A 72,089-nucleotide genomic window follows, 5' to 3' on the forward strand; every position below is an offset into this window, starting at 1 on the left:
ATTTTTACCCACATTAACTATCGTTAAGGATCGTGGTGTGACAAATAGCATGAACCTTTGTTTTTTTCTGACTGGAAGGTTTTTATTGAGGTGAGAAAATTCCATGGCAGACACCAAAAACATGCATTAACATACCAGTGCAAAGCCAAGGTTAGCGAACCCAGAGCTTACTCACTTATTAGGCCTAACTACCCCTTTGGAAATATACATCTATAACGTTTGGCACACAGACCTCTAATAACAAACGGCTAACAACCAGTCATTATGGGGGCTTGAGCAGGAGATTTACAAATCTTAGGTTCAGCAGCGTTGGACAGGTTCCCTTTGCTTGAAAATGGTTATTCCATGGAGGGCACGGCGAGCTGCGTGATAAAATCTGTTGATTTATTCCCGGCGGCTGATAATTACTGGTGTCTTGTCACCTGTCAGAAATGAATGGACGGGGAGAGTCCGAGGCTGTAGTCTTCATGCTCTTTACACCGCAGCAATAAATCTGACATGTTTGTGAAGCCATAAATCACAGCATGTGATAAAGCCTGCACACTCGCAGCAGCCCAGCCCCAACATTTCAAACAGTTTGACTTATAAAGGTATGCAGGAGATCAGCAGAGTTATAAGGAGGTGTGCTAAACACTGACGCTAACGTGGACAATCAGAGGAACAAGACACAAAAATAACCATGATGCTCAAACACCGTAATTACTGGTCACTGAGCTTTTCACTAGCAGGCAATGCATCATGGGATGTGATAGTCTAGGAACTGATGGAGTTTGGGAAGTTTGTTTGTGCAGCATAACTTTTTTAAACGTTTTCTTTACACAGGAGGGGCTTTATATTGAAAGAGAAAGCTAATAATGTAATAATAATAATAATAATAAGCATGTATTTGAACACATAAGGCTGAATTATTTAAATGTGGAAGCTGTTTCAACAAAGAGTTCAACACAGATTAATAATTATTATGTTTTTCTTTTATTTAAAGGGCTAAAAACAAAGTTTGGATGACTTAAACACACCTGCTTAAAGCAGCAGCTTAACCAGGCGATCGGATCAGTAATTCTGACAAATATTGGCCAGTCATGATGTCTCCTGGTTTATAAATGTGTCCCAACTTTTAGTGCCACTGAGCAAACACGGATGATTTATAGAATTTGATTCTTCTGTTTAAATTAATTTGGTTAATGAATATTCAGATATTAAAAAAAGGAAAGATCTATTGATAACTCTTTAACCCTCTGAGGACAACGTTGTCGTATACGACAAGAAGAAATGTTGCATTTAAAGTTAAATAACTTTTGAACTGTAAAGTGTAAACTGTATGCACTAACTTGTTTTTTTCTGAATAAAAGTTCTCTATTGTGATGTTTTAATTTGTAGGTCCAACTGAACGTTTTCTAGCAAGCCTGGAATGTCTTTTTTATCCATTTGTAATGTATCGTTCCTGCTGTTAGCAGGTTAGCCTGCTGCCATATTGCCTGTTTATATCCCAGAATTCATTGCAACTGGCCTGTAGCAATTAATGGCAGGCTGTCTGTCGTCATGTCATGCTTTGCTGAACAGTGCATGTACACAGGCTGAGTAACTGGAGAAGAGAGCCTGAGTGACTTATAAAAAAAGAGAGAGAGACACAGAGAGGCCATGATGTGTCCCTCAGTCACAGCACTTTAAATGATGACTCAATGACCAAAAGTGCAAGGACCTTTTTGGTAAAAAAGTCAATATTTTGAAGACTGTTTTTCATAGAATAATTATTTTATAAATTTTTAAGTCCCAAAGAGGTGGAAGAACAAGTTTGTGCATAAATATCTTGGTCGTTAAGGTCTGTGAATAAGTTTTACTATCCAATTACTTGTTTTCTGTTGTCTTTATGGTCCCATAACTGCATTAAAATTCAAGTAACATTACTGTGGCATACGTAGAACTTCACTGTGCACCACAGGGTTGATATTTTGCAAGCTTTTTTGAGACTGAAAGTGCAGGAGAGACAAAATGGTTCAAAAATAGCTAAGGACTCAGAGCTTTTTTCAAACCAGTAGACTCCTTAGTGAATTTAGAGAAATTCTACTTAAGATTATAGTCATTTTTAACTGTTATACAACCACAGACATTTAGGTTTTAAGAAATCCTGAGTCAAATAATGCAAAATGCCTTCTACTCATTTTTACTTTTTCCATCTTTCATTTATGAGATTAGTTACCAAAGTCATCCTGACAAGATCTGACACATGACGTTATCATCATCATCATCACCATCATGTTGTCATCATTATTTGGCCTCCATGTTTTCCTGCCTCCTTCAGATCTTTGCCTTTACCTCCCCGATGACATCACCATCAAAACAACAACAACCAAGCTTTATAAAGGACATGGTGCAAGTAAATAAAAATGCATATACACCGTTGTAAATAGTTTTGAGGCAATAACTTATGTGCAGAGGCACCGACTTTTAATACAAATATAATAAAAAAAATCTAAGAATTTAAAAATATTTCATTCTAGAGTTACACATTCTGCATGAGAAATTTTACCTCTGCTAAGCAAATTATTTTGTTTATACCAAGTCACTATTTATCAATAATTTTCTAATTGCAGGGCTTTTTCCTGGAGTAAATTATCAGGGTCTTTTCTGGCATCAAAACAACATTTTTGTCAAGTAAAACTAAAGGAGTATATTAGGGACAATGTTTACTTATTTATGGGTTTGCTGGTAATCTCCTTCCTCCTGGATTTTCATACCTTTAAATCTGGCCCTTTTTGATGGTTTTTTATTTTTTTTATTTTTTTTCAGATGAAGATATTTCACTGATTCTGACCTGGAACTATCTCATAGCTACCTTCATCCTCTGATTCAGTGTTGATAAATTACCTGGTAGTCCTCTGACTGCCTCTAGGATTCATGCAGCACAGAACTCACTCTACCAGTGGTAAACAGGAAAGTGTTTTTTTTCACTGTTTAACAGTTTCACCTGGCGTGGAGGTGATCAATATCACAAATACTCAGTCCTACAGACCTCCTAGCGTCTTGTGTCATCTAGGGCTGACAGCTTCCCTTCAGCTGGCCGATTGTTTGGTTGCAAAGCTTTAGTCAGATCAAGATCAGCCTCGTCAGCCGGTTGGAGGAAAACAGATGGATTCAGAAACAGTCAGCTGACTGATGGAGAGACGCTGCAGGAGATAAGGAGGGGGAGAGCAATGCTGGGAAATACAAGCAAAGAGAGGCAGAGAATGTGTTATTTCTGATTATTTCACAGCAGTTACACTCAAAATAACTGAAGGTGTCCTTACACCTAACAACTTTTCGTGCGATTTCAAAGTGGCAGACAAAATAAAAAAGTTGGAGTAAAATCCTAAGCCTTGCTAAAGTTGCAGAGCACTCCCATGATGTCAGTTATTAGGTGTAAAGTGATCAAAAGACTTGATCGGAGCAGTTTTAAGATGGTAGATAGCTATACTTTATATAGTATATATATAAATGTAAATACATATATATTGTATCAATTGTGGAGTGCATTTGTCTTTCAATTAAGAAAATACAAGAAAGTGGAATCTGTTTTTGTGGTGCTTCTTAAATGAATATAGTTTACTGAATATGATACAGTTCATTAAAAGTAACCCTAACCTGACACGCCAGATGGATTTGTTTCACACATCCATCTGGGAAAGCTTCAATAGGAAACGTTTGAGAAAAGACAGAGGCTTTCAAAAAACTCGGAGTGTGATTGGATGAACGCTCTGTCCGTCACATCTCTACGGGCCAATAAGAGCAACAAAACACGTGACGTAGCAGCTATTGAACTGCACGTTCACAGCTACGGGAAATAAAGCGAAACATGGTGACTATAGACATGTAAGTACTTGACTTTTGTTGTTTTTGAAAAGAAAACAACTCACTGCTGTTCTTTCTTCTTCTTTTAACAAAGAATTGTTGTCAAGTTCTGATAAAACTGGCGCTTTAGCAGCATCCACGCTAAGCTCTTCTGCCATAATTGTACTCCCTCTTGCTGCTAGTTCATGTCACGACTCTGCCGTGCCTGTAAGTACTGCCCCTCATCGCCGATTGGTCCTGTCACTTTCTAACTAAGCCCAAACGGTTCAGATGGGAGCTTTGCAAGATGGATTCGCCAGTGAAAAAAAAGGGAAATGGGCGTATCCATCTGCTTTGCAAGGTTAAAGGAACCCTGCATGATCAGACAAATTCATCTTGTTGGAGAGATATCATCTGGTTCATCGAGAAACAGATTTCAAACATATTCTACCAACGTGGACGTGCACAAGATAAATATGGCTGTCTATCTTTTTCCTGTCAAGTTTGACCAAAGGAAGTGCAAAAGGAAAAATAGAAGAGACCTCAAATCTTAAAATTCTCCGTGCGTGAGACATACAACATCTCTGAGATGAAATCCTAACACTGGTTTCCAGTTTGAAACACTGCATAGAAACGTCAGGGAGCGCTGCTGGACTGTGACGTCACAGCACCAGTGACTAAAACATGGCGGCCTCCTGGCGAGTTTGTAAACTCTAATTACTCAAAATGCAGATATCGAATGAGTTTTTTAGTTCAATATACATTAGAGATACAAATATCTATCAAACAAGATGAACTTGTCTGATCATGCAGGGTTCCTTTAAGAAATTTTATGTGATGGTTCGCACTTTTTATTCCAAAAACTCACCTATTCCTTGTCTACATGTCTTGCCTTACCTAGCGGAGCTGCCTCTAGCTATATGGCATTGACAATGACGCACGGCCAGCTAACCTGGCAATATTATGTCTGTGCTCAGTGACGCGTGCATATGGATCAGAAATTGATCCATTTCATGCTTTTTAGTCTGAAAACTCACGAATTCTTTGTCTACTTGTATTTTCTGACGTGGCGGACATGACTCCATTAATATGGCTTCGATGCATGGCGAAACAATGAAGAAGACGTTCAGTTCGAGAGACTTTGGGCCTGAGAAGATGAGGTATGGAGGCCCTTGTTCCACTTCCGGTATGAAGTTGAGGTCCTCATCTGCATCCAGGTATTCTTATGGCTTTTTCATGGGAATTTTGGAAATTTATTTGGAATTTTTCAGACATGAAAATGGAAATTTGGGTAATTTTTTAAAGAATTTGATTAGGAATTTTCAAGAGATGTTCACTAAAGGATTATTAAGGAAATTTGCATGGAATTTTAAATAATTTTCATGACAATTCCAGGAAATTTTTCATCATTTTACTTGAATTTTGGGAAATGTATTTGGACATTTTGGGGAGTGAAATTGTAAATTTTGGGGAATGTATCTGGATATTTTCAGGAATTTGTGAATAAATTTAAGGGGGGATTTGCTTTGAAATGTGGGGATTTTTTTTCCAAAGGTTTTCAGGAATTTACATGGGTTTTTGGGTACATTTTTATTGGAATGTTAAGGCTTTATGGTAACGTCTTACTAAAACATGCTGGGAATAATGAAAGAACATTACTTTAGTCAGGGATCATTTAAAAACATGTTTAAGAATTGTTGCAGAAATTTGGGGAGATTTGTGTCTAAGTTGTAATTTTACACAGAGGGAAACTCAAAATTAATTCCAAACAAAAGCTCAGGAGGAGGTTCACATAAATGCACTCAAGCACATTGTGCTCATTTGTGCATGACTGAATCAAAATACTCCTCTGTTCTTCATCACATATGTGAGTCTATAAATGAATAAATCTTATAAATAAGGACACGACTGACGTCTTTCCCTGCTGATCTCACAGTAAACAGCTCGTCTAAACGTTCCCACCTCAGATCAATAGTTGAGCGTCTCGGAGCTGAACCTGTGGGCTGTAATTGTTTTAAAGGTTGGCGTCTCTGAGCCGCAGCACGGACAATAAAACCACGAGGGCAGGAAGGAAGCAATGCTTCTCAACGACCCCAGTTCACCGTCTGAGAGGACTACCCTTTACTTACATGACCCATTGCACTTGGCCAGGAGCCTAGCTAAAGGTCAGAGCAGTCACCTTTCACTGTCCAGCTCTATATCTCTCACAGTCATAATGTGATCTTTCCTTTACTCTGGTTTAGAGAAGAGGAAGTTAATCAAACACAAGAGAGGCCATTTTCACTCCCTTACTCCTCCTAAATGAACTGAAACTCATCAGTCTGCAGGATAATCCATAAAAACATTTCCTAAGAATTACAGCAGGATTTAGTAAAGAAACATCTCCACCAGCAGAGGATTTTAAAGATCAATATCCCTGTAAGCAGAGATTTGAGGCTCTAATAGTGAAATATTTGCCCTTGTTTTGCTCCTCTCTTTGAAGTCTCAGCCTCGCTCCACTCTTGTCCTCAGGTGCTGCCCAGACCTGATTTATGAGGACGGTTCCAGGGAAGCTACTCTAAATTACATGGCCCTTAAACCTGAGCAGAGAGCGAGCAAGGGAGAGGGAGAGAGAGAGAGGGAGATAATTGCAAGGACAAATGTGGCCTACAACAGATAAGACAGTTCCTCTCTTCCCACACCTCAGAAAAAGGGAAACGTGTAGAACAGATTAGAGCGCTTTATAACAATTTGTCTTAAACATCTCTGAAACTAATATGCATGAAAACCTATTTAACTTAATGTCCCTTTAAGGGGAAAAGTAAGAGTTTCACAGGAATTTGCAGGGAGTGAGATACTCTTAAATGTTGTCCTTTTAAGAAAAAAACATGTTATCTAGACCAGTGGTTCTCTGCTGGAGAGTCAGGACCTGAAAGTGGATCTCAGAGCTGTTTTCAGTTGGTATTGCACGTTTTATACAGACTATAGAGGACTTTTGTTCTGCTGTTTAAGCTTTGCAGAAATTCATGGATTCACCAAAACTCTATGGAAGAGGATTTAGGGCCGCTGAAAATAATTTTTTGAGATGCAAATTTTATTTGTCAGACTTTAAATTCTGATGTTTTCCCCTCAAAACTCTGCTTTTAATATCAGAATTCTCACTTTTTTTCACTGTATTCTGATGAAAATCTCACAATTCCAACTACAGTCAGAAATCTGAGTTGGAAGAAAAATTTGCATTTCTATTTCTTTTTTCCAGTAAATCTCAGTAGAATCACAAAAAAAACAAAAAAACAAAAACAAAAAAAACCTCCACATATGTAAGAGCCAAAGCAGAATTTCATGCATTTTGCACTGAGGAGGGGCTTCTGTCCAGCCACTCCACCATAAAACCCAGATCAGTGAAGGGCTGCAGTGATGGTTGTCCTTCTGGAGCTTTCCAAAGAAAAAAACCTGCACACTGTCAACTAACAAAAAAGAGGGGTATTTATTTGCAACATTTTTGTTCTTTTGACCAGTGTTACTCATCCCTGCTCAACCAAAGAGCCAAATTTTTGAAAAATACCTTTGCAAGAGCCACAATCTAAGAGGTGAAAAGTGGCAAAAACGGCTTGAAGTAGCAATAAAAATAAGTTGGCAAAAATTGTCAAAATGCAGCAAAAATGGGTGAAAAGGGGTGAAAATGGGTGAAATGAGCTACAGGTGGCAAAAAAGCAGTCAAGAGTGGCAAAGATCAGCAAAAAAAGGAAACAAGTGGTATTTAATGCATAGCTTATTTTGACAAAAAGTGGTAAAAAATTGAAGGGGGGGGGGGCAAAAATTGGATAAAAGTGAAAAAAAGGTGGCAAAAAGAAGTTGCAAAATGGCCAATAAATTAAAGATATCTTAAGTTGTTGGAAAGTGGCAAAAATGGTGAAAATGGCAAAACGTTTCCCCTTTTTAAGGTTTTCTGGGGAAATAATAATAAAAATTAAGACATATAAGAGCCACAGATAAACACAAAAGACCAACATGTGGCTCTAGAGCCACACGTTAAGTATCGCTGTACTACACCTTCATCAGGCAAACAGTCCCTTCTTCTTCCTTTTAGTTTTTTATTTTTAATGAATTTGCAACAACGAAATCAAATTAAATTCAGTTTCCACTTTGTCATGATGGGGTACTGAGTGTAGATTAATGAAAATGAAAATATATTTTTTGACTGTAGCATCAGGCTGCAACATCACTATTTGAAAAAGTGAAGGCTATCTGAATACTTTCTGTATGCACTGCATGCAGAGCGTGCTGAAGTTCTCTGGCATTGTTACCTGAACAGAGAAGCTTCCAAACATTTCGTTCACTCACTTTGATTGCTTTAGCTAATTGGGGAAGGGCCTCATAATGGTTTTTGTCTGGGGGTCCTCAAATCCCTAAACCTCCCCCTGCCCTGGCCGCCATGTTTTCATGTTCCATGTTTATGATGCTGAATGACGTCATTTTATGGCTGCAGCATGGATGAAGGGCCAGAGACAAATTACGTAATCACACTTTATTCACTTGATTTTGAAAGTGCCACACATGTAGTGGAGTCTGAATTCTGAGTGAGCAGAGTTATACCCTATTCAGGCACTCAGTGTATCCCTTGATGCTGTGAAAAGAAGTGAACAATGTATGGTTGCTAACCCAGCAATATGTACCATGATGCATTAGGTCAGAGCTCAAATAAGCAAAAAAGTGACGTTTGCAGGAGTACCTGGATGCAGCCGAGGACCTCAACTTGACACCGGAAGTTGGACGATACCCGATGTTACTTGAACTGAACGTCTTCTTTGTTGTTTTCTTCAGGCGTCGCTGCCATATTAATAGAAACAGGTTCGCCACATAAGGAAATACAAGTAAATGAAAAATGCGTCACACAAGCTCCAGGCTCGCTGAAAATGCTGCAGCAAGGGATTCAAAGGCTTCAACAGCATCAATGGGAGGGCACAACGGCCAGCTCTAAGAGGAAAATCAACTAAGTGGCAACAATTTCTGGTTCAAAAGTTATTTAACTTTTGATAAACTGTGTCACTTCTTGTCATGTATGTCACACAGCCTCCATTCTTTGCTGCTGCAGTGGGTCCTTTGGTTCTTCTTTGTTGCTCTAAATACGGTAGCTCATGCATGCAGTGTTTTCGGGCAGCGAAGAAGAATTGATTTCCCGGTTATAGCGCTAACATTTACCATGGCTAAACGAAGCCGATACCAATACCTGCATCTTGAAAATCTCATGGTTTATGGTTCTTTTCAGCATACTTTGGTTGAACCATTGCAGTGTCTCCGCAGCTACAGTGATGTTAAATAAGTCCATAACCCCTCCTAAATATTTCATTTCACTATAAAACACTCACAGACAGCTCAGTGGACAAGTCAGAAGTCATCTGAACCTTGTGTCATCAATTATTAACTGTTTTACCGTTACTTTATTTCCTTTTCAATCCATTAAAAGTTTTTTTGTTTTTGCATATAAGAGCTACCTATAAAAGCAGGCCTGTAGTTAAAAAGGATAACCAGTAACCCTTAGTGTATTACAGTAGAAAAATTCAAAATGAAGGAAAACAGTTTTGAATTTTAAAATCAGAAATTCTGAGATTCATCCTAACAAAAATGTTAACTTTTTGAGAGCACTGAAAAATAATGGTTAGCCTCAGTCACCTTTTCGTTTTTAAATGCAAGCTTTAGAAGACTATAAAGTTCAGGTTCTCATGTAGATGAAATCTGGTCAGAAAAATGTTTGAGAAGTAGTAAAGCAAAGCTACCTGAAACTCTACTGAGGTGCAATAACAAGTTACTACTCTGTGACTCTTACATTCATGCTAAATTTACTTTGGTTTGGTGGAAAGTCTCATTGAAAAACACACGTAATGTCAGGGATTAAAGGAGTTTAGAGAAGAAACAAACAACTGAACCCAACCAGTGTTAAAGGAAGTGTGAAGTTAATTACTATCTGAAATAACGAGTATGTTTTGTGTACGTTTTTCACACACATCAAGTGTTGAAACTCTCCTGTTAGATCCTCTGAGGGAGAGTCAGAGCAGGAGGAGGCGGTGACGCTCACATTTGCCTGCAGGGCGCTCGTAAACCCGGAGAGGCAGAGAGAGTGCATCATTCCTCACAGGTGACTGTACCATGTGACTTCAAGAGCTTTAAAAAGGCAGGCGGACCTGTCCTGTTCAGGTACGAGTAATCACAGGGCAGCGGAGGAGTCGGAGGAGGAGAAGACCTGGGCTGTCGGCACAGCTGCACTCACCGACAGCCCTGCAGAGACAACAGGAGGGGAGTGTGAATGATGGTGCAACAAGTCTGAAGAAGTTTTGTTTCTTTAGTACAAAAAAGGTCCAGGTTCTTCACTGCAGCTTTTAAACAAGTCAAGTTTTTCTTGTTCAGCATCCAGTCGATCCACGATGAGCTGCAGCAGCGTTGCAGGATCAGAGTTCTCCGAGGAGGAGCTGGATCTCGGAGTACTGGACCAAGGAGATGACGACGACGAATGTCCTAAAGCCTCTTTCCAAGACAGCGAGAGCTCCACCAGCAGCCCGAGCGATCCAGAGGAAGGCCAGACCAAGAAACGCAACCGCCCCGTCCGCTCAAAAGCACGAAGAATGGCTGCCAACATCCGAGAGCGAAAACGCATCCTGGACTACAACCAGGCCTTCAATGCCCTGCGAGTCGCCCTGAACCACGACCTCAGCGGGAAACGTCTCTCCAAGATCGCCACCCTGCAGAGAGCCATCAACAGGATCTCTGCTCTCTCCGTGTTCCTGAGCTCAAACCCTCCAAACAAGCCCTGCAGCCACCGGGAGTGCAACAGGTCCGGTCCGGGTGCGATCGCCGCGTCCAGACTGGAGCAGAGCCGGGTGACGGTTCCTCATCTGGAGCATCAGAGCTACATCCCCTGGCATGCATCCATCTCGCACCAGATGCAGCCGCAACAAGGAGGCCACATGCACCGACTCCCTGCAGACACGCACCTCTACATGGACAACAGCGTTTCCTCCTGTCCTCCGTCCCCTCACTACCCGTGCTACCCCACTGAAGGACAGATTTACACCTCACACGGACACTGCAGCAGCCCTAGCAATCACCCGCCCAGCCCGATCAGGTACCCACAGATGGGTGAAGGGTTGGGGTACCAGCCGGGGATGTGGGCGTCCTGCACTCAGAGGTACATGGACTCGTTCATGGAGCCATCTCCAGCTCTGGGGCTGCCGTGGCAGGTCAGCTATCTGCAGGAACCCGAGCACAACCTCCAACTGTGTGCAGACGTACTGTGATATCCAGCCCTGAGGACACAGAGGACTGATCTCAGGGAGAAATATGCTTCACACGATCCAGTATTATGCCTTTTTCTGCAGCAAAGTGATTGCAATGTCATTAAGAGACGTGTATATACATTCAAAGACAACCAAGACTGCAGTATGTATAAATGTTGCATTTCAGGAGAATTTGTTTATTTTCTAACATCTGCAAAAGCCAAATTATGCAGAATGTGTTTCAAAAATGTGATATTGAATGGAAAAACACCTAGAACTTCGTCTTATACAACGCTGTATTTCATCTGCATATCGAGGAAATGTGACTCTGATTTTATAGTGTATTTATTGTCTATATTACATAAAACCTCAGATCTGTTTTATAAAGTTGTACATTGTGTTTTTTAACCTCAAAATTAAATCTTAAAACTGCACTGTTCCTGTCGGGCTTCCTTTCATAACAAGCATATTTGGTTTAATTGGTTTTCAGGGATTGCACAACAACACAACACTAGCGTGAGTTAGAGCATGCACGTCTGCGAGTGAGCGTGTGCATGTGTTTGATTATAGCCTTAGGTCGGTAGCCTCCACTGTTCTGACTCTGAGATGACAGAGGTCCTTCGCTCCGTTGAAAAATGTCCTCACATGTCCATTCTTGTCATTTTTCTCTGTGAGAAGAGAAGTCAAGGTGCCATTTTACACACTTCATAATAAAAGCTGACAGCCGGGACAACACAAATTATAAGAGCCAAAAAAAAAAAAAAAACGGAGATGCAGAGTAGATAACAGAAAAGTACATGAGCTGAATCTTGCACAACTTTCTCTTTGCATCTTCTACTGTTGTGCAATAAATAAATAAACAGGAACGAGGTAACCATTTATTAGGTCTTTGAGCACTCACTCTTTATTGTGAGGCCATAAGGGTCCAAAATTGACTGATAAAATCTCTACATTGCATGGATGCCACACTATTTTGGACTTTAAGGCACACCATAGCTACGCTGCTGTATCAGCTGGAAGCTGTTTACCTGAATGTCTCCACACCAACGTCGTTATAGTTAACTAAAACTAACTAAATAACTAAAACTTAAAGGTAAAAATTCTTTTAGCTAACTGAAACTGAATAAAACCTGTGCTTTATGAGAGAAACTAAAACTAAAACTAAATTCTGTGCTGAAAAAACTAAAATGAAATAAAATTAGAGACAAAATCTCCTTAGTTTTAGTCTTTGGCAGCAGCACATCGTCTGACATGAACACCCAGACCTGAGGGGGTAAAGAGGCCTGATTTGATTGGAGAAGACTTCACACAATGGTACATTTTAGGTCTTGAGTTGTATACAAACATAAAAATAAATAAACTAAACGAAAAGTGAAGAGTCTTTCTGGGTCTGGTACTTTACAGGGGTCTCATATTGCTAAAAAACTAAAACTAACTCTAAAACTAATAGAAGTATTTTTTCAGAATCAAAACTAAACGAGACCAAGACACCAGCAGGAAAAAACTAATAAAAACTAAACTTAAATCTGAAACACAAGGTACAAACTAAACAAAAATAAAAACATCAGAATTTAAAATCACTACATTTAAATATTTAAACACATCTCTAGTCCAGTTTTAAAAATCCTAAAAATAAAGCATTAGGGCTGTCAGCATTAATGCATGAATTGTGATTATTAAGATACATAATTGGTGTGCATTAAAAAAAAAAACAGTGATTAATTGCATGCTTAGCCTACACTTTCATTAAACCACATCAGCTTCTGCAGACACAGTGTTGTAAAATAACTCTACCACTGCTCCTTAAAGACTCGTTTCACTTTAAAAACTCACTGACAGCTCTGTGGACCACTCAAAGTAATCTTGTGTGATCAAAAAAAGCACCTTTTTACTGTCCCCTTACTTCCTTTTTAATTTATAACAAGTTCCTTTTTCTGTGCCCATGTTAATGTTATAGGATAATTTATGATCTACCTGAAGTTCTTTGTTTTCTATGAAAATAAAAGCAGCTCTGTATCCAACTGAGAAGTGAATTTTTTTTCTTAGTTTAAGGACAAAAAAATCAGAAATGAAACAGAACTGTTTCGTATGCATAATAGTGGAATTTCAGAATGGGGAGATTCGTTGCAGTTAAAAGTTTGAATTGTTTGACAGCCCTAGTCAAAATTAAATGTTAGTTTTACCATTAGAAGTCCTGGGCACACACTATTGGGTGGGTTTAGGGGGGTTGAGGAGGATGAGGTGGTAGCTAGCGGTAGGGTTTAGTTGTGCTGTGAGCCGGTGGCTCCAGTGTAGAGGTCATCTTTTATGTAGCTGTAGATTAACAGCAAATTTATCAGAACTGGGCCACATTTCCTAATAAAAACAAGAGCAGAGAGCCACACTGAAGCTTTGCAGACCAAGAAGACGTTTTCACTCTTCTGCCAGTGAGTTTGCAATTGTTACTGGTTGGTTACGTTGTACTGTAGGCTGGTGTATACAATGTTTACTGCCACTGTAGCAATTAGCTTGGATGTAGCTTTAGAAACACAGTAGTTTAATCAGACCTCAGCCACAATTCTTTATTAAAACAAGAACAGACAGCCACAGAAAGCTCCTCTTAGCAGAGATGTTTTTGCACATCTCTGGCTTTGACGTGCTGTTCAAACACTACAGTAGTGCCAGCCTTTATAGCTGAGGTTAGCACTGGAGCTGTGCTTAAGGGTTGCCCTTTGGTTGTGTGCCATGTTCTATGTTTTCTTGCTTCTCTGCTGGTTGATTTAGTTGTCTTTGAGAGTAAATAAATGGGTTTATTCTGCTTTGGATATTAAATACACAAGACATCAAAAATGTGTCTGCTCAGCCTGTGGACAAAAAAATCTACCTACAGCAGTACGTAAAGTGTAGCCCAATTCCACGGGAAAACTGCAACCTGGCAACCCTGCTGTGTGCGCCTACTACCTCATTTTGTGTTGTTTCTCTGATTGGCCCATAGTGAATGTGACAGACAGAACAACCAACCAATCATCTTCCGAGAATTTTTTGAAAAGTCCTTCCCTCTTCAGACGCTTTAGAGGAGGTTTCCCAGATGCAAGCAATATGTGAAACAATCTTGTGTGTCAGGTTGAAAAATTGTTTCACATTGTCAGTACAGACTTAAACTAATTAATGCATAATAATCAAATTTTAATATGCAGTTTAAAATGCAATAAATCACGAGATCCTCTTTGACAGCCTAAAGCCAGCTTTACACCTAACAACTTTTCCTCTGATTTCAAGGTCTCAGACAAAATCCCAAAGTCAGAGTAAAATCATGGGAGTCTTTGGAAAGTCTCAGCTTGCTCCTGTGTCTCAGTCCTTAGGTGTAAGGTGGTCATTAGACTCAATTTTAGCTGTTTCAAGGCAGTCTTTCTTCAGTCTTGGTGTTATGATAATATCAAACGTGTTTGATATTTTCATCAGTCTTTAGTCTGTTCGTATGCAAATTGTGTTTCTTAGTGACGTGACCGTCGTCCATGACCAATGGGAGCCGGTGTGGTGCGAAAAGCACATTAATTCACTACATTCTTCAAAATATGAACATGAGCGTAGATCATTCTAGAGCCGCTGAATGTCCACTAAAAACTCAAGAGATTGAAAAACGTCTCTGCTCAGAGCTGCAGTCAGATCTCTGCACCTGTGGGTTTGTGTGCCTCGTCTGTCAGTTCATTCCAGGCTGACATGACAGAGACGGTAAACCGTCACAGGGATTTTCAAAATAAAAGCCTGATCAGTCTGCTTCTGTGGTGAGACGACTTGGGTTTTCATACGATACTCTTATTCTAAAGTGTTTGCGGGATAGTTCCTCCGTTGCTGCAGTCATGTGCAAAGCTGCTAAACTGTTTAACTTTCCTTCTGTTTCTACTTGATGTAAATGATTTAAAAACAACTGATTATAAGAGATATTAACTCAAACGCAATCTCCATCTCCTTCTACATCTTGTTCTCTGCTCAAAAATTGTTGTTGTGAATTTCCACCAGATGCATGATGGGAAACAATCTCAAAAGGAATCATATTCTAATCTTGTAGTCAGTGACCACCAGCCTTTGAAACTCAAGAACTCAACGGCTTGCAAGGTCCTCTGGTGTAAGCTGGCATCAGTCGCTCCTAACTTCTGTTAAAAATAGTTTTATTCTTTTTTATATAATTCACAAATCTTTTCTGTAACATGACATGTCAGATAGACTGAGAGATTTATTTCACATCCATCTGGGGAACACCCCATGCATGGTGTTGGGAAGAACCTTTGAAAAATGGCTGATTGGACAAACATCCTGTCTGTGAAATTTATCAAAGACCAATCAAAGCAACAGAAAATATGACATTGTAGGCGTGTGCAGCCCCACAGTAGCCACAGTGTGGTTGCTAACTATTACTGGAGCCAGCTGGTGAATTATAGTCTCAATAAAGCCAATTAGAAGAAGAGCAAAAGCATCTTTTCCTGCAAGAAAAGCTGACTGTGACTCAGCTGGCTGGTCTGGTCAGTCTCAGGCTGGGCATAAATGTTTCAGCATTAGGGTTTGTAAGATGGATCTGTCTGATGACAGACATGGAATCTGGACAATCCATCAGCTGTGCGAGGTTACATGTTTTTATTTGGATGATTTACACTGAAGTTTGGTCAGAGAATTACTATGTATACAGGTCTCCTGTAAAAGATGACTATTTCCACGCAGAATGTACTTGTGTGAAAAATGTCTCAGCTGACCCTGGTCTCCCCTATTCTTCCGTATTTTTTCACAATAGGTGCACAGTTCACTCAGAAAATCACAGTTTCAGCGATTGTGACGGGTGAAGTTTTGCTTTTTGAGAACAAACATGGTTCTTGCAAAATAAATAAATTGTTAACACAAGATTAATTGCAGTTTATTTTAAGCATGAACCAGTTCACCGCAATTACAAGACAGATTATTGCTGGACAGACCTATAAATAAGCCATATTGAAGGCATTTATCTGGATTACAGGACTTTCTCCCTTTGTTCCCTTTTCTGTATACAATTATACACAATTACAGCTAACACTCTGCAACAACAGTGAATGAGATCACCTCTTGTAACTATCAATAGGTCAGTTCTAGCAGAGGAAACTAACCACAGCTTTTCCTCCCAGGCTACACCATCACCTCAGTCAACAACAACTTTCATTCCCCTGCAGAGCAGCATGTCATGGAAAACAGGTTTAATATTAGACTATAGGACGGAGGACACGACAGATTTATGTGGGCTCAGGAAGGAAGACAGCGCCCCGTCATCATCAGCAGCGGTGAAATCCCCTGCCTGGCTGCATGGACCCGCAGGTGGAGGAGGAGTGTTTTTGAACATCCTGGAGGTCTTCCAGAGAAGGCCTGGAGACGCTGAGAAGAGCAGACTCAGAGGAGGAATAAAGACCAAGGAACAATGATTATCAGACAGGAAGGAGAGAGAACAGAAGAAGAGATGAATGGAGAGGAGGAGGAGTGGAAGAGAGGGTGAGAAAAAGGAGGAGAGCTCGCTCCTTCAGCTTCTGTTCAGACGTGAATCACAGAAAAGTTTGAGTCACCAGAGAGAGACGAGAGCGGCTTAGTGACGGCATGTCTCTCTCTCCTCCTTTTCTGGCACAAAAACACGTTCACTCCACTCAGAGCCAGTTTGTCTCCCCACCTGAGTCCTCCAGAGACGGGTAACTGAGGCCGAGGCGAGATACTGGGACTATTTCTGCTCTGGGATCAGTGCTGTGTATTTTACTCCACACGGGACAAAAGGCTGTCAAACAGAAAAAGTGTCAGTCAGAACAGGATGGTTTAGGGAATTAGGTTTTTATCTATACAGGAAGATAAAATAAATAAATAAAAAATGACAGATAGATGCAATGAGAACAAACGATCAAATCAGTTCATTTCTATTTCAGAAACTGATGCTGTAACACAGCAAAGGAAATATGCTGCACATTGTTTTTATATTGAGAATGAGTAGAAATTACTGCTGTCAGAAGACAAAATTTAAAATCACGATTAATCACTGGATTTGAAAGTAGGTCACCATTAATCAGTTGTTCCCAGTTCTATTTTCAAAGTGCTTAAATGTTTAACAATATCATACATAACTAACTATGCAGGAGTGCATGTACAAAATGACTCACTCACATCCAATGACGACATTTACACCTGAAGTCCATGTGATGGATGTGATTGTCCAGAAGTGTATTAAATGGGGACATGACCTGAGACACACACTGTGCAAGGAAGCCCCTCCATCACAGCAAGATGTAAGATGCTGGCAGGCAAGGCATACATGGAGTGGCATAACCAGGTAGCTAGCATAGTGTACAGGAACATCTGCGCCGAGTATGGACTGGAGGTCCCAGGACCAAGATGGAAGACGCCTCCTAAGGTGGTGGAGAACAAGCGAGCAAAGATCCTTCCTGATCTAAACTGACGAGATGGTGATGGCTAATCAGCCTGACAGTGCTGGTGGATAAACATCAGAAGTCAGCGGTAGTGACAGATGCAGTACCGAGCCATAGCAACATCAGGAAGAAGGAACACCAGCGGCTGGAGAAACACCACGGGCTGAAGGAAGAGCTAGAGCAGATGTGGGTGTGAAGGCAACACTGGTGCCAGAAGGGATTGGGACACTGGGGGCTGTAACCCCCAAGCTGGGTGGATGGCTCCAGCAGATATCTGAGATTTCTGTGCAGAAGTGTGCACTCCTAGGAACTCTGTTTGGAGTTTGTGAAAGAAAAAAAAATCCAGACAAACCCAAGATTCTTTGAGGACTTCATACTGGTTGAGAGGGGCCCCATAGAAGTGATATGAGAGTGTTAAGTCAAGTGTTTTGTCATGTTTGTTATTATTTACAGCACATTTGAAGACTTGTTTTTCTGAGTCAAATATCTACTAAATATTTTAACTTCTCTTGATTTATTTTCTTAATTTTTACCAACGCTATAAAACATGAATCCTCAAATAAAAACACAACTACACTAATGAACATTCTTCTTGTTTCTCATATTATTTTTCTTAAATCACCGCTGTGTTGAATGTGAATAAAAAGAAAATGCAATGTTTTGCAATACTCATAAACCCATATTTTATTCACAACAGAACATAATCAACATACCAGATATCGAAACTGAGACATTTTAACATTTCATGAAAAATATTAGCTCATTTAAAATTTGATGAAATGTTCAAAAAGTAGGAGAGTTGCAATAAAAAGCTGGAAAAGTAGGTGATGCTCATGAAAAACAGCTGAAGGAGATTTCTTTGCAGCTAATTAAGTTAATTAGCAACAGGTCAGGCACATGATTGGTTATGAAAGGAGCATTTTAGAGATGCAGAGTCATGGAGAAGTAAAGATGAGCAGAGGTTCATTAATCTGTGACAAACTGTGTCAAAAATGATTGAAGAACTTCTGAAAACTGTTAACCTTGTGGAGCAGATGGATACGCCTGTTTCCATGTTTCTCACTGGCGAATCCATCTTGCAAAGCTCCCATCTGAACAGTTTGGGCTTGGTTAGAAAGTGGCAGGACCAATCAGCAACGAGGGGCAGTACTTTCAAGCGTGGCGAAGTCGTGACGTATGCAAGCAGCAACAAGAGGCCAGTGCAATTATGGCGGAAGAGCTTAGCGTGGATGCTGCTAAAGCGCCAGTTTTATCAGAACTTGATGACATTTCTTTATAAGAAGAAGAACAAAGAACAGCAGTGACTTGTTTTCTTTTCAAAAACAAAAGTCGATGACTTGCATGGTCGGTCGCTGCACACGAGCAGCTGGATAGCGGCTACGTCACATTTTTTGTTGCTCTGATTGGCCCGTAGAGATGTGACAGACAGAATGTTCATCCAATCACACCCCTATCTTTTTCAAAGCCTTTTCTCAAACATTTCCTATTGAAGCTTTCCCAGATGGATGTGTGAAACAAATCCATGTGGCGTGTCAGGTTAGAAACCTGTTCCTCAATGTTACATTTTAAAGACTTTGAATGTCCCACAATCTTTAGTCTATAATATCATCAAAGGTTCAGAGAATCTGGATAAATTTCTGTGAACAAGGGACAAGACTGAAGGTCAGTATTGGATGCTTATGATCTTTGGGCCTCTCAGGTGGCACTGCATTAAAACCAGATTCTGATTCTGTACTGAAGTCACTGCATGGGCTCAGGAAAATGCCCAGAAAATCTATAAAAATTGGCTGTGTAAATGCTATTTAAAGCTCTGACATACAAAGAAGAATCCATATGTGAACTTGATCCTGAAAAATCACTATCATTTTTGGACCAAAGCTCATTTAAAATGGACTGGGGCAAAATGGAAAACTGTTCTGTGGTCAGATGACTTTGTCCACTAAGTACCAAACAGTTTAACTCTTGTTGTGCATTTGTGCTTTTGTAAATGCCGTCTTTTCTTAATTTACTTTCTAATGACTCTTCTAGTATAAATCTAGTCCTGTAGAATGATAGATTCAATGACACAAAGATTAAAACGCTGTCTTTGTGAAGTCTCTGTGCAGGAAAATGCTTTCACAGGTCAACTTTCCTCTGACGGTGACTCACCTGTGTTTACCTCACCTCTCCGACATGTGAGCGCGTCCTGTCAGTGATGCATCTTTTTTCAGACTGCTCCGCCTCCTGGACACCCTCCACTGCCAGGCTGATGGAAAGGAAAACAAGCAAACAGGAGAGAAACGGTGCCAAGACACCAGGGTGTGTTAGCGTGATATACGAGGATGAGTCAGACGCAGGAGGGGAGATGTTGATGTGCTGCATGCTGGGCTCACATAAACACAAACTCTTAAAGGCGCTCTGACATCACAGGTGAAGGTGAATGAAGTGAAGGTGCCAGAGGACATGATGGGGCACACTCATTTTGTTCTCATGGCATGCAAAAACAAACACCTGAATTAATACCCCGGTCTGACTTCATAACGTGGGATTTCTGTTAGAAAAGAACTCTTACTGATGAACTTTTTAACTCAAATTACAGCCTTAATGCAGAAAATCTTTGCTAAATGGGTCAATACACGAAAAATAGTGAGATTGATATTGAAGATATTGATTTTATGAGGCCAGTCTCCATTTAATGTGGCAACCTGTTTTGACTGTGCTGTCATCAGAGTTCCCGACCTTTACATGCATGACGAATTTAAGCCACAGTCATGGCTCCATGAAGCTGTTTAACTGGGACTATCTTGTCCCAGTGCAGATAAACGGGTTCAGTCAGAAGTGCAAGGTGCACAAGGTGGTAACACGCCATCTGTCAGCTTTCATTGACCTTGTAAACAAGTTAGCAAGCAAAACCTCTATCTACTTTCAGCATTGATAGTGTCTTTCCAGATGTGTAAGCTGCCCACATCATAGGCACTAATGTAACCTCATACCATCAGAGATGCAGGCTTTTTGACTGTGTGCCCACAAGAAGCTGGATGGTGCCTCTCCTCTGACCACAGAACAGTTTTCCATTTTGCCTCGATCCATTTTAAGTTAGCTTTTCACGTCTCAAATAAGTAGGGACAGAGCAACAAAAGGCTGGAAAAGTAAGTGACACAAATAAGAAACAACATAAGGAGAATTTGGCAGCTAATTAGGCTAATTAGTAACAGGTCAGTACCATGACTGGGTTTAAAGGGGCATTTTAGAGAAACAGAGACTCTCAGAAGTAAAGATGGGCAGAGGTGCTCCAATCTGTAATCAAATGATGCTGGTTTAGCACATCAGAGCTTTACAAGATGGCTTTGCCTGATGACAGACATGGAGGTTTGCAAATCCATCTGCTTTAGCACTATTTTAACAGTTTATATTGATTTTCTTCCTATCTCACCAGATTCTCAGCCACTTTTTAATTCCCTTTCACCACTATCTATGCCAATTTTGGCCTTTTTGTGGTTATTTTTTGCCACTTCTAACCCATTTCTGCTATTTTTAAGATCCAATTTCACCACTTTTTCCACCACGTTTTGCCATTATTAACCCATTTTTTCAATTTTTAACCCACTTTAATTCTTTTTTTTTTTTTTTAACAAAACAGATTTACATTTTTAAGACGGCTACACAAATGATTTAAAAAAGAGATTTGTTCTATTGATAACAGTGGTTATTTTTTTCAGGTTAAATGTAAAATAAGGATATCACAGCTTGACTTTACAATGGACCAGGATTTTGATGACCTCCATGGGCCCCCAGTTTGTTTGGGCCCCAGAAAGCTCTCCCCTTTATCCCCTTTTATGGACAGTCTTGTCTGCACGACTATTATTGATTGTTCATGGCTGTGTTCAACCACCTTCAGGTACAGTGGGGGTCCCCGGTCTCTGGCACCTTCATTTTTGGGGTAACGGGCTGAAAAGGTTGAGAACTCCTGACTTAGATCATCTAAAAGTGTATTTATTAACATGTTGTTGCACATTTATGACTTTTTGTTGTTCATGTCCTCCTTTCTCATTCGTAAAGTGGCATCTCTGTCTTCTTGTGTTAACTAAAGAGGCGTGTTTCAGCTCGTTTTATAGATCTGAAAGAATCACAGAGCAGGCTGCAGTTTCATTTTTGAACACTAGATGGAGGCAAAGTGAAAGATGGAGCTCTGAGTCTGAGCCTGAAATCTACATGATCCTCAATGAACAAGCAAAAACAACTTTTTTTGACTTCATTTAAAAGAAAAAAAAATCATTTTTATTTCACTTTCCATAAAAAAATGTGAAACTGTTCAAGAACAGACCAAAAATAGTAAATACAATCTTTGTAATGGGAAAAGATGCAAAAGCAATAATAGTGAGTAAAGAAAATATTTTAAATCATTTCTTTCCACGTTACAAAGCCAGACAACAGCAGCACTTACCAGAATCTGAAATATAAATACCCAACAGTATTCTATAAGCATCATAACTCAAACTCAGCACATTTAGATATTACAAGTTTTGTAGTTGCCTTTATGATGTAAACAATTACCAGACAGTGACAGCACAGAGGTGGGTCAAGAACAGAGGCACAGATTATTTCAGTAAAATGATGACATCATGCATCAGTGGAGGACTCCTGATGGGGGGCAAGTAGTGATTTCTGTATCAACTGCATAAACCGCCAGGTTTATGTAGTTGATAGCACATCACTGTTTCAATTAAAAGCATGCTTGTGACCAAATGATTTTTTTTTTTATATGTTAAATGGGCTCAGCTAGCCTCTTAGCTCAGTACTAGACTCATCTAATGCTGGCACCTTCTGGCTAGACAAAACTAGATAATGGCAGGTAAATTGTGGTAAAAAAAAAAAAAGCTTTTTAAAATCAATTGTAGGGATCATACTCAATGTATGTAGAAGATTTCTGATGATAATTGTAATGTAAAGGTTCCTATTAGAGCTGTAAAGTACTAACTTTGTTCTGTTCCCATTAATTCCCAATAGCTACCCCCCACTTCCTGACCCCCAACAGACATTCCTGTTTCATCAGAATCACAGGACTGCAAAGAACCTATTGTGTGATTTTGAGAAATCTTTTCAGTAAGGGGTGAATATGAGACTAATTGACATTTGACCGATCACCTCCAAAGCCTAATGACTTCTTGAATCAGTGCACATTTCTGTAAAGTTAAAGAAAATCTCCAAAAGCCTTCTTCAGGTACCATGTTCAACAAAAATGGACGGGTTTGCAGTAAAATGGCAAAATGAATGATGAGTGTTCCTCACTGAAAGTAAAGTTTGTGTTACTTTCTGTGAGTTTTAGCATTTTGTGTCCTTTCTGTGGCAGGTCGTACCATAACTCTGAACTAAAAGCACAGAGTTTCTAGAAGAATCTGTCTCTGTCAGAGACTGAAAACTCAGGGCTCAAAAAAATGTCATCATGTGAGACAAGATAGTATGACTCATGGATGCAGAGATGGAAAAACAAAATATACCAGGGAAATATCACTCTGTAAGAATGAAAGATCTCATGAACTGCACCAAAGAGAGGCTGAGTCAAGGGAAGCTGAGAGAGGAGTAGGAAGCAGACAGTCTCATGGGTTCTCCATCTTTTCAGCCGCAACCCCCAAAATAAAGGTGCCAGAGCCCGGAGACCCCCACTGTACCTGAAGGTGATTGAACACAGCCATGCACATTGAAGAACAGTCATCTAGGCCACCCCTAAGGGGGGATAACGGGGAGAGCTTTCTAGGGCCCAGCCAAACTGGGGGTCCATGGAGTCAAAACCATGGGTCACTGTAAAATTAAGCTGTGATTATCATATTTGAAAATCACAAAACATCAGTCCAAAAAAGGGTTTATAATACTGAAATGTTGACCATCTGGAAATGATTCAAATTTTCACTCTGTAATTGGTTGGGGCTCCTTTTACATAAATGACTGCATCCATGTGACGTAGCTTGGAGCAGTCAGTCTGTGGCACTGCTGGGATCTTCTGATAGGTTTGCTCTGATAGCAGCCTTCAGCTCGTCTGGACTGTTGAGTCTCTCATCTTCCTCTTTACGTTTCCCCAGAGATTCTCTACGAGGTTCAGGTCAGAACAGTTGGCTAGCCAATCAAATCCAGTATTACCATGGCCAGTAAACCAGTTTCTGGTACTTTTGCCTTCACTGTGGACAGGTGCCAAGTCCTGCTGGAAAAATAAATCAGTATCTCCATAAAACTTCTCAGCAGATGGAAGCATGAAGGTCTCTAGAATCTCCTGGTAGATGCTGACAGTGTTGACTGGAAATACTGAACTTCAAGCACTGAAGGATTCTGTGCCTCTCTGATCTTCCTCCAGACTCTAGGGCCTTGATTTACAAATGAAGAACAAAATTTAGCTTCATCCGAAAACAAGATTTGGACCACTGAGCAGTTCTTTTTCTCCTTAGACCAGGTGAGACACTGATTATGTTGTGGTTCAGGATTGGCTCGGCACAAAGCTCTTGAAACTTGTAGTCCATTCCCTGGATCCATCTGTGTGGTGGTTCTTGATCCACTGACTCCAGCCTCAGCACTCCTTGTGACAGTCCTCTGAAGGCTGAGCTCATCTTTGTTGCTTGTGCTCCTTTTTCTAACCTCACTTTTCTGCACCTGCTCTGATACAGCCTCTGAGAACAGCCTGCCCTTTCAGCAGGGACCTTCTGTGGCTTACCCTCTTTGTGGAGGGTGTCAATGATCGTCTTCTAGACAAGAGTCAAGTCAGCAGTCTTCCCCGTGATTATGGTTGTGTGATTTGATTGTTGTTGTTAGATTTTGATTTTGTGAGCTGTAATCATCAAGATTATAACAAAAAAAGGTCTTGAAATATTTGACTTTGCATGAGACGAATCCAAAATATATGGAGGTTTCCGTTTTTGAATGAAATCCCAGTAAAAGCTGAACTTTTTCATGATATTCTAATTTATTTGAAATGCACCTTTATATTGACCACATCTTGAGGTCCCTTGGTGCATGAGGTCCCAGGCACTTGCCTCCCTCTGCCTAACAGTGGAGCCACCTGCGATCGCCAGATGCACTCTTCAGTGAAGTTTCCAGCAGTCAGGAGGCCTTAAAAAAGGAAAAGATGACCTTGTGACCTGCAAAGCCTCAAACATGTGTTTCTGCAGTGGTGTGAGCTTCAGCAGAGTGTCAGAGAGCAGAGCGGTGTCACCTCACTCAATCCAGAGAGGATAACTGAGCTGACACTGAGGTTAGAGACGCAGGAGGATATTCTGAGAACAGAGACTGACAGAGAGATCAGAGTGCTGTACCCAGGGTGACGAGGCCTCGGGTTGATGAATTTAACAGACAATCTTAATGTGATTTCTAACTTTGGTTGCATCTCTGACTTCTCATTACTCTCAGCCTGACTTCATCTGCTGCTACAAGCTGTTTATCTGCTCTGAGGTGGAAAATTCTACTCTGTTTGTGTTGATATGCAGCAGGAAATAACCAGGAGCTGCAAAATTTGATGAAATTCAATATTCTGTCTCCTGTTTGTGGAGAAATACTCAGCGAGAGAAGCACTTGGAGTGGTGTTCGCTCTATTTACTCAGAGCTGGTCTTATATTTTGCTAAAGTATAAAAACAACTTTGTATTGTCACCCTCTCCCTCCCCGTGTGTTTGTGCCGTCAGCGTGTCCGTTGATTCCTCTTCAGACTCGGCTCTGAGGACAGCCTGTTCCAATTAAGGCTGAATCACAGTCTGGAAAACATCTGTGCTGTCTTTCAAAATGTCTGCCTGCAGACTGAGGCTCCTCAGATCCGTGTGTCGAGCCTCTCAGCAGAAGCTGTGACTGCCTGAGCGATCCGTTCTTCAGAGCTGTCAGCGGTAATGGGCACAGTGGAAGGGATGGCATGTGAAATATTCAGTAATCCAACACAATGCAGCGATGGCCCTGAGACCACGGCAAACATGCAAATGAAGGAAACAACTCCAACATATTAGAGAATAAATAAAAAATAGACCTGAAAATATGAAAACAAGCTCACAAATAAAGAAAATGCAGGAGACACTGTACACTCCTGGAAGTTTAGGGTGCTGTTTTTATCTCCTCTCCCTGTCTTTACTTTTATCAGTGGATTTTAAGAAATCTGTAGCTCCTTATGTTATGAGCTTCAAATGATAAGTTTAATGATTCAAAAGAAGCGTTCTTTTGTTGGTTGAGCCATAGCACAAACCAAATCACAAGAATCAGAGAATCTGGAGGAATCTTTGTACGCAACGGGCAAGGCTGAAGGTCGTTATGGATGCTTGGATCACCTAAGGGGCCACTGCCTTACAAACAGACATGATTCTGTACCAGAAATCACTGCATGGACTCAGAAACACTCCCAGAAATCATTGCCTGTCAGCACAGTTGGCTGTCATGCAAAGAAAAAGCAATGTGTGAACATGATCCAGAAACACCACCGTCTCTTCAGGGCCAAAGCTCATTTAAAATGGACTGAGGCAAAATGGAAAACTGTTTTGTGGTCAGATTAATCAAAATGTATGATTCTTTTTTAAAAACCAGACACAATGTCCTTTGGACTAAAGAGGAGAGAGTTATCAGCGCACAGTTCTAAAGTCTGCATCTCTGATGGTACCAGGTTACATTAGTGCCTACGGTGTGGGAAGCTGACACATCAGGAGAGGAACTATCAATGCTGGAAAGTAGATGGAAGTTTTAGAGCAACATATGCTCCCATCTAGACAACGTCTCTTTCAGGGAGGGCCTGACAGACTAGAAAAGCTAAACCACATACCTCATCCATCACAACAGCATGGCTTCACAGTAGAAGAGTCCGGATGCTGCACTGGCCCACCTGCGGTCCAGACCTTTCACCATTTGGACATCATAGAACTAAAGACCCAGGACTGTTGAGAAGCTAGAATCCTACATCAGACAAGAATGGGACAACATTCCTCTCCAAAAACGCCAGCAACTGCTCTTATAACTTCCAGACTGTATTTAACCCTTTATAGGGCATTCATTTAAATGCAAGGAAATTCAATATTCAAGCCCTAGAGCATTGATCATCAACTGGAGGGCCACATCAGACCCCCCACTGGCTTCCAATTTGCCCCCCCAAAGGTTAGTTAAGTTCAGATAATTTGGGAGGGCAAAAATATGGTATGCTTAGTCTGAATAAAACCTTCAACCTAGCGGATTATCAGACATGAAGCACACAAGTATTTCTGTAATTTGGCTGAGTAAACACATACTTATTATTATTATTTTTAAAATCTTGATTAAACTTATAGTTTTTTTGTCATTTTTCAACACAAGGAATGAGAATGCAATTTCCCCCTCTGAGAACCTTCACAGAAGATCTGTTTGCATTCGTTTTAGGCCAATCACGACACAGCATATTAGCATCAGTCTCAGCGATAGCCATCAAGAGGGCTCCAGAGTATGTAGCTAAAATATATCAAACGCCCCCTTCTGGCTGGCTGCAGTAAAGGTGATTGGGACTGATCTCATTGTTAAAGGCTTAAAGATCCATTAATTTTGGAAGGCATTAATGTTCTTACAAAAATATGTTAATAAGACAAAAACATTGATTTTGTTTCAGTTTATTTCAATGTCCGGCCCCAAGGCATCCACCAAGAAAAAGCTGGCCCTTGTAAAAATGGAGTTGATGACCCCTGTGCTAGAGTATTGGAGGATATCCCTAGACACTTTTTTTTTTTTACTTTTGTCACTTATAAATATTCTTTCCATTATCATGGTGAAAATCCAAGGTCAATGAACTGACCATATACGGTTCCTTGCCCATTTATGGTAAAAAAAAACCCCAAAACAAAACAAAAAACAAAACATAAAGTGTATGCATATTAAAAAGCCAATAATGGTAAAAAAATAAATAAACATACAGTGCTTAACTAAATTTATTAGACCACCCTAACCCTAACCAAAGTAAAGTTTATGCCACAGCTGCCCTAAATTAACAGCATTGGTAATTAACAAAATCATTTTTTATGTTTCTGCAATGGTTAATAGACCAATATGTAGAAGCTCTTTAAACCAAATGATATTTTTAATGCTAAAATATAATTATTATTATCATCCATGAATTTTGAAATTTACCGATTTACAAAAAAAAACTGAAAACATATTAAAGCACATTCATTTTTCTTGATTAATAAGTCCAATAATAGTTATTTACTTGCATTCCTGAACAGAAAAATGAGTTTTAGTGGTTGAATGTTATGCTTGATTAATTTCTGACTTCTCAGGGAAGCCCAGAGAGCCGGCTCAAATTTGGGTGAATTCAGTTTGAAATCCCTCATTCCTGTTCAAAATGGTAAAACATGGAGAGCTGACTGAAAATGAAAGAGTCTGCATTAAAGCACTTCATGATGCTGGATGGTCTCTGAGACAAATATGACAGGTGGTCTAATAAATTTGTTAAGCACTGTATCTAAATTTGGTTCCTCCATTTTTCACGCAAAAATTACAAAAAATAACAGAAATCCTCAGCAAAATAATCATTGCTTTTAGTGCCTCTATTCACTTTTATAATATGTACATTTCATCAGCTTATCATGGTTAGTTATGACTTTAGAACATTTTTTTACCAAAAGAAACATAAAACTGGAGTAAACAGGAAGTTTGAGATGCTCTGGGTCACTGCTGATTGGTCAGCTGCTGTGACGTCACTCCCTATGATGCTGACTGATCTCCACTGATTGGCTGAATAATTATTCTGGTTCTTCTGTATCACAGAGATTGGGGGAAGGCCACGAAGGAAGTCAACCAATGTGACCATGTATGGTTCCTCTTCCTATAAAGGGTTAAAAAAAGATGCTACACAATGGTAAAAATGGCCCTGTCCTTACTTTTTTGAGATGTGTTGTTGCCATCAAATTTAAAATAAGACAATATTTTTCATTAAAAGGTAAAAAAGTCTCAATTTCAATATCTGATATGTTGTTCATGTTGTAGTCTGAATAAAATATGGGTTTAGTGTCACAACTTTTTTGGACATGGGTTTAATTGTACTGTTCTGTTGAATGAAGGAGGTAAAGGCCTGCTGTTGACTGAATAAGGATGACTTCTGTGGTCCTTTAATGAGGATTTGCTGACACCTTGAGGAGGTTCTGGTAAACTACAGCACTAAGTAGACTGACCAACTGTTAAACCAGCTGCTTTTTGATAACATTAACTTTCACTAACAGATGACAAGTATTACCAGCAAAAACATGACCAGAACATCCCTAGAGACATTTTTAACCTGAGTTTTTGCAGTGGTGAATGTTGAAGTATGATGTGTTGCTGGACATGTTGGGCTGACTTTCTCCATTCCTGTAACTAGAGAAAAGTAAAGCCAGCATCTCTGGCTGGAGCTGTTATTCTCTGTCTGTTGTCATGCTGTGGTTTGTCCATGTAGGCCTTTGCTCTGTTCATTAGTCTCTGATTTGTCCGAATGTCCCGGCTGACCTCAGCTCTGTTCCTCTGTCTTCAATTAAAGTTAATACAGCGAGGCTGCCGAGCTGCTGACTGAGCTGCAAAGTCTGAGCTGTTGTTGTTTTGACACTGTAAATAAGTTTTGTTAGTGTTATCCTCACTCTGACAGTGCTCCATCCTTAGTAGCATCAAACTTAATTCTATCAAACAATCAGGCTGTCTGGATTTCAATCCTAAATTTAAATGAGTTTCAGTTTCAATCTAAATCAGAGGCAGCATTTGCAGTTCTCAGTGATTTTTTAATTTACTTGCAAAGCAGCAAAAACACTTCAAAGATGGCTCGGTGTAGCCTGCAGCAGTAATTTGGAGACACCGTGGCCTGATTCAAAGTTTACAGAGAAGAAGCTGCTGTGTGCTCTTTATTTGTTCTGTTGCTGCTGCTCTTCTCTCTCATGCTCCCTGACATCTTTTACTATTTGAAATTTGTTCTTTAGTTTGATATCTACAGTTCTCTGCTAGGGTACTAGCTGCTTTCAGACCAGTTTTGTTATACCAGCAGTAATATGAAGGTGGCAGCAGTTCACTGTAAAAGGATATGGGTTGGAAACCAGAGTGTTGCTGGTTCAGATCCTGTTGAAGCTGGTCTGGGGGTTGGGTAGGCAACAGATCGCTCACTGACACAGTTTACTTAAAAATGTCACATTAAATCTCAAAACATTAATTCAACATTAATGTTCTAACCTCCTTATACTCATTCATGGTGGAGGCACTACTTCAATGGACTCATGCCGGGATGGATGACTTAACCCCAAAAAAGTGCTCTAGACATGCTTCCAGTAGGCTGCTCCCTTTGGTCGGAGCAAAACTGTGGTGCAGCAGAGCGAGGCACAGTTGTGTATGGAAATAACAGGTTACAGTGCAGTAAGGGGTTAATTTAACCTTGTTCCTGGAGAATTAGTTGCTTTTACTTGTGTAGACTTCATGCAGACTTTTGTAATTCATGTCTGTAGAGTGCAATTAAAATATTTAATCTGGCATATATTAGCCAGTATGAATTTTGGATTTGAAGAACACCATGAAACAAAATCTGTCATTAAAAATGTTAGCTCTAGTACTAGAAGACACAGCAGAGCATTAGCTGTGACTTTTTTTGGGTGAAAACAGGGTAAGACCTCATCTTTAACACTTTTTAAATTGATAAAACCGAGCGTATAGCGGTAGATCAGGCAGACTAAAGAGTCAAACGCTGCCGTAATTGAGATCAGCTGATCTCACACAAGCCCCCATCAGCTGATGGCCAGCTGATGAAGCACACTATTGCTTAATCACTCTCATGCTGTCGAATTTAAACCGTTCCAGCCTGGTTATGCCCTGCTGCTCTCTCTGCAAGCTGCTCCTCAACCCTCCTCCACCCCAGCTACTCCTTTATTCAGCTTCAGACTCATTCAGTGTCATTCAGTTGTCACCGATGCCTGCTCTGCTATGGGTTTTTGCTGTTTCTCTCCCTGTCTCAGACTTTCCTTATCAGCAAGAGCAGGAACGTGTGCTGAACAATCATGCATAAATAACAGTAATAAATAATAATTAATAACTGCTAATAAGAAATATTTATAGCAGCAAATCCTGTGTGTTTCTTGACAAAGTGGTCCTGACTGATTCACAGCTACAACATGAACATAAATCCCCACTTTGCCGACATTTTGGGTGACGTTTTGGAGCAATGCAAAATGTTAATTTCACAGTCTTTGGTTACATTCCTCCTCCATCCGTTCATCCATTGGGATGACTGTGGATCAGTAGGTAGAGTTGGTCGTCTCTCAACTGGAAGGCCGGGGATTTGATCTCCAGCTGCAGTCACATGTCAGCTCAGCCTTAGGCAAGATGCTTGACCCCAAATTGCTCCCACTGCTGCATCAGTGGTGTGTAAATGTGTTCAGATGCATATAAACAGGGTTAATTGATACTCAAGTTCTTAACATAGCCTTTGCCATCAGTGTGTGAATGTGCAGGGAGCTGGTAGTACACATAAAATTACTTTGAAAAGTACTATACAAGCTTAAGAACATTTACTATTTAGAATGCAAACACGTCTTTTCTACCAACAACTTTTTTCATAATAAAAATATTCATGCAGAGCTTCACAAGCTGTGTGGAATTAACATGAAGGTCTGGAGACTTTAAAAAGAGAGCATTACTTCTAAACTTTCACCAAAGAAGAAGAAAAAAGAAAATGGCACATGCACAGGCTGCTCAGCTCTGACTACAAAGACAGAGAGACCCCTGGGTGCTGACTTGGTTTATTAAGACCGGGTGGCTGCCTGATATGGAGAGAAAAAGGGGCCGATGTTGGTTAGAAGCAGGCTGTGCACACCATGCTGCCTTGGTGCACCATGGTGCAGTGATTTAAGCTTCTACTACTATGAGATACATCTCGCTGTGGAAATGTGTGCAGACTTTAAAGAGTTTTCTAGGGACATCTGGCTTCAAAATAGATGTCTGTTCCATGCCTATGGATAGATGGTGAAATAATATTCACCTCTGATGCAGATTTAAACAGAAAGATGCAAACTACTACCTACTAGTGATAGAGTTTCATGATATCCAGTTCATGGTTTGGTTAATTTGGATCTATACTGCAAATAAAGCTCTTTCAAAACAATGATACTGGGCTGGTGCACATCATGGGTGATGTTACCAGGGAGGTCAGTGGTTGTTTACTGGTCTTTCAGACATCACACATCCTCACCAAGAAGACCATCGGGACAGTTAGACCCCATCCTGTTCTCCAGCATCAATCCATGGACCAGCCCTCTGTAATCAGGGCCGGGTTGGTGTTTTCTCAGCTGTGTCTGTGGCTCTGCTCCACCTCCTGTGGTTCTGACCCATGTACGCCCTGCAGAGTATGAGCAGACTCCATGCCCAACCTCAACAGACCTTGCCTTCATCTTTATTTCAGCAGTTCACCTGTTCTGTTCAATCACATTTTGGGAAAAATGCCATAGAATAACATACTTTTTTTAAGTAAAAAGGGGGACTTCTATTAGATGGTATGCACTTTTCCCCCAGATCTTACCTCCTCAGTCCCACTGAGTGTCAAAACATCGGCTGCATTCATTACCAGAACCTATGTAAACTTAGTTACCCACAAATTCCACATACTCTACCAGCAGTGGGTTCTGAGAGTGCAGTGCTTTGCACCGACCCTCATCCACTGGAAGTGTTTCTGGATTGATGCACAGCGAAGCGACCTGAGCAGATGAAGACAAGAGGGAACATGATCACAGCTTCTCTTTACAAGAGCATGGTCTTATGTCAGCATTATTTAGCTGTAAATTTTATACATAACACATTTACGATTTGAAATATGTCACTCAGCATTCAGTTATTAGTAGTCAAATGGCTAGTTAGTGAAATACTGGAGCTAGTGACAGTTACTATGGTTACTGCATTAATAACTGAGCTACTGCATTGGTAAGGTAACTAGTTACTTTGAAAAGTAACTAAGGTTACTTTTTTCTTCAAAACTATTACTGTACACATCACATTAATTAATGTTGTTATGTCAGTGTGAGAAGAAATGACTCAGTTTTCATGTAACATTGTAGTTGATTGCACCAAGAATGGAACACGGTTTGTGAGAAGGCTCAAGCAAAACCTACCAGTTAAAAACTTCTCCAATATAACTGGCTAATGAAGACATACATGACCCCTGTTAAATAACATAAATCTAATAATAATATACACAACACATGTTTCAAATGCAGATTTCCAAGGAACATTTATACACTGCATTTGGGAATGTGTTGAAGTCAAAACATTTAGGAGGGAAGTGATAGCTAAAATAAAGATAATTTTATCTGTAAATATTCCATTAGAATCTAAAATGATATTGTTGCATCAATATCCATCAAATCTCAACATAAGGAAAAAAAAGTTCATAGACTTTTCTATACTCCAGGCAAAAGGAATGATAGCTGTCAACTGGAAGAAAACTTTCGCACAAACAGGGTCTTGGATTAAAAGTAAAACTGTATGCAGAGAATAACATATCCTGAAGATAAAAATGCAGATCTAACAGGAAATATGGAAACCATTTTAGGAATTTATGAAAAATTGTGATGCAGGAGAGCTTCAGAAGAGAAACTTAAAATTAGATGTCTAGAGAATTACAGTGACAAACCCCAGAAAAGAAGGAGCATTTTATTTTTAGGTTATGGTTTATACATTTATGTGTGTATACATGTATGGATTTTTTTTCTTGCAAATTAGTATTTGAAAGAGACTTTCTAATGTTATGTCTGAGAGAGGGTGTGTGTTCAATGTATTCTTTTGTTCTTATGTTTTGTAGCCCATAGGAGTCCACAATCACACTGGCATGATTTCATCATGCGCTACTTTTGTCACATGACAGCATGAAAACAAAGCCACATTTTACATCACAATCACTTCATGTGGAAAGCATGATCTTTAAGCTTTCTGCCAGTTTTTTTTTCATGTGAATAGGCAAAGTAAAACAGTATGATCATTTCAATTTGATTTAAAAATTAATGTTACACATAGGTGACAGTGGACCATGCTTGACTGGACTGGCACTGGTATATTTTTTTCTTATTTTAGCATATTGGAATTTCTTTTTAAAAATGACAATATATTTAAAAAAAAAATTAAATTCATTTTTTTGTGGGATGTTGTGTTTTTTGGAGGCTCTATATCTAATACAGTAAATTAAACTTTAAAAAAATGTAGTTTCATTTTGTAAAGTGGAGGTAGTGCTGATAAAGATTATACCAAACATGAGGATGGCATACATTTTCTGAGTGGTTTATTTTGTCAAAGGAAAATTAACAAAATGGCAAATATCCTGTGGACCTCTAAGGGTTAATATAAAAAAGGAAAAATCTACAATATACTGTCTGTAATTCTATTGTGGATTATGTTACAAAAATCAATACAAATATTGTTAGAAAAATAAAGAAAAGGCTGCACATTTTACAGGTAAATGATGCAGAAAAACCTTGACATAACATTAAAAACACAGCAGAACGACATTTCAAGGCTCCTACCAGCCCATCTTACTCTGTTTTGCCTCCAGCTACAGTGATGCTATCGTAACGTTAGCCTTGAAAGGGTCTATTTCTGAACATAATCTATGGGGAGTTTTATGAATGTATGAACTGTTTAAATATGTTTTGAAAAGAAATCTTCAGTAGATCTGTGAACCTTTCTGTGTGCATTTATTCCACTGAGGCTGGTCCAGCTCCATGAGGACAGAACAAACAAAGGAGAGCTGATGAGGTGTCATGAGCTGACCTCATGCACTAACAGCCTGACCACGTCCATGTGCACCTTTCCCACAGTGCACTGCCCATTAACTCAAAGGTCAATAAATACAGGCTGCAGAGGATGGATTTCCAGCCGCTGACATTTTCAATGAACATCAATTTAATTAACTACAATAAAATCATTTCCCCCATCAGACGTCGGCGTCTGACATCTTTGTTTATTTTCTTGTTGCATTCGAACAAATTTATTGAACTTTCAGTGAGAATAATTCAGCTCAAAAAAGTTGTAACTTTTAGGTATTCCAATTTAAAGTTTGGTGATTTATTGCTAAAGGTGAGGCATTTTTCCGATACGTGCACTTTCAGGTGAATTCATTGGCACGCTGTGCAGCGCTGCAGCTTAACAAGGCAGGGAGACTACGGAGGCTTGATCACTTAAAGTTTGTAATTTAGTTAATAGAGTGGCTCTAAATAATTGTGAAAAGTAAATTGGTCTTTTAAAAGGTTATCTGTAGCCTGACGTAGGAGCCGCCTCAGAGGAATATAAAACGACACCTTGTTAAGTGATTGGACAGGCTCATTTCAGCAGCAGCTCTCACCGCCGCCGCTTTAATTATTTAATTCTCTCCTCACTTTGGAAACCGCTGCTAATGGATTGATTTTTTCCAGGGAAAGTGGTTTATAAAGGCAGCGTGAGAGTGGAGCGTGGCAGGGAAATGTCAGGAAGGGTCGAGGGTTTGGGGAAAAGCGTGGGTGAAGACGTGCAGACAGTTAACTCAGAAAAAAGGTAAATCAAGGAGAATTAAGGTTTGACAGGCTATGTGCAATTACAAAAATGGCTGTATTAGATTGAACTTCAACATCCAGGGTTAGAATAACATGAGGGAAACAGATTTTACATGCTCATGAGATGTTTTAATCGACCGTCCTGCGGGAGCGTTAACGAAGAGCTCAGATGAACTAAAAACACCAGAGCAGTGGAGTCATTAATCTGAGATAAAGATGCATTTAACACCACACTTACCTGGCCTCAGGGGCTCCACTGGAGTTTTCTTTAACTGACTTCTCTGCTTTTTTTTTTATGTCTATGCCATCGAGACTCACAATTTAATCAATTCTCTTTTCTGCGGCCGAGAAAAATCAAGAAAAAGCAATTTAGTGCAGCAGAAAATATGATAAGGGTGAAAAATTGGAGCTGGACTGTCAGAAGAAGATGGATGAGTTTTTGTTCAGTGAGGTGAGTCAAACAGGGTCTCTATTTACTGTGAGCTCAGAGAAAATGAAACCCAAACATCAGAAAGCCGGGGTCCAACTTACTCATGAAGATGGACTCTGCAGAGACCTACCCTGTTATAAATACTTTAATCATAGGCTAAGGTAATCAATAAAATTAATCATCTAATGTCAATTTACACATGAAGCAAAGATGATATGATGATGATGAATGCCTTGTTTCATGAAAACCATCCACTATCAGATTCTCCTATCTAAACATTTGATACAGGAAGTGGTGAATATGGATGTTAGCTGTGCATTTTGTGGACATGTTGATGAATTTTTTCACTATTATAACGGCAATTTGGGTCTGATATGAGTTCCTTATATTCCCCAGAACCTTTTATAACAGGAGAAACAAATGTCTCTGTTTGACCACACACTATAAAATTAACTGAGGACAGATTTGTCCCCCCTGAAGATTGTGGGTTACGTCCTGAGTGGAAGCTTGTCGCAAACAACTTTTGTCTGAATAATCCCCATACCTGTGGAGTAAATATGATTATTTTACTGCTTCAAACCATATTGATACGAAATATCAAACAGGGTGATTTACAATTCTAGGCCATAGTGCCTCTGATGAAATACCCAAACAACCTATGACAGCGTCATTAGACCGATGTTGCATACTTTCACCCAGGGCCGCCCCTGGCCAAAGTGAAGCCCTAAACAGACTCTGGTATGAGTCCCCCTCGCTGAGAAGGGGGTATCTGCAGGCTCACAGGCAGCAGTTTCAGGATCATAGAACTAGGACCCTGTTTGCACACATGTGCATTGTTGATGAGCATTTGTTTGAATACAGATTGCTACCATTAACGACGGCGATGGGCGGTAGACCTAACGTAAGTATTCGATGAGCTAAGTTTGATCTGTTTAAAATAAGATATAAATTTCATTCAAGCAAAATGACCAACATGTTGCACTATGGGATTGTGTAACATTATTGATGAGACAACATTACCGATAGTAAGGGAACTAAAGTTATCTTATCATCAATGTTAAAGTGTAAGTGAACCCCCAGCTCAGAGCTAACTCTGCCCACTTCAAGATTTCAAAAAAAAATGCACAGAAAGTGAGCAGTTTGGTACTGAGAGGAGGGAGGGGAAAAAGGACCTTTTTTGTTGTTGTTTTTTTCTTTTGAGGCGGAGGTGACAGTGACTCCTCTTGCCAGAAAATGACAGAGTCCCGCAGCCCCGCTGCCTCAGAGAGATCTTTTGAGGTGGAGGATTTTTCCTCCAGAGTTCCCTGAAGCAGGCTGTAGTGGTGGCCCTGAGCACTACCTGTTTGAGCCGTCAGCTCCAGCACCGATGTTACTAAAGCTGGAGCTCTTGGAGACGAAGCAGTGCAGGTGCAGGAGAGGATGGGAGTGGTCTCTGAATGGAGTCAGTTAAATATATAAGTCCTAAGTCCATGATGTAATTGCTTCCTCCATTGGGTGAGTACATTGGGAAGTTAAAGGGTTAATGTTTGCTTAAAGGATCTGTGGTTTTATGTAAAATTCTTTGGCTAAATATCCCTAAAAGTTAACTTTCCCTCGTCAATGGTGCCATCGTAGCTCTGTGACCCACTGACCTCTCTGTGACCATTTGTTCTCGCTGCAGGATGAGACGTAATGTTGACACAGTGATGATTTACGACTGGGAGTCCGTGCATTGTGTTGTATTTTGAAAGAACTGGATATTCTACGCTCGTGACTTCCTCTCCTGGAGCTTTCTGATTGACAGGTATTGGCACGGTTTGGCAGCACTGAAAACAGACCTGCAGCGTATCTCGAATGAAGCAGAGGAAGTGTCGGTCCAGGCACGCACCGCTGCCAGTCTGGAGCGCCAGCTGTGGAAATGCTCTGATAGACTAGAGATGGAGCGATGTGATGTGATGATACAGCGTTCGCTGTATGTGGAAATTGGAGGTTAGAGGTGGTAACAGTCTACCTTTCCACTTGAATGGTGAGACCAACTCTCCAAGTTGGCCCAGTGTCTGGGGGTGGTTTGTTTGCATTCACACTGACCAAACCAAACTGGACTTTGGGCTCAAGTGCACTCGGAAATGGGACCGGGCCTCTAATGTGAAAGCCAGAAGGAGAAGATTCTGTTCAGGTGATCCAGTTGCAGGTATGCTGTCTTATACGCTGTTTTAAAATGAACACAGAAATCATTAATGTGTTTAATTTCTTCTTTGTTTTCTCTGCTCTGATATCTAAAAGTGTCTGATGAGAGAAAGTCACATAAAACATTTTATATTTCAATTATCTTTTGCATAATAATAGAAATGACTGTCTGTACTTTATAACAAAGCAGCATTGTCTCATGTCTGCACACGGAGGAGCTTCACAAATACTTACCGCTCTATATTTAACATTTCAAATAAAGAAGACTTCCTGCCTCATCACTTTGCTCCTCGCCTCTGTTCTCCTGTAATTGCCTTTGAAAGAGTACATGCTGCAGAACTAATGCGCTCTGCTTGCTTCTTTCTATTGAAATGTCAAATTGTTTTTCTTAAGAAGAGTAAGCTCGCTGCGGTCAGCCACCCTGAAACACGCTCCACATGAAATGCTTACTAGAAGCTCCAGGCTTTCACTTTTAACACGGATTCAGTTTGAGAATCAAAGATTCAGGACACCCAGTAAATATATTAAGACTTCAAACTTTACTTTAACTTTTAGATGCCTACTTGTTGTCAACCAGCAAGACCCGAAACACACTGAGGCATTAGTTTCTAGTCTTCATTTTGAAAAGGCCTACAAAGTTATGAATCTGCTTTGACTGGGTACACAACATTAATACACAGATCTCTACATTCACATAAAAACACAGCTCAGCATCCTGCAGTGCTAGTCTGTGTTGACAGTAGCATTGTTAGCATAGCATTTTTTCCAGTTAGAGTTAAATCAGAATGATTCATACAACACTGTGAAGAAATATTTACCCACTTCCAGTTTTTGTTTTTGCACATTTGTCACTCTTAAATGTTTCAGATCATCAAAAAATGTTTAATTTTAGACAAAGATAACTCGAGTAAATACAAAATGCAGTTATTAAATGATGATTTCATTTATTAAGGGAAACAGCCATCTGACCGACCTGTCCCACATCCAAGACTGATTACTGCCAGACCTGCTGAATCTAGAAATCCCTTAAATAGAACTCGTCTGACAAAGTGAAGTAAGATCTCAAAAAAGGAACACATCATGGTGCCAGCTTCAGAAATTCAAGAGCAGAGAAACAAAGTCAATGACATCTATGAGGCTGGAAAGAGTTCCAAAGACATTTCCAAGGCTTTGAGTCTCCCACAAACCACAGTGAGAGCCATTACCCACAAGTGGAGAAAACTTGGAGCTGTGGTGAACCTTCCCAGGATTGGCCAGCCTACCAAAATGACTCCAAGATCGTATGACTCATCCAGGAGGTCACAAAAGAACCCAGAACACCTAAAGACCTGCACACCTCACCTGATTCAGTTAAGGTCAGAGTTCATGATTCAATAATAAGAGACTGGGCAAAAATGGCATCCATGGACAAAAGGCAGCTGAACAAAAAGAACATCTTGATGATCCCTAAGACATGGTGGTGGCAGGCCAGCCCAGAGAAATGGCTGGGCCCCCAGATACCATTTAACAATATAGAAACATGCATGTGGGATCTGTAGTGTTAGCACCAGCCCACTGGTCAATGTAGACCTCCAAGGCCTGGCTCCAATCAGCTTTGGAGTGGACTGAAAAAGATAAAATGTAGAAGGTCTTATCATTGGCTATACATGTCGACATAATTGTCGTAAGCCAATGAGTTCATCCACATTAATATTACAAGGCAGGATCATTACATTTCAAAAAAAGGGGTTAATATTTGGAAAAGAGGCAACAATAAAAAAGTTGACTTTTTTATTGCTGAATCAGTAATGATGGGTGAAAGAATTTAAATAAAAGGTGATCACTCATTAAATGTAGGATAGACTGTGTCTTTGCTAACCACCATGGGCCCCACCATGACTCTGGGCCCCAGAAAGCTTTAGCCTTTATCCCCCTTCATGGGCGGCCTTTAGTGATGGGTCGTTAGTGAACGAGCCAGTTCATAGAGCCAGTTCTTTTACATTAACAATAAGAGCCGGATCCCCTTATATTTTTATAACTATTATTATTATCATTTGTTTATAGATTGTGTGTGTCTGTGTGTTATTTGATTGATTAGTATGGATAATCTTTTATCCTCTTCCACAGGCACACCATGCATTATGGTATGGTGTTTTAATGGTGTAACATTAATGTTTTATGCCAGCCACTGAGCAGATATCATCTGATCCATAAGATTTTTTGGAGAGACAGTAGATTTTGAAAAATAATTACATGATAATATTATCAATTTATAGAATTGAGCATAGTTGGAGTAAAATAACTGCTTAAATATCAATCATATGTTATAACATTGCTAAAATTGGCAGGTTAAATGAAGACAAAGTGGTATCTGAAGGAAGAGCCATTTGGGAGCTGAAAGAACTGACTCTTTTTGCTGAGCTGAGTCAAATGAGCCAGATCACTGAAAAGAGCCGCAGTTCCCATCATTGGCAGCCTTGGGTGGTGGTATTGTGATGGTCTGGGGCTGCTTTGTTGCTTCAGGACCTGGACTTCTTGAGATAACTGATGGAATTCTGCTCTCTACCAGAAAACCCTGAAGGAGAATGTCTGGATATCAGTTGATGACCTTAGGCTCAAGCTTGCTTGGGTTAAATAGCAGGGCAATGATCTGAGACACACCAGCAAAACCACCTCTGAATGGATAAAAACAACTAAACAAAGGTTTGGGAGTGGCCTCGTCAGATGTCTGGACTTAAATCCAATTGAGATGCTGTGGCATGATCTTAAACTGGCCGTTAATGCTCCTGTGTGGCTGAATTAAAACAATTCTGCAAGAAGATGGGCCAAAATTCCTCTACAGTGATGTGAAAGACTCATCGGCAATTACAAAGATTGACTAGAAAGGAAGTGTTTTACTTCAGAGTGCACATTGCATGCAGGTGGAGTATGTGGAATTTGAGGGTTTTTCTGCTGTTCCAAATTAAACTGAAAGTTTATAAATTCTTACTTCTCCTGAAGATGATAAATAGAGGTGGTCTTCAGGATGCAGTGGAGGTGGGCAGAGCTGAGCAGCAAGCCTCTACATGTCACCTTTTGTTGTTTTGATTGAGAAGTCCCAAGCTCTTGTGGAAGTTACAAACTGTGTGTTAAAAGTTCAATAATAAATGTTAACATTTACAAAAACATGCCATCTAATGCCTATAGGTAAAACTGTGGCTTGATCAATGGTGTTAAAAAATAGTACAATAAAGTGAGTAACTGATGCAGAGGAAAGTCCTTTCACCATCTGGGATATCAGAGTCCTGTTTGCATGTTTAGTCTGAATATATGAAAGCGGAGCACACTAATGAGGATGCTGAAACAGCTCCAGATAATAGATTGTTCATGACAGTATAATGCATATCTGGCTCATTAAGACGAGGGTAATTTACTGTGTTATCAGGCCCTGTAAGCTTCATCTGCTTTAAAACAGCACATTAACTCATGTCAGCAGTGTGACACTCTTTGATTAATGTCTAAAAAGAGAGCAAGCTTACAAATCTGCAAGACGCCAGAGTGAGAAAATACCAACAGACAGACGGTATTGAAAATCCTGTCAGATTACAGAATGGCAAACAAGATATTAGAGGAAATTGTGAACATATTGATCTGTGAGTGGGATGATTTAGTGGGCCAGAGCTGGACAGAGGCCCAGGAATATGTCAGATATTATATAGGTCATGTTAGCAGTGTTAAAAAGTGTGGCTGGGCTGCTGTCGAGGGATTTAAGAGCAGGTGACAAACACTGGGTCTGTGTGTGAGTTTTTCAACTAAAGTTAAGACGGGGGCCCTTATGGGCACCTTTCACACACAGACAATTCAGTTATAAACTGTGACTCACAGCATGCATTAGTGAAGCTTTTCTATTAGATACAATTGCAACAGCCTTGGTAATGACATTAAATTACATTATGCAGACAAATCTGTGATGCAAATGTAGCCTCATAAAAACAAGAGAGGACACACAACCGCTACAGTCATGGGGGATGTTTTAATACTAAAGTTGGTTAAAATCATGACAGGTACAGCTCAAAACCAGGATGTTTAAGCGTCTTAGAGACATTTGTTGGAATTAAGGACATGGTTCTTGAGAATGAGACAGTTCCAGATATGCAACCCCAATTCCAAACAGGTTGGGGCATTGTGTTAAAGGTCAATAAAAACAGAGTGTAATGTCAAATCTCATAAACCATATTTTATTCACAATGGAACATAAACAACTTAGTAGAAGTAGAAATTAAGACATTTGATCATTTCATGAAAAATATGAGCTCATTTTGAATTTCATGGCAACACTCCTCAAAAAGTAGGGACAGGTCACAAAAGGCTGGAAAAGTAAGTGTTACTAATGACTAACAGCTGGAGGAGAATTTTGCAACATAGTTGGTTATTTGGCAACAGGCCAGTAACATTACAGGGTATAAAAGGAGCATTTTAGACAGGCAGTGTAATCCACAAATGCAAGGTAAAGCTAACCTTGCAAAGCAGATGCATACACCTGTTTCCGGCAAATCCATCTTGCAAAGCTCCTGTCTGAACCTTTTGAGCCCGGTTAGAAAGTGGCAGGACCAATCAGTGTCAAGGGGCAGTACTTTTAGGTGCGGCAGAGTCATGATGTATGCAAGCAGTGAGAAGAGGGCTGTGCAACTATGGAAGAAGAGGTTAGCATGGATGCTGCTAAAAGGTCAGTTTTATCAGAACTTGATGACATTTCTTTGTTAAAAGAAGAAGAAAGAACAGCAGTGAGTTGTTTTCTTTTCAAAAATGTCAAGAGCCGTGTACTTAAATGTCTACAGTCACCATGGTTTGTGTTATGCAGTTTTCTATGGCGTTTACTTGTTGGGAGGGGCGCACCTCAGTTTGGGGCTATGACATCATGTGTTTTGTTGCTCTGACTGGCCCGTAAAGATGTGACAGACAGAACGTTCATCCAATCACCCTTGGATTTTTTTTCAAAGGCTCTGCCCTTTCCCAAATGCAATCTATGGAAGGTTTTCCAGGTGGATGAGTAAAACAAATCCATCTGGCATATCAGGTTAAGTTAAAGCTTTATAACGCAAAAATGAGGCTGTATGTGAAACGCCACCATCTTCTCTGGGCCAAAGCTCATTTTAAAAAGACTGAGGCAACACCGGTCACACTGGTAGAATATGTCACAAGAAAGATAACACAGTATATGCGCACTTCTGGTTTTTACTTTTTAAATTAAAAGCCCAGTTTAGCATTTCTTTAGAGACACTTCTTTTACTCATACAGAATGCTTTTATTTTTAATAGTTCCCAACACACTTCCACTATACACTGAATCAAGTCGCTTGCAGGGGGTTTATTGAGGTAAAAGTTATGAAGAATGACAGGGCTTTGACAGCAGGGAGATGCGGCTGACATGTAGCGAACACGTGCCAAGTGTGAAAGCTATGCCGGCAGGAGCCGGAGCAGAAACACGTAGCACATGCAAGCGCAGCCAGTCTGAAATGAGCTTAAAGGGATACTTCAACATTTTGGCAAATTCGCCCATTGCCATAATCTCCAAAGTCTTACTAATAGGTTTGTTACCTTTAGTTGTCGGTGCAAGCTATTTTTAGATCGGTGGTGCTGCGATAGGAGCTGCTCTGCCACTGCTATGGTGTCTTATGGTATTTCCAACTTTCCCTCATGAAACTCATCAAATACACAATCCAACAACTCCAAAACTCTCTCATGGACAAGTTGCGACCTGCACATTGACCACGCTATGAAATAATCATGGAACATTATGAGACAGAAATGTTTTAAAGGTAAATGCAAAGGCGGAACTACACTCCAGACATGGCTGCTGCACTGTGTCACTCCGCCCAGTGGTTTACTCAAGAAATAGTTCTGAGTATTTGCTTCATGTGTCATAATGTTACATAATTATACGTTATTATTTCATAGCAGCATGATTACAGGTCTAATCTGCAGCTCCCTGCACGAAACATTTCAAAAATTTTGTCATAATTTTGCCAGAATTGTAAGAAAGGGGGAGCTGCTCAGTAGCACAGTGGTCAGAGAGGGCCTATTTGTGTTGAGTTTGAATGTTCTTGTGCATGTATGGGTTCTCTCTGGGTACTCTGGCCTCCTCTTACAGTCTAAAGACATGCTTGTTAGGTTAATTGGGGACAAAATTATCTGACACCACAACCCCAAACTGGAAAAGCCATATAAATAATGGATGGATGTAAGAAAGGGGTCAACACCACACTGTCACATAACCAAATACTTTTATATTTTCTAAAACATTACACCCTCGTTCTCATTATTAATTGTTTTGTGCTGAATATTAAATAGCTTTAAAAAAAGCCCTGATTGTCTCCTCCTGGAGGATCTTCACAGCAGCTCTCTGTGGATTGATCTTCTTTCTCATCAGACTAATCGCTCATTAATAACAGCATGTGTACTTGATACCTGACATTTCATTTATTAGACTAACTACAAGATTAATCTCATCTAAGCAGCACGGGGCAGCTTTGTTCTGCTCCAGACAGAAAATTAAAGGAGTGGATGAAGCGTTTGAATAGTCTGTCTGGTAGATTCATGTGAGGTCAGCAGGTTAGGACATCAACATAGAGAGGAGGAATGTTTCTTTGTTAAATTACTCAACAGTATACACTCTAAAGTAGTCCCCTCTGACCAGTCCATTTATAACTTCTGGTAGACAGTCTTTGTAATCCCCCATATTTAACTGTAGACAGTTTCCTTAAAGGTCACAAAGACAGGCTGTCAAAGCAAAAGATGTATCAAATCAGTTTACTACCCTTTAGTGCCAACTAAAGGTCTCAGGGTGCAATTGCACTGTCATTAAGCCCGCATGGTGGTTATCCACCCCTCTCAAACCTCAATTTTACACTGGCACTGAATCATAACTGCATAGTTTTACGTGTATGCTGGAGCTCTATACATTGCCTGACATGGTTTAATGTAGCTTAACTTAGGACAGAACAGGCTGCAGTGCTGTAATACATAACATTACATTTCTATGCTAATGTGCTGTAAGAAAGGCTACAGAGAATACAAGTAGCCTCCATGTAACAACTGAGGCACTGAGTGGACACATCTTACTACTATAACTGACGGCGTGTCTTTCTGTCTCAATTTGCATGAAACAGCATTGCTCTAATTGTCCTTGACACCTCTCAGAAGACTTCTTGGGTGTACTGGTTTGAAACTGGTGCCCAAAATAAAATGATAAATATGTATTTTTTGTATAAAATCCAAAATTGTTGTACCCTTTGCTTCAGTTTGCTCCCCTCCACACCATCCCCATGCATAACACATACGCTTACTCCCCCACAATGCTGAAGAGGAAATGGCTTTCGCTCCTAAAAACACGCTAAAAGATGGAAACTACACCGTGCTCATGAGTCTGGTATTTCTTTGTGACAGAGAAAGAAAGCGACAGAGCTGGAAAACAATTGGACTTTGCTGAAACACGCCCACAGGGAGAGGTATTTGGGACGCTTTGGTGTGATGATACACGTACTCCATGATCCCTGATTAAAGTAAGCTCTCTGTATGCTCATATTAAAATAGAACAGGAGATGTGTCACATGTTGGTGTTGGTTTATTTTCTGTTATTTTATCAACTGTAGTTGGCATTGCTGCGTACATGTTTGAATATGGGTTCATCTCCGTGCAGCCAAACGGTGCAATGATTTGTTAAAGCTCCACAATAAAGTGCGAGCTCTAAAACTTTTTAAATAAGTCAAAAGGCACAGCTTATCGTGTAGTAGGCCTAGCACCACAAATATGCACCGGTGAGCAGAGATGCTGAGCCTTTATGCAGTTATCTGGGGAAAAAAACACCCCTTTCAATGCAAATTGGCCGTATTGCTGTAAGCATCTAACAGTGAGGATAGGAAATAGAGTAAAGATTAGTCTACTGTCTGTGAGAGCTCATGGAAGTATGCTGCAGTTTTTATGAGACATGAACTTTCCAGAGATCAGGAAACAATTCCAGGTCTGTATGACTTTAAAATAAAGGATGATAAATGATGTGTAAATAAAGTTGGTAAATATTGTTTTGACATTACTAAGTCATAACCAGGAGACAAATTAGTCTGAGAATACCAGCTGCTTCTTTTTTTTCCATGTGTGGCACTGTTGCACATTAATCGGATGTGAGTGTTGTGGTTGTTTTCTAGAGTCTTCCGTCATTCAGGGAGGAAACTTTATTTAATTAAACACACTGCTGTTATAGTGAATATTATTATTAGAATCAAAGCAGGATGTGGGTAGGATTGGATGGCACGCACTGCGGGGGCGGTAATGGCAAGAAATCCAGCAGGAGCGAGCTGTAACAGGATTAAGAAAAAGAATCCCAGCAGACTCCTGTATCACTACTGTTATGTGCAAACTTGACAGCAATTATAACTAATGTCAGAAATCTCAGCGATATCATTGACACAAACCTAAACTTTCAAGATCATATAACCACCTTTACCAAAACAGCCTTATACAACCTAAAAATATTTCCAAACTCAGGTCATTCATGTCTCAATCTGATTCTGAAAACTGGTTCATGCATTCATATCCAACAGACTGGATTAATGCCCCCTATACTGGACTCCCTAAAAAAAAAAAACACAAAAAAAAAACATAAACTGACTCAAACTCATCCAAAATACTGCAACTTCACACCAATTTTGAGAAATCTTCACTGGTTTCCAGTCCAATACAGAATTGTTTTGGGGTTGAACGACTTGAGGATTTTCTAAGTTGACTTTCATGTGATTAAAGTCGACTCAACTTTGACTAGTAATTGATAAAATCATGAATGAATCTACAGGAGAAATGAATAGTTTAAAATAACCAACAATATATTTGCTAATCATAATCCATATACTCCTAACAACAGGCAGCTTACAAACATTTTTTGGTGCAAGTGCAAACAACAAAAGGTTAATTTGGTTTATCACATAGAATTTACATTAAAAAAAACCTGATGCACTGTCATTAGATTTCTAGAGTGGCACATTATATGCCTTATCTGCCATCTTCTTGCTGTCCATTGTTTCATTTTAGCCTTTAGTTAATCCCTTTAGACCTAAGGCCTGCTATAAAATGCCCTCTAAAAATCTAAGTATTGCTCAGATCACAAAGTTAACTCAGACATTTATAGTTTTGAGAAAAGGTCAGTAGGTCAGCCATGTGTACTTAAAATTGATGGGGTGTTCCCTGGTAACTTACTTGTCTTGACCATGAGTTTGGTTTTATCAGCATTTAAGACCAAGTGAAGTTTCTGCAGACAAGACTGAAAAACACTTATAGCAGATTAAAGACTAAAGGCTTGCAAAATCTATTAACAACGAAAAAATGGTATTATCTGCTTTAAACAATATGAGGCACTGGACAAGTTTTCACAAAGATTGTTGATATAAATACAGGATGAAATAGGTCCTAAGACTGAACCTTGAAGCACCTTTAGGACCTCCAGAAAAGAAGAGGTGGATCCAGCCATCTGCACACATTGCCAATCAAATAGTTGGCGAAACCATGATGCTGCTTGGTTTGACGGGCCTGCAGCCAGGCTTGTTTGCCCCACTTCCGCCTTCTCGCACAACGTCGTCTCTTCCTCCTCCCCGCTGGCTGTAGGTGTCATGCTGCTCCACGTCCCTCTCTTTTTAGTCTCTGAGTCTCTGTCGGGAAAGATGTAAACTCTGTGGGCACGCTGTCAGTATTGGTGTAAGTGTAGGGCTTTGTTTTGCTGCTAGTAATGGAGCACCTGGACGCTGTGTTCGTACGTGCCGCCCCATGCTATCTCAGTAGATGGCATTCAGTAGTCTCCTGTTGATCAGGCAGTGTTCCCTTGTAGTTACTGGCAGTTGCTATTAGCTTTTAAGCCAACCAGGAGTTGTAGCTGAGACTGAGGTCTTCTTTTTCACCTCTTTAGGGTTTATCTTAATGGAAATTTCCCATTCTTTCTCTCAAAGGTGTCCTGGACAATCCATCTTCTTTGCTTTCATAAGTTTCCACAACAAGTTTTCAACACATGTTGTCAACTTAATTGTGAAACACACTACAAGTCCAAGAAACCTCAAGAGTGCATCTTTCTTGGTGCCAACTAGCGACTTTAAAATGTCTTTTTGGAAAGGTGTCTTGTGACCCTCTGTGACCCCCTGTGATTAAGGGAGCTGTATTTGATCATATCAAGACACAAAGTCAGAACCTATGCAGCGGTGTCCACTTTGCTGTTACCTGTAAAACTATGCTACTTGTAAAATAAAGGCTGTTTCATGATGACTCACAGCTATGCATGTGTCGAATTGTGAAGTGATGACATATTCACAGTGAAAGAAGTAACCAGAGCAATGAGAGTGCAGGCCACAGGGGGGTGAGGGAGGGGGGAAAATCTTGTTTTGTCATGATACAGGGCAACTGGGCCTTAGGCAAGAATAGAGATGGGCTAAATGGCTTCTTTTTAGCTGAAGGCTGTCATGTGCTGTTAAGCTGTAAACACTTTCCATGAGAGGACAGAAGCATGCCACTAAAGTTTCCCAGTTTAGGGCCAAAGGCAGGATTTAGGCGCTCCGTAGAACAAGATGGATGACATTCTTCTGTTTGAAAGTGGTTGTATTCTTAGATAAACTTTAAAACTACTATTTTAAGGCATGAAGGTAAATATCTCCCCTTTTATTATAGTATGTTTTAGTTGGGTGGATTTTGACTCCTTTAAACATCACCTCACACTAATAATTTAAGGCCTCCAAAGTGTCAAAAGCACATAATAGGAGCAGGAGATGAAATTTGCTCACAGTTCTTTCATTCATTATTCAAACTCTGAGGTGATACAGAAGTAATGTGTTTTGATTTGGCAATTATTTCTCCCCCCTTCTTTCCCTCAGATGACATTTAACTATAATAATTAAAAAATTATTAGGCATTTTAATTCTAAAAGAGGCATCAGCTCTAAATGTCTGAGAGCCTCCGTTCTTTCAAGTGCAGCTCCCCACAGTCCTGTGAACGTGCTCTCTGCAGACTAAGTGTCCATACTTAAAGACGGACCCCCGAGGAGCCGTCCTCCTTTCAAGCATGTTATCCAGAGCGGCGCAGACAGCAGCCACGGGGGACAAAAGGGAGTCGCTGTCATTTCAAGCAGCTAAGAGTCAGCCTTCCAGCAACGAAAGTCTACAAGTCTGAACAGCTGCCAGAGGGTGAGGCTGGCCTCCATCAACCCCAGCTCGTTCAGCTCTGCAGCGACGAAGCCCGAGTGTGACAGTGGAGCGGCTGATCAGAGCAGAATGACAGCAGGGACGAACATCCACGCTCCTTCAAAGACGAATGGAGTGCCCAAAGGCCTGTCGTCACCAGAGGGACCTCCAAGCTCCATGACTGCTGCTTGATATGCAGACGGGGAAAACTGCAGGAAGTCAGGCACACTTGTCACTATAGTGAGCAGCGCCCTGAGGGGCCGGGGGGGCAGGAGGGGACAACGGGCCTGCTGCTAATTTACACACAGGCCACTACAAAGTAAAAAAACTGATTTACAACATTAGAAATACCATGCTCCTTGAAAAGATGATGCTTTTCTACAATCTAGAATAAAATGAGGAAATATTGGCCGTCAATTAAGAACACAATTATAACTACAATGATACAACGTGATGTAAAAGTCATGCACATACTTGTTATTATGCATCAACTCTTCTCTCTCCTGTGTTGAGTTGACCTTACGTTCTAAAAATAGCTAAATCATCCACACGGTTCTTTTTCATTTTGTTCTGTCAGTATGATGGACACTGTAACTCCAGGGAGCTGTCAGCGTGGTTTTATGCCTTGTTTCATCTCACCGAGAAAATCAAATCTTTTCTCTATACTATATACTAAATATACCACATTTTCTGCAGAATCTTACAGGATAATTGCCCTTAATGGTATGAGTATAGACTGAAAAAGCCTGCAGATTTTGTCAGTGTTAATTCTGTCATTGTGGTCGAGTATCCGTACAGATGCTTGGGTAGTTTCTGGCCAAAAACATCTTTAAAGATTTATTTTTGGGGCTTTTTTAATGTACTCGGTTGGGATGGGGAACTCAAGGAGAGTAACCGGCAGTTTCCACACAGGACGACTGTGCCGCACACAGAAGCACCACGGGTTTGCTCTGACCGTAGGCGAGCGACCTCTCCCACTGAAAGCGCTGCGCCGAGGCGGGCAGAGATCACGGGGGGACAGCGAGTTCCCACAGGAATAGTCTGTCAACAGCGAACTATTTTACCTTTTGGGGTTAATTTCTCATCCTCTCTGGTACAAGTCCATGTTGTTATTGCTTCTGCCATTGGGTGAGTACATTAGGAAGTTAAAAGGTCAGTGTTTGCTTAAAGGATCTGTGGTTTTATGTAAAATCTTTGGCTAAATGTCCTCAAAAGTTGACTTTGTCTTGTCAATAGCGCCATTGTAGCTCTGTGACCCACTGACCCCCTTGATGACCCTTTGCTCTCGCTGCAGGATGAGACGCAATGTTGATATAGTGATAATTTACGAACAGGAGTCCGTGCATTTTGTTGTATTTTGAAAGAACCGGATATTCTACGCCTGGGACTTCCTTTTTGGAGCTTTCTGAATTGACGTGGTTTGGCAGTGGCCAGTGCTGAAAATAGACCTGCAGCATATCTTGAAAAAAGCAGCGCTGCGGCTGTGGAAATGCTCTGATAGACTTGAACCTTTGAACCTGCTTACCAGAATTACAACCTTGGCGTTACCTGACTTCTTGGTCAGTGGCACCCAGCATAGATCTTTACTGTAAAAAAGCCACAAAGCTGTTACAAAAAACAGAGAGAAAGGCATCCAAGATGAAGCACAAAGGATGTTTACGATTAGGACAGTGCTGGGGGTAATATGTCAGTAGTCACCCATTTTAGCACTCACATTTTTTAGGGGGGGTTAAATGAGTGATGTTCCACATGCTCATCTAAAATGTGGTGTTCTGTTGCAAATCTGCAGAATTTTTCAATTCATATCCATATCACTGAGGCCAAAAATCCAAAAGATTCTGCACAAAATGTGAAAAAAATCTGAGGTGAGCAAAAGTATTAGAACAGATGGAGGCGAACTCCTGTGTTGTTTTGGCAGTGTGTTTTGGGTCATTATCTTGCTGCATGATGAAGAATCTCCCAATTAATTTGGCTGAATCTTTCTTTAAATTGGTAGACAAAATGTTTCTGTAGACTTCTGAGTTCATTTATGCGACCATCATGTGTGACATCATCAATGAAGATGAATGAGCCCGTCCTAGAAGAGGCCATGCAAGCCCAAGCCATGACATTACCTCCACTGTGTTTCATAGATGAACTTGTGTGTTTAGGATCGTGAGCAGATCCTTTCTTTCTACAAATTAAAGTCTTTCCGTCACTTTGGTAAAGGTTCTTCTTTGTCTCATCAGTCCATAAAACTTTGTCCCAGAATGTTTGAGGGTGATCTCTGTACTTTTTGGCAAATTCCAGCCTGGCCTTCCTGATCTTCTTGCTAATGACTGGTTTGCATCTTTTGTACTTTTGTTCATGAAGTCCTCTGTGAACGGTAGGTGGTGATACCTTCACTCCTGCCCTCTGGACAGTGTTGTAGTCAAGTCACCAAACCTTGAGTATGAGTTGAGTCCTGAGTCTCTGGTGTTTGAGTCAGAGTTGAGTCTGAGTCACCAAAGAAAAATCAGAGTCGAGTCCTAGACGAGTTGTGCAAAAGCAATAAATATTACAAAATAAAAAAGTCTTCAGCAAAAAAGGTTTGAGCCCTCCTCTTCATCCTCGAGTCCTGATGCAGTGAAAGCTCGAGCCCTAGTCTGAGTCATCAGCGCTCGAGTTCAAGTCCTGGCCTCAAGTACTACAACACTGCCTCTGGAGGTTAGTGCTGATGTCATTAACAGTTGTTTTAGGGTCTTTCTTTACTGCGGTCACAATGTTTCTATCATAAACTGATGCTGTTTTCCTTGGTCTAACCATTCAACACCTGTTACTGAATACACCAGTGGTTTCTTTCTTCTTCAGGACATTCCTAATGGTTGTACTGGCTATGGCCAATGTTTTTGCAGTGGCTCTGATTGCTTCTCTCAGCTTCACAATCGCTTGTTTTTCACCCACAGACAGCTCTCTGGTTTTCATTTTGTTTACACCTCTAACTATATGCAGTCTGCACAGGCAAAACCCAAATCTGAAACTGAGTGTAGACATTCAAGGCATGAAAAACGGTTGGGTTAAAAAAAAGGTGCTATCTCCTAAGTTGTGTATCAGATCCAGATGTAAATACCTGGAAATAAAAGCTGAAATGTTGAACTGTTGTCTCATATTAATGTTTTAATGTTGAACCCAAATGTTTTCAGTCCGTAGCAAAAATTTAAAAATTTGCCTCACTGGTCCATTACTTCTGAAGGGGAGTGTATAAATCATCTACACAGCAGAAAATAACTAATGTAAAAATAAAGCATTGTGTTGGTAGAAAAAGTCTTTTTCAAAAACCAAAATCTTAACACCGGTTGCTTTAGAGGTTCAGGTGTTTGCTATCACACATACTGAGACAAAACACAGTCACTGTGGGTATTATTTTTTTTGTTAGAGCCAAATTTCTCCTGGGATTGATTCTGTGTTTCTGATTTGCACGCTGAGTTAACTGAATACGTCTTTTTGACTGTATGCAAAACATAAATCTTTATTTAAAGACAGGTACTGTAGCTCTCTGTAGAGGTAAATGGCAGATACTCATATCCCATTTTTTCATGTGCATGTGCCTGGGGCTAGACATAAATATAATAAAACATATGAAAATTTGTGCTTGTTGTCTAAGGTGTGTGTATTTTTGTGCACACCGTGTTTTTTGGTGTAATGGTGATCTTTCACAGAACAGCCTAACACTTCTATTTTTATATGAAATTCTCTCAGTGAGCTATAAGGTCAGCCTTATCTTGATTAACTTGAAAAAATGTTTTTCTCTCTTCTCGCCTGTAAAGATCCCTCGTCTGTTATTAACTACATTTACTTTTTATTCTTCAGAGACATGGAACTCAAAACTCACTTTTAGCCTTTTGATTCTTTCTCCCACTTCCACAGAGCATTTAGTGGAGGCAGCAGACAGTGTGACAGCGTGTTATCACAGAGGTCGAGCTGCATAATGAGTACAAGTGTGGAGGCAGAGTGATCCTTAACTAGCTGGAGTTGTATGCTGTCAGGAAAGAAGAAGCCAGACAAGTCACAGCTTTAATGGTTCAAGATGTTTACTGCAGTAGCAGTTTGTGTTTGGCGTCAATGCTCTGACCTCATCATTCCTTGCAGATTTATCTTACACGGAGAATTAAAACGTAATGAGATGATATATTAAGCCCTGTTGGAGCCTACAAGTAGACTGTGTGTGGTTGAAAGTAAGAGTGCAGTACTGATGCAAGCAGGGCTGGCAACGGCAAAGCAGACGGAGAGACTTATTAGCTCCAGATGGAAGGATGTTTGTCATCTGCGCACTCAACAATAACTTAGTTTTAACAAGAAACAACAAAAGGAGCAATACCTGTGATCTAGTTCAATCTGACAACTCAAGCTGCACTGATTTCACTCAACATGCATCGTTATCCAAACACCTGACAATCATCCCTCTTATCTGGCAATCTATTTAATTGTAAGGTTTCCTCTGTTCTGCTATTGCCAGCTCTGCCTGCATCAGTACTGCACTCTCACCATACCAGCATCCACCTGTATGCTCTCCATGTAAAATAAATCTGTAAGAAGAGGTAAGGTCAGAGAGGAGCCGAACACAAACTTGCCCTGCTGCAGAGGTAGATTTATTTGAACAGTTTACCATTATGTAGCATGCCTCTTCTTTTAACAACAGTCTGGAAAGTGAGGAGACCAGCTGCTGAAGTTTTGGGAGAGGAATGTTGTCCCATTCTTGTCTGATATCTGATGTTCTAGCTGCTCAGCAGTCTGGGGTCTGTTTTGCCAGATTTTTTCCTTTAATGATTCTCCTGTTGGTGAAAGGTCTGGTCTACAGGTTGGACAGTTTGATTCTTTGACTGTGAAGCCATGCTGTTGTGACGGATGCAGAATGTGGCAGCATTGTCTTGCTGAAACAGTCAAGGCCTTCCCTGAAACAGACGTTGTCTGGATGGGAGCACATGTTTCTCTAAAACCTCTGTCTGCTTTCCAGCATTGATAGTGCATTTCTAGATGTGAAAGCTACCCACGCTATAAACACAAATGCAACCCCACCATGAAAGATGTCGACTTTTAAAGTGTGTGCTGATAATAACCTGGATGGTCCCTCTCCTCTTTAGTCCACCACCAGACACAGTGTCCTTTCGAGTACATTTCCAATTTTGATTCATGTGACCACAGAACAGTTTTCCATTAGGCCTTGGTCCATCTTAAAAGAGCTTTGGCCCAGAGAAGACGATTGTGTCCATGTATAGCTTCTTCTTTGCACGATACAGCTTTAACTAACATTGGTGGATGGCATGGCGAAGTGTACAATGATTTCTGGAAGTGATCCTGAGTCCATGCAGTGATTTCCGGTACAGAATCATGCCTGTTTTTAATGAAGCAGCTCCCTAATGTTGACCTTTGACCTTGTGCTTCGCTCACAGAGATTTTTCCAGATTCTCTTTTGAGGATATCATTATCTGTAGATGGTGGGTATTCAAAGTTTTTGCAATTTTCTAAAGATTTTCCACAATTTTTAGTCTCAGTTTCCCAAAGATTGGTGAACCTCTTCCCATCTTTACTTCTGAGAGACTCTGCCTCTCTAAAATGCTCCTTTAATACAGTCATATTACTGACCTGTTGCCAGTTAACCTAGTTACCTGTTTTTCATTAGTACTGCTTACTTTTCCAGCCTTTTGTTGCCCATCCCCACTTTTTTTGAGATGTGTTGCTGCCATAAAATTCAAAATGAGCCAATTTTTTCATGAAATGGTAAAATGTGTCACTGTCTGATATGTTGTTTTTGTTCTATTGTGAATAAAATATGGGTTTATGAGATTTTAAAATCATTGCATTTTGTTTTAATTGACATTTTATACCCCAAACCAGCTTTTTTGGAATTGGGGTTGTCAGTATTAAACACATATGTAATACTTACAATTTTAGATCCCTGGCATAGATTGTCTTCTGAGCAGATCTTAGAAAACACTTCACACACACCTCACACCACAGGAAATGTGTTAAGATAATCTTTAGAACCATCAGATAATCACACTTTTGCTAATTTTGGTTAGAAGTGGGAGTCAGGCAGTAATGATTATCTTGCAGTGTGCTCACTGCTCAAGTGAAAAACACTGAAGATGAAGCTAAAATGTACTGTATAAAGAAATTTGCTGAAATGCCTTCATCAGTAAGACATTTAATGTGATACTGAACCAAACAAATGGACCCAAATGCAAGACTCAAACACAGGGGCAAAGTTCAAAGTCTGTTTAATCAATTGAAGTCGGTACACGATAAATCACAGAACACAAGGCAGAGGTATCCAAGACGGCAGGAAAAGACGGTGTCAGATAACTAGGTACTGGTCAAAAAACTACCCAGGAATACGAGAGGGAATGCTGGAACGTTGGAACAAAGACGAGACGATCTGGCAGGAATGGAAAGGACTGGGGAGACTAAATCCACTGGGGGAAGGGAGACAAGACACAGGTGAAACACATGAGGTAATCATGGACACAGGGAACAGGTAGGGATGGGCAGGAAGGAGCGATCTGAAAGGAGACACAAGGTAAGTATACAAAATAAAACAGGAAACAAAAACATGAGGGACTAAAAACTAAAAATATACTTAAATTAACCCGTAGACATGATATTTAAGTCTGAAGTTCATACATGCACGGAAAAAAGTGTACAGCGCTGCGAAAAAGTATACATCCCCTTACTGATTTTTTAAGTTTTTCTGATCATCAAACAAATTTTAATGATACACTAAGATAACCTGAGTAAATAAAAATGCAGTTTTTAAATGATTTCATTAAATAAGGGGAAAAGGCCATCCAGACCCTAAATGGCCCTAAATCAGAAAGTGATCACCCCTCTTGCTGAATCATGAATTAACTGTGATTATCCACATTTTTTCAAAGCTGAGTTAAATTTCACCAGCCACAGGCAGGCCTGTCAAATAAAGAAATCCCTTAAATAGAACCTGTCCGATTAAGTGTAGTAGGCTACAAGATCTCCAACATCATGGCGCCATCTAAAGAAATTCAAGAACAGTCGCTGACATCTATCTGTCTGGAAAGAGTTACAAAGCCATTTCCAAGGCTTTGGGACTTCAGCGAATCACAGTGAGAGCCATTATCCACAAAGTGAGAAAACTTGGTATACTGGTGAACCTTCCCAGGAGTGGCCAGCCAACCAAAATGACTTGAAGAGTGCATCAATGACTCATCCAGGAGGTCACAAAAGAACCCAAAACAACATCTAAAGACCTGCAGGCCTCACTGACTCAGTTAAGGTCAGAGTTCATGAATCAACAATCAGAAAGACACTAAGCAAAAACGGCATCCACTGGGGAGTTACAAGACAAAAATCACTGCTGATCTAAAAGAACGCAGAGGCTCGTCTCACTTATAACATCTTTATAATCCCAAAGACTTGTGGGGAAATATCCTGTGGACTTATGACACAAAAGTTTTGGAAGGTGTGTGTCCCACTACATCTGTAGTAAAACTAACAGAATTTCCTAAAAAGAGCATCACAGCAACAGTCAAACGTGGTGGTGCTAGTGTGATGGTCTGGGGCTGATTTGCTGCTTCAGGATCTGGACCACTTGCTGATATTGATGGAATCATAAATTCTGCCCTCTAGCAGAAAATCCTGAAGAAGAATGTCCACCTCTGAATGGCTTAAAAACACAAAATGAAGGAGTGGCATAGTCAAAGTCTAGACTTAAATCTGACTGAGATGTTGGGGCATGACCTTAAACAGGCCACTGCAAAACCCAACAATGTGGCTGAATTAAACAATTCTGCAAAAAGAGTGGGCCAAAATTCCTCCAAGGTGATGTGAAAGACTTATTGTTTGCACAAACGCTTGCAGCTGATGACACCAATGGTGGAACAACCAGTTATCAGGTTTAGGGGGTACTGACTTTTTCACAGGACCCTGTAGGTTTTAGATGTTTTACCCCCTTTATAAATGGAATAATGATTTATAAACTGTATTAATTCAGGTTTTCTTAGTCTAATATTAAAATGTATTTGATGATCTGAAACATTTAAGTGTGAAAAACATGCAGAAACATAAATACTTTGTCATAGCCCTGTGAATGCTGTTTGATTTTCTATTCCACGTCGCCTGCAGGAGCAGCGTCTCTGGTGACTGTTTGACTTTGTGTTTGAATTAAAAGTGACCAATTAGAGCAGAAACATTAACAAGATTAATTTGTTGTTCACGAGCCAGCTACCAAATCAAAATGGCTGAAACAAAAAAACAGACCAAGCTGCATTCTCCCGTATAATTAAAGCCATTGATCACATGGTGCAAAAATATATATGTGATTTATTTCCTGGAGGAAGAAATGGAGACTGGCGCTCAGAGTCAGGGTGGTTAATTAACGGCAAATACAGAGGTTGTATTCCTGCGACATAAAGCAGGAGCAGATTTCTGCTTTTGCATTCTCACCAATAAAGAAGAGGGGATTATTCACCGTAGGAGGTTGTTTTTCCATAAGTTGGTATAAAAATGGGACATGTTAACATAACTATCTGACTCAGAGTGTTTCTGTATAAAAGCTACTGTTGTGTCTAGAAAGAGAGCATCGCTTGTGTCTTTAGTGAGCCTCAGCGTGTCCTATTTTCACATAAACAGCAGGCAGATATTTGAAAAGTATCAGTGTTTGTCATCCATACAAAACCAGCTTTCCATTGACTCTCACAAAGCCTTTATTGATTTTACACAGGCGTGTTTTTCTCGTCTTTTATCACCAGGTGTTTGTCAAATGGATTTACTGTGTTGATTTATCAGAGGCTTCAGCTCCTCAGAAAACACAGAAAGTGAATCATGCAGTCACCACAGGTTACACTAATTAAGGAGATGTGTTTCTTATTCGTCCTCTATTCTGAAGGGTAAAAATATGCAGGCGTCACTGATATGAGGTACTATTTACAGCAGGTTGGAGGAGGAATGGCGGCAGCTGTCACACGCCCTGAATGAAGGCGTACGTCAAAATCATATGTGGAGGAAGTACAATTTTAATAAACTCTCCTTCCAATATAACCAGATGTGTTTTATTAAAAACCTCCTGAGACCTATAGAGGATATTTATGAGTGACATTAAAACAGAATCGAGTTTGCCCTGGCTCGCTCCGCTCTCGTACTCGCCCTGATGAGCCGGCTGCAGTTGACTGCCGGCCGATGGAGATGCTGTCTGAGAGCATATCCATTAGTTTACATTTACTTCAGCCTAACAATAACACTCATTAGAGGATGGCTTTCCAAACTAAATGCTCTCCTGAAAATTAGTCTCCCTTTTGTTACAGCAGACAGTGATTGCTATCGCAGACAGAGTGCACATGCAGGAACCTAGCTTACAGCTAATCTATTTAATCTAAAACGAATGCACATAATGAGCGGTGCACTTATGCTTTCACTGGCACAGAGCTACAACAGAGGGACCTCTAATAATAAAAATGAAAGAGCTTTTTTAATCTAAATAACTCATTCAAACCAACAGACCGGCTAGAGCAGAGGTCAGCAACATTTATACAAGGCCTATTTTTATTTCTAGACTGACGTTACAGGTGCTGGACTTTCAAATATACACAAAAATAAATATATTTGGTCAATTAACACATTTTCTTCCAAAATGCACAAAATGTAAAACTCCACCACTACGGGCTCTCAATCAAAACAACAGCACCACATAACGAGTACAGACAGCACCGTTCTGCTTCCCTGTTAGTTTCTTGTTTTGAATTGAAATTGCTGGTCAAAAAAAACGGACCCTTATGAAATGTACACTATATTGCCAAAAGTATTCACTCACCAGTCTGAATAATTGAAATCAGGTGATCCAATCACTTCCACGGCCACAGGTGTTTAAAATCAAGCACCTAGGCATGCAGACTGTTTCTACAAACATTTGTGAAAGAATGGGTCGCTCTCAGGAGCTCAGTGAATTCCAGCGTGGTACTGTGATAGGATGCCACCTGTGCAACAAGTCCAGTGGTGAAATTTCCTGGCTCCTAAATATTCCACAGTCAACTGTCAGTGGTATTATAACAGAGTGGAAGTGATTGGGAACGACAGCAACTCAGCCACGAAGTGGTAGGCCACGTAAAATGACGGAGCAGGGTCAGCGGATGCTGAGGCACATAGTGCGCAGAGGTGGCCAATTTTCTGCAGAGTCAATTGCTACAGACCTCCAAACTTCATGTGGATTCCCATGGCCAAGCAGCTGCATCCAAGTCATACATCACCAAGTGCGATGCAAAGAGTCGGATGCAGTGGTGTAAAGCATGCCGTCACTGGACTCTCAAGCAGTGGAGACATGTTCTCTGGAGTGACTAATCGCGCTTCACCATCTGGCAATCTGATGGACAAGTCTGGGTTTGGTGGTTGCCAGGAGAACGGTACTTGTCTGACTGCATTGTGCCAAGTGTAAAGTTTGGTGGAGGGGGGATTATGGTGTGGCGTTGTTTTTCAGGAGCTGGGCTTGGCCCCTTAGTTCCAGTGAAAGGAACTCTGAATGCTTCAGCATACCAAGAGATTTTGGACAATTCCATGCTCCCAACTTTGTGGGAACAGTTTGGGGATGGCCCCTTCCTGTTCCAACATGACTGTGCACCAGTGCACAAAGCAAGGTCCATAAAGACAGGGATGAGAGAGTTTGGTGTGGATGAACTTGACTGGCCTGCACAGAGTCCTGACCTCAACCCGATAGAACACCTTTGGGATGAATTAGAGCAGAGATTGAGAGCCAGGCCTTCTCGTCCAACATCAGTGTGTGACCTCACAAATGTGCTTCTGGAAGAATGGTCCAAAATTCCCATAAACACACTCCTAAACCTTGTGGAAAGCCTTCCCAGAAGAGTTGAAGCTGTTATAGCTGCAAAGGGTGGACTGACATCATATTTAACCCTATGGATTAAGAATGGGATGTCCCTTAAGTTCATATGTGAGTCAAGGCAGGTGAGCAATTACTTTGTGCAATAAAGTGTATGAGATAATCAAAAGGTAACAGAGAAAAACCCTTACCTCAAAGCTCATGGAACTAATTCTGGACAGTATTCACAAAATTGCAAAACTGTGAGATAAAAAGTGAAAATTATGTGATAAAAGGTCATAATTATGGGATTAAAAAGTCAAGATTATTAGATAATAAGTCTTTTTATCTCATGAATTTGCAGCAAGCTTTATGCTATAAAGACGGAGGCTGAGGTGGAGGAGGTTAAACTTTGGCAGCAGCAACAGCAGCAGCATAGTGCATCACCATTAATGCAAGCAGGGACTAGTGGGAAGTACTTTTTATTTAAATAATACATAGTTGTAGTGAGAGCTGTGACTGGCTGTGGGAGCTGGGAGGTGATAATTGGGTCATACCTTGTCCTACATGAATTAACAGTAAGCTTCATAGTACCTTTCTTTTGCTCTTTTGGATGAGATGTATTTTGATATGGGGATGATTGACTATGAAGTTGACTTTATGCTTTGCACGCTTTTCCAGCTGTTTGGATCCTTCTGCTCTTTTTGGATTTAAGCAGTTTATCCTTGGCCAGAGTGAAAAATAGATAAGACATTCCTTCATTAGTCCCAAAATGTCCAAATGTGACCTGTCGCATGTCTCGAGCAGAGAGGCACGCTGTGGACTTGCAAAGATTGACTAGAAAGGGAGCAATTTGGTCGTATAACTGTGCGTATAGCGTATAACTGTGTAGAGTATGTGTAATTCGAAGGTTGTGTTGAACAGTCATCTGCAGAGGCTTGTTGTTCTTCTAGTAGTCAAATAAGTGTAAAACTGATGATGGTAGGTGAAGCAGCTATAAACACAGTGTTTGGTATTTACAGAAGCAGCCATGATCAGACTTTTCAAGCTTATATTGTGTTTAAGTTGGTAAAACACAGTTGCACTGGACTCAGGTTTATGCTGAATGATCTGCATTTAAAAAAAGCCCTGCTGGCTCTGTTACTGTGTTTTCACAGGTCATGAAAAAGTAATCTAACATTAGGAGGGCTGAAATAATCAATTTCTAATTCATAATACTGATATGGATTTTACAAAGAAATGAAGCATGGAGGAGAAAAATCCTCCAATTGTAGAGGTCAGAACCAACCAGAGAAAAATCTCTATTCATCAAATGACTAAAAATAAAATACATGAGTTTTTTCAGCTCTGATACTCATTGATTGAAAAATAAAATAAAACATATGATAACTCAAGGTTCAGTAAAGAACATAAAACCAGAAATATCAAATCTGTTCCCTGTTGATTTGTCTCTTCATGACAGGAATCTAAAGTACATGGCTCCAGGCAGTTTGTCACATTTCTGTGAATAACCGCTGAATGTGACAACAACTCCATTAAAATAATTAACATGTTTTTCAGGCTCCCAGAAAATGAACTTCAAATTGTGCAGCTGCCAAACACAAAGATCTGCTCTGTGAAAGCTGTTGGCTCCTGTCGAGTAAAGGTTACAAGTATTTTAAAAAAAAAAGTAAATATTTCTTTCCTGGCACATGAGAATGTAGGAAATAATCAGAAGGCTGTAATCCCTGATTGATGCTCTCTGACTTTGAACCCCTAAAATAACCATCATTAAAATCAAACAGATGAAGATAGCTTAATATAAACCAGCCTGCAGTTATGTGAAGAGCCTGACCTTGACCACAGACTTTTTCATTGGCAGAAAACAACAGAAGAGGGTTTTGATGCATTTATGGGGCTAATAGTTCAGCTTATATGCCCTTGTTGAATATTGGCTGCTGGGGAAAACATTTGTCTCTCACTGAGCCGTATGTGAATGTTTTTATTTCACTAAATCTCTGTAATCTGCTCTTTTCTACACAGCAGAGACAGAATGACAAAGCTTCTGCCATAAGCAAAAAAAACAGGAGGCAGCAGAGCGTGAGGGTTTGAGAATATATCAGGACTTCAGGCTGCAAATATAATTCTAGATATCACAAAGAATCATGTTAAAATAATCCACAGAAACTTTATCAATGAGTCTGCATGAATTCAGTCAAGCGAAACAAATTTGCATTTTGAACAAGTGAATGACAGTGGTGTGAAGAAGTATTTGCCCCCTTTCTGATTCCTGAGTGTTTTGCATATTTATCACACTTAAATGTTTCGGATCATCAAACAAATTTTTATATTTCACAAAGACAACCCAAGTAAATAGAAAATGCATTGTCTGAAATATTGTTTCATTTTTAAGGGGGGAAAAAATCCAAACCTCTCTGGCCCTGTGTGAAAAAGTAATTGCCCCCTTTGTTAAATCATGAGTTAACTTTGATTAACCACTGTTTCTGGAAAGCTGAGTTCAGTTTCACTGGCCACACCCAGGCCTGATTACCGCCAGATCTGTTGAATCAAAAAGTTACTTTAATAGAAACTGTCAGACAAAATGAAGTAGGCTACCAGATCTCAAAAAGAAACGCAACATGCCATGAGCCAAATAAATTCAAGAACAAATGAAAAAACAAAGTGATTGGAATCTATTGGTCTGGAAAAGGTTACAAAGCCATTTCCAAGGCTTTGGGACTCCAGCAAACCACAGTGAGAGCCATTATCCACAAATTGAGAAAACTTGGAACAGTGGTGAACCTTCCAAGGAGTGGTCAGGCAGTGGTCAGTTAAGGTCAGAGTTCATGACTCAACTATAAGAAAGACACTGGGCAAAAGTGGCACCCATGGGAGAGTTCCAAGGCCAAAACTGCTGCCAACCAAAAAGAGCACAAAGGCTCGTCTCACATTTTCCAAGAAACATCCTGATGATCCCCAAGACTTTTTGGGGAAATATTCTGTGGACTGATGAGACAAAAGTTGAACTTTTTGGAAGGTTTGAGTCCTGTTACATCGGGCTTAAAAATAACACAGCATTTAATAAAAAGAACATCATGCCCACAGTCAAACATGGTGGTGTCAGTGCGAGGGTCTGGGGCTGCTTTGCTGCTTCAGGATCTAGACCACTTGCTGTGATTGATGGAACAATGAATTCTGCTGTCTACCAGAAAATCCTGAAGGTGAACGTCCGGCCATCAGTATGTGCCCTCAAGCTCAAGCACTCTTGGGTTATGCAGCAGGACAAAGACTCGAAATACACCTGCAAGTCCACCTCTCAATGGCTCAAGAAAAACTAAATTAAGGTTTTGGAGTGGACCAGTCAGGGTCCACTGAGATGCTGTGGTGTGACCTTAAACAGCAGTTCATGCTGGAAAACCCTCCAATATGGCTGAGTTAAAACAATTCTGTGAAGAAGAGTGGGTCAAAATTCCTCCACAATGATGAGAAACACTCATCACCCGTTATCGCGAACGCTTGATTTCAGTTGTTACTGCCAAGGGTGGAACAACAAGTTATTAGGCTCAGGGGGCAATTACTTTTTCACACAGGGCCAGAGAGGTTTGGATCCCCCCCCCCACCTTAAACAAGTAGATAATCATTCAAACACTGCATTTTCTATTTACTTGGGTTGTCTTTGTGAAATATAAAAATTGGTTTGATGATCCGAAATATTTAAGTGTGATAAATATGCAAAAAACTCAGGAATCAGAAAGGGGGCAAATACTTTTTCACACCACTGTAAGTTCAAACCAGAGGTTGTGCTAGACTTTTTTACTCTCCATTGTTTGACGGCAAGAGAGGAATTTTCTCATACAGTTTCACAATCCATCACTTCAATCTTCTCTGAAAGATGATCCATCTAATAGCATTCAATTTATAAAGCACCTTTTCACATCTTATATCATATATAGCATTTTTTAATGGCGTGGAGAGGAACGAACAAAGTGGCCCTGCATTTGCGAATGGAATTTCTTTACGTTGTGACAGTGGAGCACAATTCCTGTCCTCAAGCAAACAAATAAGATATTTGCCTCCTCTGCAGGATTTCTGACCATCACTGCGCACTTAAAGCTTCACCGTGTAATTTTTAGCCTAGTAGCTTTTAGCAGAACAAACCTGATAAAATGGGTCATAGTATACATAGGTCTAACCATGTTAGTGTTTAATCCATTAGTTTTCAACCTTCATTTGCCCAAAGCACACCTATGATCAAGCAAAAATCTCAAGGAACACCATATCTAACCTGGCACTCCAGATGGATTTGTTTCACACATCCATCTGGAAACCTCCCATAGACAGTGTTTGGGAAGGGCATGATTGAAAAACACCTTGATGGGTGATGAACGTTCTGTCTGTCACATCTTTACGGGCCAATCAGAGCAACAAAATGCATGACATGGCCTCTACAGAGCTGCGCCCCTACCGAGGACTAAACTGCGTAACGCAAACCATGGCGACTGTAGACATGTCAGTACAAGACTTTTGTCGTTTTTGAAAAGAAAACAACTCACTGCTGTTCTTTGTTCGTCTTTAACGAAGAAATGTCGTCAAGTTCTGATAAAACTGACAACTTAGCAGCATCCACGCTTATGTCTTACGCCATAATTACACTGGCGTCTTGTTCCTGCTTGCTTACGTCACGACTCTGCTGCGGCAGAAAGTACTGCCCCTCGATGCTCATTGGTCCTGTCACTTTCAAACCAGGCCCAAACTGTTCAGACGGGAGCTTTGCAAAGTTATATCATATCCATATCTATACAAAATAACCTCTTTAAAACTTGTCACAATAAATCGAGCATATAGAGTTGGTTCAGGCAGGCCAAGCGCTGCCATATAAATGAGATCAGCTGATCTCACATCAGCTGACAGACAGCTGATTCAAACATGAATAACCAATAAAACATGTGTGGTCCTGACTGAACTTAAATTATTATACACCTTTAGACATTATGGGCGGCACGGCAGCGCAGTGGTTAGCACTGCTGCCTCGCAGCAAGAAGGTTGCTGGCTTGCTTCCTGGTCAGGGCCTTTCTGTGTGGCCCAAATGTCTTTGATCAGAGCACAGCTGCCTGGTTCTGTGTAGAAGCAGAGAGAGAGAAATTTTTACTGTTTTCTGTCACAAATCCCTCTGCTATGATTCTTTTAAGGCCACTGGAGCTGATAGGTTTGGGAAATTAACCTCACACTAAAAAAACAAAACAAAAAAAAAGCATTAACTTGCCAGTAACTTTCAATGATGGCAGTGACATCAGCTAAAATTAGATACCTAGATAAAGTGTTCTTTGATTTTATATAATTGTAGTGCTGAGGGGCGGGGCAATCCTCCATCAGGTCTGGTGATGTCATAGGCTCAGATTTTTGCCCCACACAAATAAAACCAAGCCAGGACAGAGGTGAACAACTTTCTAATGGTCTAGATCAAAAATTCAGGCACACATAGATCTCAATGTTTTTACATGTTTACAACAACCATATTCCAACATATCTGGTGTGTTAAGACACAAAGTTTGGACGTTATAGGGAATTTAAATCCCATGTTAATAACATTAATGAAAAAAATAATAGGCTAAGCATCATTTATTAAGTCTGACTTCTGATCACTGGAAGTTGGCTGTGTGATCTCATAAACACTACAGCACATTCACCACCTGCTCTCATTGTCATTTTTTTTACCCTACTGGAGGCTGTGACTCTTTAGTAAAAAGGTAAATTGCATAAAGAGGGCAGTTTTCCCAGAAATATCTGTGTAATGGCTCAGCCTCTGTGTGCCCATTATTCTTTGCAGCACCTGCACACAGATGTGAGAAAAATAAATTATAAAAACAACCTTTTTCTTTGATCTAGAATTAAAGCCACCATTCATGAGACCAAGTGCAGTTTGTGAAACATGATCACTGCTTAAAACTCTGCAAAAGTTGTGAGCATGTCACCTGCTGCACCACAGCAGCTGAAGCCCTCTGTGACTGACGTGGTCAGACTCCTCCAGACCGGCCTCTCAGCACAGTGTCAGCACAGATAGCCACGCAAGTTCACTAATCTACATCTCCACTCAGTGATAGAGCCCACAGGCTATGGATAACTTCCTGGATGAGCCATGTGTGCAAAAAAGAAATGGTCTGTGCGTCTGTGAGTGTGCAGAACTGCAAGGTCATGTACATTATTTCAGTCGGTCAATTCTACCAGCAACCCTCCAATTTTTCCATCATCCTTTAAAAGAATTGGTTTCCTGTAAGTCCACGATGATGCTGTGTGCACGATATTCAGTGTAGTACGATTATTGTTGCAAATTGATAAATTACAAATTCAAAAGCGGATCCAAAAAAGCATACAGATCAGTAAATATTTAACCCCATTTGTAAATCTTCATAATCCATAGTTACATAGACAAATGAGAGGTTTGGACTTATTAATAAAAATGTGTGTAGAATCCACATAAATATGTTTTTACACAGTGTTCTCTTTATAAATCAGATGGAAATGTGCGTACGTAGATCTGCCTCCTGTTCCTCCCTCTACACATGGGAGGAATAAGAGGCTTACATGCCTGCCATCAGCCATTAACAGTCAATGCAATGCTCTGTATTAATGAAAACATAAAAATGAGTCGGCTGACAGAAGTTTCCAGTGGTGAGATGCATCTTAAAGGAATTTTTCATAAAATAAACTTCCTGACTCAGGAATTGAATTGCTTGCAGTTGAGAGGGTGATTAGACAAAAACATACGGTTTGTTTGCTACAGCATGAAGGGTCACACTCGTACGCCAGTTTCAGGCACTACTGTGTGCGTGTGCAGCATTTATATTTGAGAAGCCTGCTCTTCATCCTTTACAGAGAAAGTGCCTTGAACCTCCTCCTTGATCATCAGAGGGATAAAATGTGTCTGAAAATTAGGCTTAAAATCATGTAATGGGTCTAACTCTAAATTGTCTTCCATCCTTTTAGTTAACAGCAAGAGAAAGTGTATATTTTTTTGAGTCATGGTCGATTTCTTAAAGTTTGATTTCAACAAGACCCGGTCCCAGATATGCAGAAAGAAAAGGATGGATGGATGGATGGAAATTGAATTGAAGACTCTAAGACAATTTCTAGATTTCACTTCAAATCACAATAGCACAGTTTCCTTAGACTTATCAGCAAGACAAAGAGAACAGATAATCCATTTACCGTTGTATTAGCAGTATGAGGGACATCAGCTGAATGCACTCTTGTAGCAGGAATGCAAACCTGCAAGACATAAATGAATATATGTTAAATATTATTGCCATGATGTCATGAGGCTTTCTTGTAAAATTGAAGTCATCGAGGCTGCAAATCGTTCCAAGCCAAATTTGTTGGTGATCGCCATCTCCTCGCTTTGTTTCTGTAGCCTCAAGATCTCTGCACCGAGATCTTCAGTGTGGTCCAGGGCAATATCAAGTGCAGCAGCCTTAACAGGGGAGCAGCAGTAATGGTCAGAATATTCTACATCCATATATGGGTTGTCAGTAGGTGTCTGTGTGAGGTCGCTCTGTCCTTCCCCAAACCCCAGGCTGTGAGAAGGGGGCATCTGCAGGCTCGCAGGCAGCATTTTCAGGACCACAGATTCAGGACCACAGAACTAGGACCCTGCTGGAGCAAATGCGAGTCGTTGATGATCATTAGTTTGAATACAGATTGCTAGCTACTGCTACCAATTACGTCGATGGGCGGTAGACTGAGTGTAAGTATTTGATGAACTAAGTTTGATCCGTTTAAAATAAGATATAAATTTCATCCAAGCAAAATGAACAACATGTTGCAATATGGGATTATGTACCATTATTGATGAGGCAACATGACTGATAGTAAGGGAACTAATGTTGTCTTATCAATAATGTTATCAATAACATTACACTGGTCATTAGAAACTAACATCATCCTAAATATTATATCTATATTTTCTTGCATTTCTCCTTCCCTCAGCTGTCCCTGAAGTCTTCGGTAAGTCCTGTACCCCACTTATCCCCTGGTTCTGTTCTAAATGTTCTGTTTGTTCACTTGTTTTTGGTTTTTTAATCAGAGAAAACAAAGAAAAGTTTGGAAAAAGAGTTTGTAAATTTAATGGGGGAACAAAGACTTTGGGGAAACAATGGCTTATCCTGTATAAAACAGTTTTATTAAATGGGAAAAAAAACATGTATCACAAAAAAGTACTTAAGGTTAACTTGAAATTCCTGCCTATCAAAGTCGTGTTAACTCAAGCCACTCAATTGCAACGCTCATTGATTTCGCTGAGTGGTGCTGTTGTGAAAAACATGGGTCCTGGTTCTACGATCTTGAATCTGCGGTCCATCTGAACCTGCTATAACTTGTTTGATTGCAATGCTCCTCCACTTCGCTAGTGGCGCTGCTGTGACAAAACTCGGGTCCTAGTCTTGAAACTGTGGTCCTGAAACTGCTGCCTGATGCCTGCAGATAGGGACTATTGCAGGCCGTGGGGCTAAAAGAGTGAAGTTGATCCAAGGGAACAGCACTGGGATAGCTCCTTTTGTAAGACGTCTGTGTCCGGCTGGAGTTTGAGGGTCTGTCATGTCTGCTCTTTGAAAATGCCGACTAGTGTGATTTGTTATCGAAAGATTATCGTGCCTGATATTGATTACCCACCTCCTCTGGAGCTCTTTGTCTTGAGGAAAGGTGTGGAAACTGAGAACAGCGTTAAATTTAGCGGAAAATGTACACAGTAATAATGTCTAGAAGTGCTATTAACCCGTCTTTAAAACAACATTTTTGCACGTTTGATGCCATTTTTGATAGAGAGTAAACACAAAGAGCAATTGAAAAACTGTCGAGCAGCCTAATTTTCGCCAGAAATACGTCACCCTGCTGTATATCGAATCTACCGAGGTAAAACTCTGCCAGCAGGCAGAAAAAGACAACAAGCAGTGAACTCTTGCCTTGTATGAAAGTTGTGACGGTGTGTAATGGAGTGGATACATGAAGCTGCTGCAAGCAGCAAAACATGCTGCTAGTCTGATAGGGACGTTCACTGCATAGGCACGGCCTAGGAGCGCCGTGGCCAAGTGGCGTCACACTACCAGTGCTGACCAAAGCTCAGTGGCATGCTAATGAGTTTATAAGCTCAAATTTACTGAAAAGCAGATATCTACTGAGGTTTTGTTGGTCAGTGTTGTTCAATGTTTGTTGTTTTGTTCAACAAAACAGTTTGGTGAATTGTCTGCTCATGTCAGGTTTTTTTTAAGTCATAGGTGCCAAAGAGTGAGTTATTAACCTGGCACAAAAATCTTGGTGGATCTACCCCTGTGTGTTTCACGACTGTGCACTTTGCGACTTGTAGTGGAAGCCAAAGCACACCAGGACGTTTCTTACATGTTAGTGCTTTAATTTTCTCGACTTTTGACTTTTATGCTTTGGGTGCTAACACTGATTTTTCAAGTGCCTATCTGTTGAGAAACACGAAAAAATAAAAGGATTAGGTGCTTGGTTGAAAGTTGAGTGTGTTTTAAGAAGTTGAAAGTTGTCAATGCACACAGAGGAATAGAAAAGATCCAGAAACCTTCAAGCAGAGCTTGAAGTGATTCTTTCTTTCTGTGCTCTGCCATTACAAAGTGATTCTCAAAGGCTTTTTATCAAAGAGATCTTTAAAAAGAGGAGCATCAGTAAACTCATTCTGTCTGCTTTCAGCTCTCTGTTTCTTGGATGTGTGCTAAGTGACACTTTTTTCTTTCTTTTTGTGTGACTTTACCACACAGCACCATTATAAAACAGGGCAGGGTCCACTTCAGAGAGCAGCTCCAGGGCCGATTTTCCCCTGGTGGATTGGAGTCACTTAGCCCACCATTTATCAGTTCAGAAATTAGCCTGGCCTCCTGTCATTACATCGAAGTCCTGAAAGGTAATCAATCTGCAGGCGAAGCCTGAAGAAAAGGGAGAGCTGAGTGATTGATGCACGAATGAAACAAGACGTTAGAAAAGGTGGAACTGGAGGAGCACAAATAAACATGTAAGCCGAGGAAGGGTTTTTGTGTGGGCGGCTGGGAGGCAGGAGCTGAATTTACTGCTTCATAATGGTATAGAAATCGTTACACTCCTTATCTACCGCTCATATGGAGGAACAAACAGAATACAGTACATTCAGCGGCTGGCTGTCTTAAGGGACAGAACAGACGGCAGAATGAGACTGTGTGATTCTGAACTGATACCACTCAAACATATAGGCACACTGTCTCCGTCTCCAAACTGCTCCTCTGAGACCACAGACTCATCTTTGAAGCTGGCAGGTGGAACTAAAGCTTCGGCAGCCCAGCGTTGCATTCACTGCCATCTCTAGCTGGCAGAAATGTTCAGCATTGATGTAGGCGAGCAGCAAAATAAATGTCAAAACAAGTTTGGGTCTTTAATAAAAGCAGAAATCTTTCATACCGCTCCAGAAGTGGGTGTATATTGAGTGATGTTTTCTATGCTAAAACATTCCAGCAGCCACACTCTCCATCATGCTTCACGAGCAGTCAACCTCCAAATTGCCTGCCCCCCGGACCTTTCATTACCACCAGCTAGCGGCCTTTGTTTCCCTGCATCACAACATCAATAACTGCACACGGGAAAAATTACATCCTGAAGAATGACCCCTAAGTTATGAAGAAAAACAACACGCTCAGTGAATCAATGTTAGTATAGGCCTTCTTTTATTCAGCAATTAATTTAAGTGGGCCGCTCATGCTTTCTAATTTCATGCATCTTCTTTGAAGAATCCACAACAGCAAATATTCAGGATTAAGGGTTTAAAAATACAGGGAAATTAAAGCGAGTCATTGTTCAGGTGAGGTTAGAACCCCCAAAAAGGGTTACGTAGACGCCGGCTCTCTTAAATAAGAAGAATTACTCTGAAAAAGAACAACAGCATAGAAGTTTATTACAGGATAAGGATGTAGCAATTCTCAGGATTATATTGAAAACCCTTCAGTACGCTATTGTTGATTCAATATGAGCAGAGATTGAGCTGTTTTTATGATTTTGCATAAAACTAACTTCTATTTCTACACATTTCTTTAAACTGGCTCCTTTTGTAATATGAAGTTTTTACAGCTATAAGAGCCTACACTCTTCTTGTAAGGCTTTCCTCATGATTTTGGAGTGTTTCTTTGAGAATTTGTGCCCGTTCATTCTGCAGAGCATTGATAAGCTCACTGATGCTGGGCCAGAAAGCCTGGCTCAAAATCTCCATTCCAGTTCATCCCAAAGGTGCTTAATGGGATTGAGGTCAGGACTCTGTGCGGGTCAGCCAAGGTCTTCCACAAAACTCATTAAACCATGTCCTCTATAGTCCTTCCTCTGTGCATTGGGGCACAGTCATGCTGGAATAGAAAAGGGCCTTCCTCAAACTGTTGCCACAAAGTTGGAAGCATAGCATTGTCCAAAATGTCTTGGTATGCTGAAGTATTAAGAATGTTTTCTCACCTTGAAGTCCAGACCAAGGACTGGACCAAGGTTATTGCTTTTTTTACAGATAGAAATTTATTTTGATTACGTAAAACAGAGTGCAAAGTGGTCATACAAAGAAAGAAAATAATGCTCATAGACAAAATAAAAAAAAATAAAATAAAAAATAAAATAAATACGGTGCAATGCAAATGTTGCATGTAACAATTTGATTTCCATCTGGTTTGGCTGGTTATGGTTTCACACTTTCATTATTGCAACTCGATTAAGAGACTTTAGATGACAAACCTTTGTGTGTCTCTGTAGTTTACATTGATTGGTTCGTTGGCTAACGAGCATCTGACGTCAGCACGTTCAATAGTGTGCAGAGCTTGCATGTAGAAAGAAATGACTGCAGTAGTCATTTCCACCATTTTACTATTTCCTGGACTGAGATGACCTCTTTTGGTCAGACCGGGGTCTAGCTGTTTGGACCAAATGACATGGGCGTGAAAGCATCTATAGGCTCGACTGATACGACCATAGCAGGATCAATCCCAGCCCCACTTGGGTATGTGCTCAGTCTGATACAGCATGTGGTGATATGCACTTAGCTGGTAAACAAACCTGCCAGAAAGAAGACACTACTCTGGTCATGAACTGAGCGAAGGTTGCTTTTGTTTCTAAGCCGGTAAAAAGGTCCATCCTGCAAACGTAAATGATTTTAAAATTACTTTATAAAATGCCGGCAACATCGCTCTTCTATGTGCAGCATTACCTGCCTTTGCATTTCATCCTGATGACTCCAACCTTTGTTCATCCATAAGGTGAGTCATAACAGACTGTTTGTTGACTTGCTTCTGGTGATTTCTACCTTTTATTGAGGAAAAATGTGAACAAACTGCTGCGCTGAAAAAATTTAGTTGTTACGATGACGTCATATAGTTGATGCAACTCTGTAATCCAGGCATTCATATCTCAGCCGAACCATGCCAGAGTCCACTTGAATTGTGCCCGATACCACCTCTGTAAGTAGGCCCGGTGCCCAGATCCCTAGTGAGTAAGCGACCTTAGCCCAAACCCTGAAAAACAGCCCCATACCATTATCCTGCTTCCTCTAAACTCACAGTTAGCACATTGCAGTCAGGGAAGTGCTGTCGCTGACGCTCTCCTGGCTGTGATTAAATGTGG

The 72,089-nt window shown here is 40.4% G+C and overlaps 1 protein-coding gene across 1 annotated transcript; it reads left to right on the forward strand.

Annotated features, from left to right (window-relative positions):
• Positions 1–10,205: 10,205 nt before the first annotated feature.
• Positions 10,206–11,075, forward strand: bhlha9 (basic helix-loop-helix family, member a9). Its single transcript, XM_041802267.1, has one exon. The coding sequence runs from the start codon at positions 10,206–10,208 to the stop codon at positions 11,073–11,075; it is 870 nt and encodes a 289-aa protein (XP_041658201.1).
• Positions 11,076–72,089: the final 61,014 nt, after the last annotated feature.

This window comes from Cheilinus undulatus, linkage group 12, assembly GCF_018320785.1.
Source record: "Cheilinus undulatus linkage group 12, ASM1832078v1, whole genome shotgun sequence".
Taxonomy (NCBI): Eukaryota; Metazoa; Chordata; class Actinopteri; order Labriformes; family Labridae; genus Cheilinus; species Cheilinus undulatus.

Coding starts and splice junctions, on each gene's coding strand:
- bhlha9 (XM_041802267.1), top strand. CDS start 10,206: ATGAGCTGCAGCAGCGTTGCAGGATCAGAGTTCTCCGAGGAGGAGCTG.